General features: G+C 34.2%; 3 protein-coding genes and 1 pseudogene across 3 annotated transcripts in view; all 4 read right to left on the reverse strand.

Moving 5' to 3' along the window:
- Positions 1-10625: 10625 nt before the first annotated feature.
- Positions 10626-18496, reverse strand: LOC133188511 (carboxylesterase 1C-like). Its single transcript, XM_061323978.1, has 3 exons — positions 18415-18496; positions 12644-14216; positions 10626-12238 (listed from the first exon to the last, which is right to left on the reverse strand). The coding sequence occupies exons 2-3, from the start codon at positions 14197-14199 to the stop codon at positions 12064-12066; spliced, it is 1731 nt and encodes a 576-aa protein (XP_061179962.1). The 5' UTR covers positions 14200-14216; positions 18415-18496; the 3' UTR covers positions 10626-12063.
- A 2897-nt stretch (positions 18497-21393) lies between these two features.
- On the reverse strand, positions 21394-33367 carry LOC133188512 (bile salt-activated lipase-like). Its single transcript, XM_061323979.1, has 4 exons — positions 33343-33367; positions 32372-32421; positions 22971-24541; positions 21394-22530 (listed from the first exon to the last, which is right to left on the reverse strand). Exons 3-4 carry the CDS (start codon positions 24518-24520, stop codon positions 22356-22358), a joined length of 1725 nt encoding a protein of 574 aa, XP_061179963.1. The 5' UTR covers positions 24521-24541; positions 32372-32421; positions 33343-33367; the 3' UTR covers positions 21394-22355.
- On the reverse strand, positions 29466-30372 carry LOC133188957 (uncharacterized; annotated as a pseudogene).
- A 30776-nt stretch (positions 33368-64143) lies between the features above and the next one.
- Positions 64144-69634, reverse strand: part of LOC133188178 (glucose dehydrogenase [FAD, quinone]-like) — a 19985-nt gene continuing 14494 nt past the window's right edge. The window contains exons 9-11 of the mRNA XM_061323559.1: positions 65909-66101; positions 65311-65542; positions 64144-64398 (exon numbers count right to left, since the gene is read on the reverse strand). Coding sequence (XP_061179543.1) covers positions 64233-64398; positions 65311-65542; positions 65909-66101 — 591 coding nt within the window. The 3' untranslated portion in view covers positions 64144-64232. The remainder of the gene's footprint in view (positions 64399-65310; positions 65543-65908; positions 66102-69634) is intronic.

A 69634-nucleotide genomic window follows, 5' to 3' on the forward strand; every position in this document is an offset into this window, starting at 1 on the left:
AAACGTACGGCAAGCATGCAGTTATAAATCGATAGAACAGATAAAGACCCTCAGTAAGATATTTTTTCTTCCCTGTACAAAAAAAGAGATGATATTTCTAAATCTTGCCTATCTCTAGGTGCAAATTAAGATTTGTTATAGATTTTTCTTACACTATACCCTGATAAATAATTAATCAGCCCGTTTTAAAAATCACAGTTGTTCACACAAGTTTGTCTTGTCAGGGAGGAGGGTGGAAATGACCTAAATAAATCCTGTTGAAACTTAAGTGGTATTGTCAAATAAAATGAAAAATGACCGCCACTTAAACCAGTCTCATTTTAATTATATTTTTAGTGGAAAATCTAACACGAGGAAAAAAGTTTGATAAATATTTTTCTCAAATATGTTCAACACGTTGCTTCTAACATAAATATCTATCATTACTCAAAAACCATATAAATGGACAACACCGATCAAAGGTTCTTCACATTGATAAATAAAAAATACATGTACCTTTCTTTTAAATTTGATAAAACTGACACACATTTGCATCTTTTTACACTTCTTTTGACAGAACATATTTTATAGTTTGCAAGGTCATTACGTTTCATTTTGTAAAATTTTCAAATAATTAAAAGCAATTTATTAAAATCTAATTTTTACTCTTCCATGTTCTTACTTAAAAACTATATTTTATACATGTTTTCGATGAGAAAACCAACAACTTATCAAATTGTAATAATACCTGCATTTTATGTTTACAAACACCGCTAATATTTATTAATTCCTTTAAATATCACTCAAATAAATTATCACTCTTATCAGGCCTTTAATTGCAAGTTTAACAAGATTCTTTTTTCTCCATCTGTACATACATTGAAATAAAGGAAAAACAACAGGATAAGAATATTTTTTTAATTAATTTTATTCATGTAATTAGTGCATGACAGACAAATACACTTCGTGCTTTGCAATGATTAACATTTGCCGCAATGAAGTTTTTTTAATTAATCTTTTTTAAATACTAGAATAAATATTTTTTTTTTTTTTTTTTTTTTTTTTTTTTATAAAGGATAAGGTCAATTAAAATTCTATGAAAACATAGCCATATGTTGCTTTTCGTTTCTGTACTTTGATATATATATATATATATATATATATATATATATATATATATATATATATATATATATATATATATATATATATATATATATATATATATATATATATATATATATATATATAACGTAAATTGCATAACTGTTGAACTCTGCTACTTTGCTCTATGTGATTTTATTTTTTTTTTTTTTACAATTACTGCACATTTGAAAGGTTCGAATGTTGTTGTACAACTATATAATCCCTTTTATATATATTATATCCTTGCTGTCTAGAATGAATTAATATATATTTGATCATAAAAACTCTCTTAATTCAAAATGAAGAAAACACAAATATGACACATCATCATTAGTTGTTATAAATATAGTTAAATCATCTACGACATGATTCTACCAATACTACAGTAAAAAAGATTTCATTGTTCAGAACAATAAAAGAAATTCAAGGAAAATGAAATAGTAAAAAAAAATTACAATGGGAAACAGAAATGATTTCAATCCTTACAAGTTTTAAAAAATGTCAGTTCTACAGATCTGAAAGAAAAATTGAGAGAATATAGCCATGATTGATATATGTTCTCTTTCTTTGTTTTGCACATGGAATTGTCAATGTTTTTTTTTTTAAAGAGTTATGTCTCTTAGTTCTGGTCACTAAACCAGACTGCCCAGGAAAGTACGAATACGGACTCACATGGGCCATAGGAGGCTGCATGATGTATCCTGGGTGGACCCAGCCCTGGGAGGCGACAGTAGGGTTAGTCTGAGCCACTTGGTAGGTCTGCTAGGTGTATCTGGGGAGGGTCAGGCCTGCAGGAGTCTTTAAGGCGGGAGTTCCAACTCTGTAATAAAAAATAAATATAAAGAGAATTTTTTTTTATTTATATATTCATTTTTTTTCTTTTTTTATCTGCATTTAAAGGTTGGTGCAGGGGGCGTAAGATACTGGATTATGTAATTTTGCATGCAGATGTCTTTTTTGTGTTCATGTTAAAAAGAAGCATTTAACAATCACTTTAAATACATGTATTTTTTTTCTCCATTCTTTTTCATTAAAATTCTTCTTTTTGTAACAGAACTGCAATCATTTTAGTACCCATCTCATCGAATGCATTTTTAACCCCCCCCCCCCCCCAGGATAATTAAAAATTGAAATCTTTAGCATAGAATAAAAATTCTTTAGAGAATGGTCATAACATCAAGCAAAGCCTAACAATTTTGAAATTTCTCTCTAATTCTTATTCTCTCCAGATAATTTATCAATAATGTTCTATTTTGCCCAAAGGTCTGAGTCTGATTCCCTTATTGAGGTTAAGTAAAAAAAAGTACTAAAATATCTTTATCTAAATAATAAACTGAAATGAATCCCAAAATGGAACTTATTTTTTACCGGAATCCTCTCCTGCATTGCCTTAGTCATTAACCTGGGGAGCCCCGTCAATTATCCTGGGATCTGACTAAATAGTACAAAAAGACATCAATTCTGAAATGCAACAGAGAGTACGAAAAATGCCATATGTTCAAATACCATCAGCTTAGCAAACCCTCCAAAGGATAATTAAACAGCCAATAATATGTCGCATTTTTAATTTGTTTTGTGATATGCTGTGCTTTCTCTAAATTTAGATGGTATATGACAAAAGAGAGGCCCATGGTCCACAGTGCTCACCTGAGCCATATTTTCTTCATTTTCTGGCCTGGTTCTATGGGACATATCTTGAAAACTTCTGTATGCTGTATGTCTATCTGAAGTATTGCTGATCAGTAGTATACAACATTTACAAAGATGTTCTATCACATTGTATGAAAAAGATTTGAAGCCTATATTGTGGCCCCACCAAAGTCGCTCAGGTTATGCTTTGAGCTGACTTGAACTTTGGTTCGTAATGTTTGGAATGAGATTTTCACTAAATATTTTATGAAAAATGTTTCGCCTTATTATGGAGTCTCAAATATGGGAGCATGATTGAACAAATTTGAATCTACACTTTATGAAGATTCATTCTTATAAATCTGCCAAATTAGGATTCTGATGTTCTATAGAATTTAAAATGCTTTATATATATATATATATATTTGGAATGTAAATTTTACTCGGACGATAGTCGAGTACTCGTTGAAATTTAAATTAATTTTTCATGTTATTTTTCCTATTTGTCTGTAACAGACTTCTAGCTTGTACAATATTCAGTCTACGCTATCACCATTATACAACGAATTAATGAATCTTTAACATTTACGTAGTAATAAATACGAGGGTTTTCCCAAAAAGTCGCAGACAATGTTTATAACTTTGTAAACATTCAACATTTATTAAACAATTTTTGCACATTTATAATTTATTCAATATTCCTTAAAATAGCACATTTTAATTATATATCTTTAATAGTAATAATATTATGACGATTTATAGGAAGGTCGATATGGTCTGTCGGCGCACGATCAAAATCCGGAATAATTTATGCATGTAACTATTCCAATTGCATTTGTTTCTCTGGTAATATGTTAGACATCAAACTCAAATTTATATCAGTGAAATTAGAAACAAAATCTTAGTATTATGTTAAATCTTCTATTATCATATTGATACTATTCAATGTTGTCATACTTAAATCTAATTTGATGTTTAAGCAACATGTACTATGCTTAATTTTTAGTGCCAAACAAATTTTATGATGTTTTTATGGTGAAACATTGCATTGTTATATTATTTAAGATAGGACCTCATTGGAAATAGGTTCTTCGGTTTAAATTAGTTTTCCTGGTATCAACTAGTCACAGTGGAATTATATTTCTAAAAATATTTATTTATTTACAAATCTATATAAAAATTCATTTCCCAAATATTTTCTTTCAAACGATTAATTTAATTATGTGTATTTTTTTTTATGATGATTTGATAGCAAATAAATGATGATGATGAAAGACATTTTTTATATCCTTTGCATTTAACTATAATCACGGAAACGTTCCCAAAGCTTCCTACAATGATATACATGTATAACAAAAGGATCATGGCATTTGGCAGGTATTGATACAAAGATTTCTCATTTGATATATCCACCGATGTTTCTCTTCTTCTTGTTAGTAATTACAATATACCTTATTACAAGTATAGTATTTTTCACATCCGAAACCTATGAAAGTCCTTTGTCTATTCAGAACGCACAGGAATTAAGTGGCGCGAAATCCCCTTATAGTTTTTAGCTCACCTGAGCCGAAGGCTCAAGTGAGCTTTTCTGATCACATTTTGTCTGTAGTCCGTCTGTCCGTCTGTCTGTCCGTCTGTAAACTTTTCACATTTTCGACTTCTTCTCCAGAACCACTGGGCCAATTTCAACCAAACTTGCCACAAAGTATCCTTGGGTAAAGGGGATTCAAATTTGTTCAAATGAAGGGCCACGCCTTCTTCCAAGGGGAGATAATAAAGAATTCGTGAAAAATTAATGGCATCATTAAAAAATCTTCTTCTCAAAAACCACTGTGCTTGAAAATATGAAACTTATGTGGAAGCATCCTGAGGTAGTGTAGATTCAAGTTTGTTCAAATCATGACCCCCGGGGGTCGGATGGGGCCACAATGGACGATCAAAGTTTTACATAGGAATATATAGGAAAAATCTTTAAAAATCTTCTTCTCGAGAACAGCAAAGCCATGATTGGTCATATTTATGTGGTAGCATCTTCAGGTAGTGTAGATTCAAGTTTGTTCAAATCATGACCCCCGGGGGTCGGGTGGGGCCACAATGGGCGATCAAAGTTTTACATAGGAATATATAGGAAAAATCTTTAAAAAACTTCTTCTTAAGAACAGCAAAGCCATGATTGGTCATATTTATGTGGTAGCATCCTCAGACAGTGTAGATTCAAGTTTGTTCAAATCATGACCCCCGGGGGTCGGGTGGGGCCACAATGAGCGATGAAAGTTTTACATAGGAATATATAGGAAAAATCTTTAAAAATCTTCTTCTCAAGAACAGCAAAGCCATAATTGGTCATATTTAAATGGAAGCATCCTCAGATAATGTAGCTTCAAATTTGTTCAACTCATGACCCCTCCCCCCTCCCCCCCCCCCCCCGAACCCGAACCACTTTTATATTTAAACTTTTCAACCTTTCAAGACTGAACTGATTTCTGCTTTTTCCTAGCCATAGTGCTCAGGTGAGTGATGTGGCCCCTGGGCCTCTTGTTGTATTACTTATTATTGACTCAAAGATAAACAATCAAACGCCCTTTATCACTTCTGTTGTCGTTGATGTTGTTTTTGTCTGAGAATGATTTCTCTTTTAACGGAAACGTAAATTTATCTCCTTTTTCCGTTTTGTTTTTGGCTTTAGATTTTTTTTTTTTTTATCAGAAACAGTAAATACTTTATAGAGCTTTTCTCAGGTTTTAAAGGATTTTTAATTCTTATCAGTTTATATAATGATATTTAAACTAAAATACAGATCTCTTTCTTACAATATAATATAAAAGCATTTTAAAGCAGTATAATTGAAGATTTGTTATTTGTATGGAGAAGGTGACTCGACTAATGGTAGACAGGATAAATTTTTCCACAGGTTTCTTTAACGAAGTACAGGATGGCCTATATCATGATGGATGCATGTTCTGTTTATAACAAAAAGTCCATGTAAGCTTAGATTGTGAGGATTGATTGATTAATTGATTAATTGATTTATTTGTATGTTGTTTTACGTACAATTCGAGAATTTTTCACTCACATAGAAACTCATATAGAAACGTCACCATACATCTATGAAGGGCTTCAAATTTAGACCTTTACTTGGCACTCAGGGCCATTGAGCTGTGAGGGTTCTTTATCGGGCCAACGCCTACGCGTCCGAAGGACCCGCAACTTTCACTTCAAAGTGGCGAGCGCTTAAGGAACAGATCACTTAATTTTACATAAAAGAAAATGAAAGCATGAGCAATAGATAACTTAATTTTTGAAGAATTTCATATTCTCACTGAATTATAAGAGAAAAGAGAAACCGAGTCATTGCAGGGTGGATGTTGTAGGAACTTGGAAAACGCCATTTTGACAGGAAATAAGCTGAAACCACTTGAAATTTTTTTTCTTAAATCAGGGAAAAATATATAAGAGAACACAAAAAGTTAATACATTGTTTTAATGTCCAAAATATCAAATATTGTCAATCTATCTAAAACTTGAATTTTGACAGGATTTCTGCCAATATTTGGCTTATTTAGAAAGGTTTTAAAACATTTCTTAAAAGCATAAAACAGCAATGCTCTGCAATGGTAGAAAAGTAGAAAAGGCAAAAAAAAAAAAAAAAAAAAAAAAAAAAAAAAAAATCCAGATACACAGACATCCACACAGACCAAATATTAAATAAACAAAAAGCATAAATAAGGCTGTTTCATAAAAAAATAACTGTGGAGTGTAGAAAAAAAAAACCCTGTAAAATCATAGAATAGCTTCAAGAAGATCTATGTTTAAATATTCTATCAACTTAATTGTTTGGTCACATAGATGCGCAAGTTAGAGTGTCCGTTGGAATGAAATAAATTCTTTATCGTGCCAACGCCTACGCGTCCGAAGGACCCGCAACTTTCAATTCAAGGTGGCGAGCGCTTGGCGAAGGAACAGTTGCTACCTATTTTTTTAGACTTAGGTTCGACCTTCCGATCACGTGTATCGATCACTCTACCGACTGAGCTTAGATTGTGAGGGAAAAATATATTTCTGGTATATGATACACATCTTTCACATTAACTGTTATAAATTCAGGGTCAAATAAAAAAAAAATACTTGATAACATTGCATATTGTATTAATATCCTCATATTTTTTAATGTGCAATAAAGGAGGCTCATTTGGAACAACTGTCTTCTATTTTTAAGTACTTGCCAGGACAGAAGTAGGATGAATAAAGAGGCCATGTTACAATTTGGGGTCTTGTGTATTCGCAAAAAAAAAAAAAAAAAAAAAGAAAAGAAAAAAGGTAGAAATAACAGCCAACTAAAACAGGGATGTTTTATTTTACAATTTATGTTGTAAATATCACAATCTTGTTGCTTGTCCTATATACATGCAGATTTGTATATATTACACACTGTACATGTGAAAAGATTAAAATTTCAATGAAGGTTTAAGGCACGTGATTTACTTTGTAAGCAATTATTTGTCAAGATATATTTCACTTCTATAAAAGAATTTGATTTTTGATGTTACGTACACAATGTTTTTCTTACTTTTATTCAGTATCTGCTCTACATTTGAAAAATGACAGTGAGAAAAAATAATTGATCTAGAGGAGTTGATCCATTGGTTTGATAATAAAAAAAAATCAAGGGAAAATAAGTCTTTAAAACAATTGAATAAATAAATAATTTTCCTAAACTTTATAGCTCTAAACAGGTAAAAAAGGTAAAAAAAAAAAAAAAGAAAAAGGTAAAAAATATATCCCCAATATCACAAATACGCGATTTGGAAATCCCCATGAAATATAAATAGGTCAGTATGAGTGACGTATAACATGACGTTTATTTCATCGTCTGCTTAGTGTTGTAGTCTACCTCGGTAACAAAATGGAGACGAAACATCAAGAAATTTCACAATCCTTGAAATAAGTTATTGTTGAATTTTATCAAAACAGAGACAAAATACCAGTGATTGCAAGAACTCTGACTTCAGTTTATCGAATTGTTCGTAGATATATCAGCACTAGATCGGTAGAAATTATGCCAAGATCGGGCTTGCTCGTTCCATTGACGATCTGGAATATCGGAGGCTCCAGAGAATTGTTAACAGAGATCGGAGGGCACCCTTAGGAGAAATAACTGCACGATTTAATGAAAACAGAACAACTTCAGGGTCTCAGAAGACTGTCAAACATAGACTTAAAGAAAATGGCTTTACTAGAGGTGTGTATAAGAAAAAAAGTTGTACATAAAAATGTCAACCGAAAGAAACGCTTGTCGTGGTATATTGAAAAGAGGTGGTGGAATGTACAAAATCAGTGGTCAAAAGTAATATTGAGCGACGAACCTCAGATATGTGTTGGTTAAAACAACCGTGTTTAGGTTTGGAAAAAAGCAGGAGAGGGTTGGAGACCTGACTTTGTACCGCAGCAAAATGGCCGCAAGTTCAGCATTATGGTTGTGGGTGTGTTTGTGTTTCGGCGGCATCGGAACATTGTGTCGAGTTGAAGGGAACATTAATTCATAAAAAAAATTATATTTTAGATACAAACATTTGGTCAGTTATTTTGCGTCAGTTACCTTTTTCAAGACGATGAACTCCAGTCCCAGATGACAATATAATTCCGCAGACGAACTTTTTCTACATACGCTCAGGATATGGCAGGACATTAACGTAAATTATGTCAAAAACCTTTATCATTCTATTCCAAGGAGAATATAACTGGTCATTAGATTGAAGGGTCATCTTACTAAGTATTGCATCCTAACAATGTCAAGGTTTTGTGATTTCGGAACTCCACACAAACCCTTGACATAAGTCGCTATTTAAAAGTTGGGCTAGAAAGCTACTATTTCATTTGTTCTTGGTCTAGGACCGGAGCCAATCAGAAAACAGCTTTTATTGTAGGTAAGTTTTGTAAACAAATATGACTCGTCTTTCAAATGGAAAGTGTCGATATTGTAGGATTTGTGACTAGCTACATTAAATGAAACATCGGTGATTAATTTATGGAAGATCGTCCTCCTAACAATCACAAAAGATATGCTCTGGAGTTGGGCCATTTGAAAACGACGGATTTGAAAAATAAATTCTTATTGGTTAGTTTATAATTACCCATTATGTCATGTGTAACCACAAACCCAACTTTTAAATAGCGACTTATGTCAAGGGTTTGTGTGGAGTTCCGAAATCACAAAACCTTGACATTGTGAGGATGTAAGTAGTGAGGTAACTTATTTTGTATTTTTGTCCTAGTAAGTCAGCTGTGAAGACGTTTATTTGCACGAGTTGTCCCTCTTGTATTAGAAACGTGACGCCAATTTTTTCTCAACACTTTTGTCCCCCTGCTGTTGCTCTTGGACCATATTCTGGTTTGTAAAACAGTTTATCAATTATTCATCATCTGTTTGGGTTTGCTATTGCATGCATTATCCAAAAACATCTGGATGCACTTATCAACAGTACAATTTTTATACGTCATGTGACACACAGCTGATACGATACATGCTATGTAAAGTTTTGCTTGTTTGCTTGTTGTTTAACGTCCCTCTCGAGAATTTTTCACTCATATGGAGACACCACCACTTGCCGATGGAGAGCTGCAAATTTTGACCTATACTGGGCACTCAGGTCCATTGAGCAGTGAGGGATCTTTTTCGTGCCATTACCTACTGCGACACGTGACCTCGATTAATACGGTCTCATCCGATGGACCGGTCTCCACGTCCCACAGTGGGATTCGCGACGTAAGGATCAACTTCTTACTCCGCGACTCTATAGCAAACGATCTAACCATTGCGCCAAGCGGGCGACCCTTTGTAAAGTGATGTTGTAGTATGACAGAACCTCTTCATTATAGGTGTATATATTGCTATTCTTATGATTATGTAAATAATTACTCATGTTGCAGTGAATATTAAATCTCTTATATAAGAAGGTAGTTATATTACAGTTTCTATGAATTTCCTTAATGTTCCAGAAAAACACATTGTCGTTGTTTTTAACAAAAAGTACTTAGAATTTATACTAAGAAGATTTGCATGGTGACTTTCCAAGTTCGATTTAAGAAAAATGATTGAAGTTAGTTTAACAAAATAACACCATAACATTAATTTTATTTGTAACAGGTATACACTAGTGTATATTCCAGTATACAAATATATACATGTACGTGTTTATTGACTCTCGATTTACCTCTATTGGTTTTTCCAATGGAGATTTCCAGAAAAATATTTTCCGGACATTGAATATCATAATGGTTTGGTACATGCATGTATAAATAAAATCGATTTTTCATGACAAAGACATATACTAGTATATTAACTGCGAATGATCATATGATGTATAAAGTTTTCTAGAGAAAAAAAATAGGTAAAAAAAAATGGAAGAAAAAGTCAAAACAAGAACCAAGATATTTACATCAGGATGTATTGTGTAGATGACTATTCCTTCAAGCCAGTGTTTATTAAATAAGCACTTGGATTGGCTGTTAACACTATTTAGAACCTATGAGTCATTTTAGTTACTCATTATGCAAAAATGTGTTTAGGGAGATGACATCATTTCATCTGACGTAAACATTTCTGAATTCTATGCCCCTGATCAGCTGAATCCTTTCCTCTTGGATCACTTATTTGAAATTTTAATTTCAATACTGACAAAATGAGCAATAGATAACTTGATTTTTGAAGAATTTCGTATTTTCACTGAATTAGAGAGGACAGCGAAACCGAGTCATTGCAGGGTGGATGTTGTAGGAACTTGAAAAACACCATTTTGACAGGTAATAAACTGAAACCACTTGACTTTTTTTTTCTTAAATTCGGGAAATATATATATAAGAGAACACAAAAAGTTAATCCATTGTTTAATGTCCAAAATATCAAATATTGTCAATCTATCTAAACGTTGAATTTTGACAGGATTTCTGCCAATATTTGGCTTATTTAGAAAGATTTTGAAAATTCTTACAATCCTAAAACAGCAATGCTCTGCAGTGGTAGAAAAGGCAAAAAAAAAAAAAAAATAAATAAAAAAAAATAAAAAATAAATGAATAAAATAAATCTAGACACATAGGCATCCACACAAATCAAATATCAAATAAACAAAAAGCACGAATGAGGCTGTTTCACTAAAAAACTGTGAACTATTAGAAAAAAGAACTGTAAAATCATAGAATAGCTTCAAGAAGATCTATGTTCGAATATTCCATCAACTTAATTGTTTGGTCACATAGATGCGCAAGTTAGATTGTCCCTTGGAATGAAATAAAGTATATAAATTTTAAATGAAGCAGCAGAGAGAAATTCAAAGAAAGTTAAACGATATGATATGAATAAAAATATCTCACTTATGTTCAGTCTTCTGCTCTTTTTTTTTATCGAAATGGCATGAACGTACAGTCCTAAAGGGCCACGCAACCAAAAAAAAAAAAAAAATAGCTGGTACCTTGAAGTCCTTAGCTATTTTTTTTTTTTTTTTTTTGGTTGTTGTTGTAAAATTGGATCCTTTCTGTTTCTTTCATTAAACAATTCAATGAATTAAAGAAATCAATAAAAAGAATCACATCTAAAAGTCAGTAGCCCTTTTCACAAAAAATCTTAAGTTTTTGCATAAGATTTTAACTTAAGAATCTCTTACGACAAATCTTAAGTGCGTTTCACGAACGCATTCGTAGCAGATTGAAGTTAAGATTTTTACTTACGACAGACTTCATTCCTAGCAACGACTTCAATATGCTTTACAATCCTTAAATAAGTGGGTGAAAATAAAATAAAACTTAGTTTTCAACAATTGTCAGCATAACAAACATTATTGACAACAAATATCGAATGCAATCATTTGTGAAGCAAGGAAGTTTAAAATCTGACGTCACAATCACAAGTCTGACGTAAAAGTAGGTCATACGAAAATCTTAAGTGAAACTTACATCGTAAATATTTTGTAGTGTATTTCATTTAATTTTTCGACAATGATTGTGAAAAAAATATAAAATATTATTGTAAGTTGCTTTACAACATTCAATTTAACGTGTATTTTGGTTTTTGCGATTATATTTTTACAATAAAATCGGTTTTAAAATACTTAAGAGAGGGTTGGGGCTCTCGTAAAGTTACGACAGATTTTGCACTTACGACTTTCTTAAGAATTTTTGTGAAAATGATTTTTATCATAAGTTTTCACTTAAGATAAAAATATGTCGTAAGATTTTTTGTGAAAAGGGCTACTGATGAATTACAATTTCACCAATTTCACTAAGAATTGTCTCAAAGGATCTGCAAGGTCTGCTAGCTATAATTCATCGTGGATCAGTCGTTGACGACCAATCTCTGTTATCTTACTCAACAGTGCTGTCGCCTCGGATTTCAAATTCTCGCCTGTCGTGATAGGCAAGTCAATGATAACGTATTGTTTGGTGCTGACGTCATACAATGGCCACTCTGGAACATTTTCACCGTTTGGATTTCTGAAAAAATAAGTTTTCCTTTCACAGTTGATAATTTGATAAATAACATGTACAACTGCTTTAACAAAGATGTTAAAATTCAATTGTAATGATTCATTATTTTGTTATTATTTAAATTAGATAACATTCAAAACGTTACAGCAAATATGTCACTTTTCCTTTCTGTGAAAGTTAGAATGAATTTCTGCATCTTAAAAACAACACTTTCAAATGCTGTTTATTCGCTTACTGCATGCTGTATTTTTATTTATGTATTTATTCATTTATTTATTTATTTATTTATTTATTTTTACATTTTTCGAAGTTGATCTGATGTATAAAAAAGTGATGTTTGCAATCTAAGCTCCTAGCACGACAGGTTATTATGTATAATCTATGTGTAATAATGGGCAAACAGAGTCTTACCCAAATTTGGCAAAATTGGTCCAATACTTGACAACATAGTCTGACAACTTCTTGATGTCGTCAAGGTTAACGTTTTTAAATTTTTCTTCTGAAAGAGCCGTTATTTCAAAATTAAACATTAGATGCAATTCATCACCGTGTCCAGCACCCTTAAACCAAGCTGGTGGATCTCCTCCGAAAGGCATAGGACTTGTTTTTGTTATCAGATATTGGAACGATCTAGCCCCTTTATTATTTTTGGAATGAATAGATAGCATAATATTACTTGGTACTATGAAGGAATAGTCACCGGTAAATTCGCAGACTTTATTACTCTGTGCATCAACGCTCTCCGCAGTAGTATAAAAGTCGCATATTTCCTTCGCCAATTCTGGGACATTACCAACAACTGTTTCCACATACGTAGGAGCATGTATTTCACAAAGAACACCTAGTGGAATTTTTTCTGTGACGTTGAAATCGAAATGTTCTTGAATTTGGGGTGATATGCCCAAATATACCATATTTCCTTCCCCATCTAGTGTCCCTGACATGAAGTCAACAGTGCGGAAGAAACTGTAAATGGAATCATCTGAAGATCGTGGATATGCAAGATGTTCCTTTATAAGCTCACCGTCAATACAAGGAGTTAATCCTCCAGTTATAAAGGACGTATTCAATGGAGTCTGCAGGTCCATAAATGTCAATGCATTTGTTATGTTTTCAGCCGGAAGATCTTGAAGACATTTCAGGATCTCAGAGACCTCATCTTTATCTTTGCAGTTAACTCTCTCTAAAAGTAAATCTGCGTTTCGTTCCTCCTGTTCTTTTTTGGAAATGGAAAAGAAGTTTACAACTCCACTCTGTGAAATAGCTCGCTGGAACAGTCCCTTGTTTGAAGGAATTAAAGTCAGAAGACTAACAGCCATTCCACCCGCTGATTCTCCAAATATAGTGACGGACTTAGGATTGCCGCCAAATGCTGCGATGTTGTTTTGAACCCAACGGAGGGCCTCAATTTGGTCCCAAAGGCCATAATTTCCCGCCATTAGTGGGTTGTTAAGTGTGAGGAAACCTAGGAATCCAAGTCTGTAATTTATTGTTACCACTATGACGTCACCTCCTAAAACTAACTTATGAGGTTTATACTGATTAGCTCCACCAAAAAAGAATCCTCCTCCATGAATCCATACCATTACAGAGAGATTTCGATCTTTTGATACCTTTCCAGGAACGTAAATATTCAGATGCAAACAATCCTCATCTAGTTGCATATCATCGAAACCAGGCACGGGGAAATTCCATTGTGAGCACGACATACCAGTCTTCTCTGATACGCCTTGGACACCCTCCCATTCTCCAATAGGCTGAGGTTTCTGAAAGCGGAGTTTTCCCAAGGGAGGCTGCGCGAAAGGAATTTTAATAAACCTGTACACCTGTCCATCGTCAAAGTTTTCTTCATAACCCCTGACCCAGCCTGATGGGGTTTTGACTTCCACAGCGTTTATAACATCTGTTTCAAAGGCTTTGGAAATTGTTGATAACAACACCACCATCATAATCTTACGAAGATCCATTTTGATTCTAAGGAAACCTAATGGAAAAAAAATAATGTTTTATATACTAGTATATATCGTACATCGTAATGATAAGGGAATAATATTTACTGAACTATAAATGAACATTTAAAAAGCTTTCCGTATAACTAATTGTTCTAAAAAGGAGATTTTCAAATCAAGACATTTAACCCGAAGAAATTTTCCAGCTGAAATAAAATGACAGGGGAATAATTACTTTTTTCAAGATTACAAACTAAATTTCATCGATACATGTACGTTATTAGAAGATATAGGAACATACAGAAATTCACAAAAAATTATTAAGATGATGAGCTTTATTTTATAAATTATAAGTGTTCAAAGCAAAGGTTTTACAGACATATATAGTTATATTTTTTTAAAGACAATTGGAGCATTCCATGGCTATTTTATCACTTAAAGAATACTCCTGTGAAATATAATTATAAAATAATTGTATGTATGCAATAAAAGTCAAGCTACAGATACTATTATGCATTGAGGGTAATTTCTTTTGATTGGTCTTTTCACTCTTTTGTTTAGAAAATATCTAACATTCCCTATCGTTCAGCACAGAAAAAAACTTAGATACATATGCAATTCAAAAAATAATGCTTTTTCAAGCCAAAATTATGAAAACTAAAGAATATTGTTGAAAATGGGTGTAAAACAGGTTTAATGATTCATTCTAATAAGTTTCGTAAAAATTGTGTGACAAATGTTTACCTTTAACAACAGACAGTATTCACAGTAAGTTAAAGTTTTTTTTTTTAAAAGAATTTTCTACTCGGTTTTGGTTTATTTTATCAAGGTGCATTTCTAATTTATACAGCGTCCATGCAATACATTGTTAAATATTCTGATATTAAAACTAATTTATATAAGCAGTGTTACAAACCAGTATTTTAAGATGAATCTTCTCCATTTATGTGCAGCTAAGATAGGAATGTGGTAAACTATATATCGTGTCTCTTCAGACGATGTACACTAGATGACATACCTAGGAGCTTTTGAGACAAGGGTCACTCAGAGGAAAACGCTAACGAAAACCCTAACGACTATTTTAAGACGATAGACCGTGAGAAACATACACTGATGAATTTTTAGAAGACACATTTACGAGACGCTTTTGAGTCGAAGGGCATTAAGTGCAAATAGGAAACGTAGAGTAGGTAGTACATGAGCTTCTTGTATTTGCAGCTTATGCTAATTTGCTTTTCCTCATTTTAGTGATTTTAGTGATTTTATTACTGGTCATATTTTATTAGCTCTTCTGAGCCAAAGGCTCAAAGAGCTATGTTATGGCCATTAGTGCGGTGTGTGTAAACATTTTAGAATACGAGCCATAACTTCAGAACCCCTTGGCCAATTATTGTCAAATTTCACAGGGTATCCTTGGCCCAAGGGCTCCCATTTATGCTAAAACTAGGGTTGTGACCCTAGAACAAGGGAAGATAATTAGGTAAATAAAACCAAAATTACTGGTTGCTTAAAATCTTCTTCTCAAGAACCACTGGGCCAAATCTTGTCAGTTGATGCATCTTATAACGTCATATCAGGCTGATTCAAAAGTAGGTCACGATGACCTACTTTTTTTAATTTTGTGGTCATTTGTTTTCAAATAGATTTTGAGGCATATTTTGGACACTTTACGGCCTATGATCATCAAACTTTGTCAGTTGATGGATCTTGCGTCCTCAAAGTACATCAACTGAAAAGTAGGTCATTGTGACCTACTTTTTTGAATTTATGGCTAATCTTTTTCAAAACATTTAAGTGTCATTATTTCAAATACTGAAAAGTGTGGAGTCATCAAACCTGAATTTGCAGGTATTTGTTTTCAAATTATTTTAGAGACATATTTTGGACACTCTCAGACCTATGATCATTAGACTTTGTCAGTTGATGCATCTTGGGTCCCCGGAGAACGTCAACTAAAAAGTAGGCCACTGTGACTTAGTTTTAAATTTATGGCTATATTTAAATATCTCAGATCTTAATTGGCTAAGAATCATCAATCTTTGTCAGTTGATGCATTTTGTGTCTTCAAAGAACATCAACTAAAATGTAGGTCACTGTGACCTACTTTTGAAATTTTATGGCAATATTTTAATATTTCTGGTACTAATTAGCTAAGAATCATTAAACTTTATCAGTTGATGCATCTTTGGTCCTCATAATGTGTCATCTAAAACGTAGGTCAAAGTGTCCTACTTTGGGAATTTCAAGGCAATATCTATATACATGTAAATAAAATAATAAGAGTCTTAAAATAATCGAACTTTGTCATTTTGGGGTCTCGGAGTATGCTTACCAAAAAGTAGGTCACTGTGACCTACTTTTGGAATCTCAATCTCATGGCTATATCTGAATGTTTAAGATATTAAGTGACTTCAAATCATCACAATTTTTTAGTTGATTCATCCTGGGTTCTCAGAGTGTTTTAACCAAAATGTAAGTCATGATGACCTAGTTTTGGAATTCCATGGCTTTATCTAACTATACAACTATACAGAGTACTTAGAGGCTTCAAATAGAAGTGATAGGTTGTACAATTTATCGGAAGAGCTATTCAAGGCCATTGGGCCTCTTGTCAATGGATACACGGGCACTGGAATTTAATGTTAATATTGCGTAGGTGCATGTATAGAAAGGAAAGGTAGGGTGATTTGAGTCAAGTTCGAATTTGTGGTACTGTATACAGGGTTATTTAACCCTGTGTTATTTTCGCCCTTTTACACTTGCAAACCATTTTGCCCTGTTTTAAATTCGTCCATTCAGAGTTCTGTTTAAGAAATTCTAATGTGGTTTTTGAATTTGGCCCGTTTTAAATTCGCCAACCTGTGAGTAGGGTGAAGGGGCTAAAATAAAACTGGGGCGAAAATTTCCCTGTATACAGTATTGTGGATGTTTTTCAAATGTTCTGACGCGTCAAATCTTTTTTATATAAATTACATAAAATATATACATTGCCTCATTCCACTTCAATGAATTTTACTCGAAGAAATGGATGTTTCTACTCCTCCAAATGCAAAAGAATTTCGCTAGGTTGCATTACTTCCGGTTACCATCACAGTGAAGTCAAAGATAAATTCTGATGATCACTTTTAACATGAAAATTAATTTTAAATATTAAAAAAAATGAAATGCTATCTTTTACTGGATTTTACAGCCAATGTATTTCATTTGGTAGATATTTAATTTTTGATGTCAATTTCTACTGCTTGGTTTTTCGGCGAAACGTACATGTAGCTAGACAGTTGTTTTGTTTTGTTTTGAACATATTTTATTGATTAAATCAAAAGGATTGGAAACAAGTTCTAAAATAACTTACTAGTTCCTAGACAGTTCGCAAACCATTTACTGTACCCAAAACTCGAATTCACCGGGAAAAAAGAGTGCCCCACCCTTCCTTTTTTTTTATACATGCATAAACTCTACATTTACATTCAGTGAATGTGAGTTGATCTAAATGCTATTCGAGCTCCGAATATAAATTGATAAGCTATATTGGAGATAAAAAATCGATATACGTACAGGTAAGAGTTTTGTTTCTAAATACATGTAGTCTACCTTCTTTGAACTTTTATCGGTGTATGATCCAAAGAATACTTATTTGAATCTTTCTATTCATTTATGCAAAATTAATCATCGTTCAAGATAATCGACCAAGGCATGACTTACCTTGATAATTAATAAATCTTACCACGTATAAAAAGTGTTGTCCACACAAATCTGTTTGAAGATTGAAAATGACCTAAATTGTGACCCTTAAGATCTTGTTCAAATATCAAGGGTGATGTTAGTATGAATGCCGTCATTTGAGGCATTTCCATATTATTTCTGCATATTTTTCAGTGGAAAGGTAATGGTATTAGAAGTAATATATTTTATAAATATCAAAGGATCCGGTGTTTGTTTGTTTTTTTTTTTCTTCTCATTAATGTTGCACAACATTCCTTTTTAGCACATCTTTTCTCCCATTCTCTGATCCTTTCTTAAACACAATAAAATTAAAAATCGATCACAACTTGTTTCCTTAATTTGATTAGAAAATGTCACACGTAAATGCCCCTCTTACCGATGTTTAGGAAAGGATTCAACAAGTCATAACATCTCATTTGGATGATTTCAGAATAATTAAAAAATTAGAGAGGATATTATTCAATCTTGTATGTATTTGCTTAAAAATTATAATGGTATTAGATTTCTTACCTGCTGTCGACGACAAAAATCAACTCTTAATGAAATTTCAGATGGACACTTTTCATAAGCTGCGTACTAGATATCAAAATCATTCAAAAATAAAGATGATATTGTACTCATTTCGAAAAGACTTCCTGTAAGAAAAAAACCCCATCAATTTCGATGAGTCAGATTAAATTGCTAATAAAATACGTAAGGCCTTTGCATTGTTTGCATGATATGAGCTAACATGTTTGCACTGTAAATAAAGTGAGTGTCCTCGATTTTAAACTCTCTAAGCAAAAATAGAAATGCACACATCGGAAATGTGTTTTTCACACGTTGACACTTTAAAACCTGTTGAGTCAGAAAAAATGTTCTTGAGTCATAAACGATTTTGTGTAAACATTAGTTAACACTTTTACAATTCGTTGACGTAAGAACAGTCAGTCTGAGCATAGGATGAATTTAACAAAACATTGGGTTAAGAATAACAATGCAAACATATACGTTTTTATATTTGTTTTGATGAGCATTGTACAGATAACAGAGAAAACTAGAGGTAGTGTACGCAGTCAGCAAACAAAATGATACCCCCACTCCCAATTGAGTATAATGGCAATTTCCATTTTGTTTTTTGTTTTTGGGTTGTTTTTTTTTTGGATATGGGAAAGCCTAAATAATGTCAGATCAAACTATAAAGTTGGAGAGGCTCATTGACACTGTGTAATAAAGATTCTGTGAAAGAAAGTATCATTCAGTGATATAAGAGGAGTTGCGGATAAGACATGGGTACCCTGATGATATAGAAAGAACGGCAGTGTCCTTGTTTTGCTATGTAAAACCTAAATATTTGTCGAATTTTAAAGTAAATTAGGAGATGCATAATAGCATATGGCCACACCAATAAAATGTGTTGTTCGTCGGACCCGCGCGCTCGTATTTAAGGAAAACTATACAAATAATATTAATTTCATTTTCCCGCACCATGGAAATTCTGTGCTATTTTCTATTCAATTTCCGCTCTATTTTTCGTATTTTAAATCTGCTTACTCTGCAAATCAGAAAAAAATATAATTGTCCGCTCAAACTTTTTACGCTCCGCCTAAAAATTTGCCTACAAAAAAGTGATAAAATTATTTTTTCACAGCTTGCCCGTTCGTACTTTTTTCATCAAATGTCCGACGAACAAGAAATTAAATTGGTGTGGCCTTATAGAAAGAATGCCAGATTCTAAGTTTTGCTATGGGAGATCTGAAATATGTGTCCTATCAAAAAGTAAAATAAAAGGTAAACAATGGCATTATGTAATAAAGATTCTTAAAAGTCTCATTAAATTTTATTCAGTGGTATACGATGGAGTTGAAGATAAGAGATTGGTACCCCAAAACGTAATAGGAGGACGAACGGACACCCTATCACTATACAAGTGGGAATGTAAACATTCTTAACTGGGTAGACAGTCTACCCAGTTTAGAATGTTTATATCCCCGCTTGAAAAGTGAAACTATCCAAATTGGATACTATATACTATCTATATTGTTTTTGTCCTGTTTGTCTGGTTGTCTGTTTGTCTGTCGTCAACTTTAACCTTGGCCATAACTTTTGAATGGTTGGAGCTAGGGCTTTCATACTTCACATATGTAATTCTTGTGACAAGACCATCCTTTAAATACCAACCACTTTGACTCTTTGACCTTGACATAGGAGTTTGACCTACTTTTGAAAAACTTTAACCTTGGCCATAACTTTTGAATGGTTGGTGCTAGGGCTTCTATACTTCACATATGTAATCCTTGTGACAAGACCTTCCTTTGATACATGTACCAACCACTTTGACCCTTAGACCTTGACATAGGAGTTTGACCTACTTTCGAAAAACTTTAACCTTGGCCATAACTTTTGAATGGTTGGTGCTAGGATTTTCATGCTTCACTTATGTAATCCTTGTGATAAGTCCTTTCTTTGGATACCAACCACTTTCACCTTGACCTTGACATTTTACTTACTTTTTAAAAAAAACTTTAACCTTCGCCATAACTTTTGAACAGTTGCAGCTAGGTCTTTCAAATTTCACAGGTATATTCCTCGAGACAAGACCTTTCTTTTGGTACCAACATTTTTTATCTTTTCGCCTGGATTTTGACTTGCATTTGAGAAACTTTAACCTTCGCCATAAGCTGTCATACGGGGGAATCAGTGTTTCACAAACACATCTTGTTTGTTTCTGTATATGTCTTTAATGATAGATAATTTGAGGTTATTTTTATAAATATCAAGAAAATTTTCGTTAATATTTATTTGGAATAATCTAACATTTTCTACTGACGTTTTGGGTATGTTGCTTATAATTTAATACCGGTGTTTTGAACACATTTAGAATTCATCTGAAAGTTTTTTTTTTTATCTTCTTATACTATTGTATATAAATATTTTTTTCCACGATTATTTTGCAAAATATTTAGATTCTATTTGACTTGTTAAATGTACAATTATTCCCTTTAATGTACGGGACAACAAAGCAATTTCCTTTAAACTGCATTATTAAAAAAAATGTCTGTTTTTCTATTCATTTATACAAATAATTGGTAGATATCACTGCATAGGGACAGAAAGTTTCTGTCCATACTGTAGATCTACTTTGGATAGAGAAGTCTGAGGATAGATGTTCTTTGACTCTTAGTTTGCATAAATTATCATTTCAATTTTAAAACTACTTTATTTTAATTAGATTAGTAACACAGAAAGCAGTAAATTGATACCAGTTTGAGTGTAAATTGAATTCACCAGGTATTGAAAAAAAATATCCATTGAAATACATATCTATAGAAATATTACATGTATTATTCTATATAAAGAACTGCGCCTCTTTTCAGAAAAAAGGTCTTCCCATCGAATCAACGCTTTGTGGGATAACAAGACACAGGACACTGCATGTTTACTATTTATTTATTTTACAAACTTTAATCCACAAAAATAATGTGCACGAAAATAATACAAAACTTATATGAAACTGATTTTTTCAGGTATTTGACATTTTAAATTTAAATATACATTGTAATGAAAAATGATTGCATGCTTAGCAATTTTTTCAAGAATATCAGGTAATATTACTTTAAATGATGTACAGAAATACAGTAATTGCAGATTTATAAAAATATATAGATATAATTGAATCAGAGTCTTTGACAATCATAGTCAATTCATTTTCTAAATGGAGTTTTGCTCGATCATATGTAATTTACAAAAAAGGTGAACAATTTATTTTAAAAACACCATCATTTCCTGAGCAATTATTCATGATGCTGTACGCTCCTAATAAAGAAAATTACGCCTCTTTAGATCCACGGAATGAATGTTGAAATCTGAACAAGATTTCAACACTCATTCTGTGGATCAAAAATGTTGATTCTTATTTATTTTGAAATGTTTTCTGCAATCAAATAACATTCGTAAATTTTCTTGATACCATGATAACTGCGTTTTTTCCTATCTAGCTTGTAACACGAGATCTGATTGGTTTGTAATTATAGTTTTTCTATCACAAAAAGCAAATCACAGCACATCACGATGCATCGCAGCACGTAGTAAATCTTATCGGTAGTTTGAAAAAGCCATTATTTGGACTTGGGTTTACAAAGAATTTATTTGGTTACAAAGGAAATATATTTGTTATCCAGATCAAATTAAAGGTGTAAGGGGATTTTACCCCGGAATGCATTCCAAACACCCATCGGCCTCAGGATATATGGAATAAAATCCGGGGTAAATCCCTGTACACACTTGACTAAATCCGGATAACTACATGTAATAATACAATAATTATTGAAAGGGAATGAATAAGCAAATTAAATTTTCATAACAGTATAACACAAACAAGTTATAACTTAATCACGTTATGAAGCAGTCAAATTCACTAACATCCACTTATCACAAAGAAGGCAATGTATGTGTATTTTATAGCTAATCAGCTATAATTCATCGTGGACTAGCCGTTGTTGACCTTTTTCAATTATTTTGGTAAGTAGAGCTGTAGCTTCAGGTTTCAAATTCTCGCCTGTAGTAATTGGAGTATCTAAAATGACGTAACGTTTATTGTTGACGTCATATGATGGCCACCTTGGTACACTGTCTCCATTTGGATCGCTGGAAAGATTTATTTTCAAATTATTTGTACTTCATAATTAATATTTTGCCAAATATAATACTCGTACTTTTAATAGATCTACATGTAATATCATGCAAGTTTCACAGTGTTATTCAAATATATCAAACGCAGATTATATACATTTCATGAGGCCGATCCAAAGAAAAGCTTATCGACAGAGCATGAACAGCAAGGTCGATATGCTTTTCTATAAAGTTGATATTTGTTATGTTATTTTTCAAGAGATTCATAAAACTTTATTTCAAAATGATGGAAACAAAGCTCAAGTTTTCCTCATTAAAGCAAACAGTAGTAGAAATGTGAAATCACTATAAGTAAACCATGTAGACACGTGTGGTTGCTAAGTTTTTCCTTGGTAGAAATAACATTAAGATGTAAGTTTGAAATCTGCACATTGTTAATTGACAATGATTCTTACCCAAATTTTGCAAAATTGGTCCAATACTTAACAACGTCTTCTGAAAGCTTGTTCACACCAGTCAGGTTCTTACGTTTCTCTTCTGGGAAATGTATAGTTGGAAGATCAAACATAAGATGTATATCATCGCCATGTCCAGCTCCTTTAAACCAAGCAGGCGGATCTCCTCCAAATGGCATGGGACTTTCCTTTGTGATCAAATATTGAAAAGATTTAGCGTTTTCGTTATTCTTGGCGTGGATTGAAAGAATGGTGTTACTTGGAACGATGAACAAATAATCACCACCAAATTCGCAAACTTTATTACTTTGAGCATCAACATCTTCTGTAGAAGTGTAAAAATCACATATTTCTTTTGCTAATTCGGGGACATTGCCAACAGTTTGTTCGATATAAACTGGAGCACTAATTTCACAGAGAACACGTAATGGTATTTTTTCTGTGACATTAAACTCATAATATTCCTGTATCTCTGCATTTAAAAGCATATAAACCAAGTTTCCTTCCCCATCAAGTGTCCCGGACATGAAATCAATGGAGCGAAAGAAACTGTAAATCTCATCATCTACTGACCATGGATAAGCTACATTTTTCTTTATGAGTTCACCATCAACACATGGGGACATGCTTGCTGTATTTACTGATGTGTTCAATGGGGGCGTCAATTCTGCCATGGTAAAAGCATTTGTAATATTTTCTACCGGAATTTCTTGCAGGCATTTCAATGTTTCAGATATATCTCCTTTATCTTTACAGTTTACTTTTTCCAGTAACTGATCTGAACGCTCTTTTTCTAATTCTTTTTTGGAAATTATGCCAGGATAAGTCGCCACACCACTCTGTGAAATAGCTCGTTGAAACAGACCTTTGTTTGAGGGAATCAATGTCAGAAGACTTACAGACATTCCACCAGCAGATTCTCCAAATATAGTTACAGAGTTCGGATTCCCCCCAAATGCTACAATGTTATTTTGAACCCAACGAAGAGCCTCAATTTGGTCCCAAAGTCCAAAGTTTCCAGCCAGAAGAGGGTCGTTTAATGTTAAAAATCCTAAGAATCCAAGTCTGTAATTGGTTGTAACCACTATGACGTCACCGCCTAAAACTAACTTTTGAGGATGGTACTGATTTCCACCACCAAATAAGAATCCTCCCCCATGAATCCAAACCATCACCGAAAGATTCCGATCTTTTGATACTTTGCCAGGAACGTAGATATTGAGATACAAACAATTCTCATCTTGTTGCAAATCGTCCATTCCAGGCATGGGAAATTTCCACTGTGTGCATGATGGACCGAGCTCATCTGATATTCCTTGGACATCTTCCCATTCCCCTAAGGGCTGGGGTTTCTGAAAGCGTAGTTTTCCTAGTGGGGGCTGTGCAAATGGAATTTTTATAAATCTGTAGACTTGGCCATTGTCATAATTTTCTTCATAACCTCTCACCCAGCCGGACTGGGTTTTAACCTCAACCACATTTCTAATCTGGGTTGCTATTGTGGGAAGTGCCGAGAGTAGAAGTAGTACGCCAAATATCCCAGCTTTCATTGTGACTTCAAATTAACCTATCTAGTGATGATAAAGAATAACGTATGATAAAAGTGAATGTGGTCCCTTATTTGATAAAAAAAATTCAAACACTGTAAACATTGTGATAGCTTGCAATTTCAAGCCCCCCTTCGCATGCGCCTATTTACACACGATAGGGAACTTTTTACATATATGCCAGTTTTGCACCAGGGTGTATTTTAACGCATGTGAACGGGTGGTAGGCAAGATTTGCATTCCGAGTATTTTTACTCCTAGTATAAAATTTACATCTAGTCGGGCTAGGAGCAAATTTACTCCTAGTGCTATTTTCAGTGATGAGAACGCATAGAAAAATTGACACAAGGCTAAAAATATTGAAAAAGTCTATAAAATGTAGCATCATTGTTTTCATTTAAAATACATTTTCATATTAGATAGGGTAGTGACCTTCTTGTGTATAATTCAGTCCAATTATGAGTTTAAGAAGATGTGATAATGTTTTTCTAAGTGCATGGGAAACATTGAGTTAAACAGCAACCAGAAGTCCAAAACAAGTATTTGCATAATACTTTGAAAATGCCAACTTAATATTGATTTCCAATCAGTTTGAGAGTGCATGTGAACGCACTGCAAAAAATACATTTGCATACCAAAAGTAAAATTTGCAACATTTTCACCTGCAAGTATATACGCGCATGTGAACAGGCTGAAGAATTTCAAATGATGCTTGTTTTAAAGGCAGCATCGATTTTATTTCAAGGCCACAAGAGGGTGACAAAACGTTACCAAATGTCTTCATTTCTGATGAAATTTCGTCAGATCTGAGATACAAAGAACGCAAGCTTGCTTATCTGAGATTTTCATACACAAGGTGAACCTCATATGGTGAATGGAATATATAAATTTGATAGATAGGCAAGTTTTGCTACGTGGCTTCTGAAAAAAAAAAAAAATGTGATTTTAAGTTGCTGAAAATTTTAACAAAAATTGAGTAAATTCAAAAAAGTGACCAATTTTGTACCATTTCTATGACTTCTGAGAAGGCTATCACTTAGAATCAATGCCCATTTTTAACAGGGATGAAAAAAAGATTTCTTATATCAAGTATTACACCCTTCGATGAGACACCCAACACCAGGGGTCGACAAGGGACCTTAGCCTATCTTGTCCTTTGACCAAATGACAATTATTTTCTCCCTCGTTTCACTCCTTCGAAAATAAATATTTTCTTGACTAATTTATTGAAAAACAAAGAAAAAGAATATATTGTAGGTTGTTGCGTTCGTTACAAATCGCTTTTTATTAATAACACAAATCAATTATATTATTTTCACAAAATAAACAATGCAAGGGAATAAACAATGCAAGGGCTGGGCGGGCCGGGAAAGCCAAAGACACAAAAACTACTGCGATTCTTTGTAATGAACGTCGCATTAATCGAACATTGCCCGGCAAATGTATTTATAGTGAGCGCTAAATCGCTCGTGCATGAAAAACCAGCATTCTTAAGATACGAAAATTCATGAAAATTACCGAAGCTAAAAACGTAAAGAAATAAATTTATTTTCTCCCTCGTTTCACTCCTCCGAAAATAAATATTTTCTTGACTAATTTATTGAAAAACAAAGAAAAAGAATATATTGTAGGTTGTTGCGTTCGTTACAAATCGCATTAAACAAAGGACAGTGATTGCAATAAAATAAATTTTATAGATTCATTGAAACTAGTATTTTTTGTTCAAGATTGTCTTTTATATAACCGTCTTTGGCTTTATCCGTGACCCAGCGACCATGTATTTTAAGCAGTCGATCTGACACATTATTATTAGAAGCGGCTGTAACTCCGCCGCTGCGTAAACTATGCAATGAATATTTAGAACTGTCAAGGCCAATTTCATTTAAAGATGACAACAATATTTCTCTAGCTCTTGTGTATGACAGAGGTTTGGATTTATTGGAAGTTTTGAAAACATTGAGAGATTTTACAAAGATTAAAGCTGTAAAAAGATAATCGTCGAAAGACTTATCCATCTTTAACATGTCAATGTATTTATTTAACCAAAACACAGGACACAGATCATTTCCAGTTTTTGCGATTATAACTGAGTTTCCTCTTCTATAGATATCTGTTTTACTTCTGGGAATGTTGATATCGATGTAAACGTTTTCCCATTTAATATCGCATAATCGAATATTTGATAATTCACCGAATCTAAAGAATCCGGAAAAACCCAATAAACACATCACAAACGATCTCAATTTCAGCACATTTGAAGGATCCTTTGAAGAAACATCCATTAATTTACGTAATATATCTGTAGTGATAGGTTCTTTTTTGTTGATAGGTTTTGATAACATACGTCAAGTACTAGTTTCAGAAACTTGTCCTCGCATGGATTCAAACTTGAAGAAAATTCGTGAGTCCAGCTTATACTGTAGAAATACGCTTCCAGAACGGATGTTGATACCCTCTGTTGCACCAAACCTCCCATAAAAAGAGCGACGGTAGATACTGATGCCGGAAGATGTGTAAAGGAATGCTTCAAACACCAGTCTCTGAATTTAGAGAAATATATGTCGTACTTCTTGTTCGTGGATTGAGATTTTGCGTTTCTCACGATATTAGGCAAAGACTCCACTATATCACTAAAATGGTGATTTTGTTTAAACTTTTCAATATTTATCCATTGGCCTTGATAATTCTTCAATATCTGAAATATATAACAATAATGCACATTAAAATTCAAATCAATTTTGCACCATAGCCAAATGTAGCCACGATAGTATAACACATGCACACAAAACATTTTATAATCAACATCAAAACAGGAGAGCAGTCCTCCTTGATTTAATTTAAGCAGTCATCAATTTATATGATTGTCAGTACCAGAATATTATGTTAATTATAATCTTATATTTGAGTTGCAGTCATTCAAAGTAAACACATCATATCTAGGAGAGCAGTCCTCCTTATTGGATAACAGTCATCCAATTATTTCATTACAATACTCATGCACATTGTACACTGGCTAGCAGTCAACCTTTGTGTACTATATCTGTCCATATTGCACAATCAAAGCATGCTAATTGCACATAGTACATTGTTACAGTGACTTAATTACGAAGCATCCAATCTCAGTGCTATAACATTACTGATAAATTTGTGAGATGCAAATTTGCTACTTTTATCAGAACCCGAAATGAAAAAATTTGTTGGTTTTTCATATTCTATCATATCTTTCACAAACCACAAGAACTTTCCATTCTTGTCGAACAAAGATGGCCAAAAAGCTGCTGATTTCCATTTAGGAACAATTAAGGTGCCCTTAGCCCCGCAATTTAATAAATGTTTTATTGTCCTCCCTATCAAATAAATGGGAGGAACAATCCAATTCAAATCTTGTGACCAGTCAAACGCAAATGCATCGACGCCGCTTGTTCCAGGAGACCAAAACAAAGAATAATTTTTTTTCACTTTGAAATTGTTGCAACTCGCAAAATTATCACAAGTGTAAGGTCCCCAAACATTATTGAAAAATGCAAAAATATGATTGCTTATACCCCAGTCGTCAAAATCAAAAACTTTGCTGACAAAATCTGCTTCTACGTTTTGATCTCGTGGAACCCAGGCTACAGAAAAATCGACATTTCTAATCAAACAATTTGTGTATATAGAAAAAGCAAGAGTTTGTAAATCCGAATCCATGCTGCCGATCTGCGAAATTCTAAAGACGTTTTGATTGTCTGTGTATAGTTTTACAAATTTATTTTCTAAAACCCCACCAAAAGATTTCATGAACATTTCAACTGTTTTAAGTTCTCTAAAAGTTGAACTCTGAACTCTGTCTGATTCGTCCCACATAACATGAAAAACTTTCTTAGTAGAATCTATCATCACGCCACCGCCTGCAAAATCACTAGCGTCAATAAAAGCAATGCGTTCCGGTATGCGATACCATGGAGAAATAACCCTGCCGGGAATTGATAGGCTATTTTTTTAACCAAAACTCTAGCTCACACCACGCGGGAAGTGAAATATTAATATTTTCATCCCAACATGATGCATTTGCAATTAGCATTGACAATTGTCTAGTTGTTATTTGACAAACAGGCCCAAGTGCAAACTTAAATGAAATAATACTGCCTACTACTGAAGCGAGATCTCTGGCAGAAATTTTTTGTTTTTCTTTAAGTTTAATTATCTTACTGCACAAACTTTCTAATTTATGTCGAGGAATACCAATAAACCCGACTTCTAAATTCCACTCAAAACCGAGCCACTCTAATTTTTGAATTGGATTCCAAACGCTCTTTTCTTCATTAACAAGAAAACCAGCATGCAATAAGTCTTTTTGAATATCCTGTGACATTAAAATACAATTTTGTTTTGAATCGCAAACCCAGCCATCATCTAAATACATAATAACTCCATACGCTTTTGTTCTTCAATGCAATACTAACGGTCTTAATACTTTAGTAAAAATGTAACCCGCACTGCTGAGGCCGAAGGGGAGAACCGTGAATATAAAAAAACGCTTTGAGCCATTGAAATTCCAAGAAAACCCCAAGTATTTGTAAAAATCTGGATGAATGTTTACGTGATGATATCCGCTTGTTAAATCAAATTTGATCATAAATAAGCCTTTTTTGGCAAAATTGAGACCCTCTGAAGTCCCTTCGAATTTGAATTTTCTCTTTAAGACGAATGCATTGACATGTCTAAGGTCAAGAATCAACCTTGGCTTTTTATTCAATGGCTCAGAAACGGTCAGTGGATTTACACAATGGGGCGGTTCAAAGCATTCAATCACTAACTCTTTTTTGAACAATTCTAATATGGCCTTTTCAACAAAAGGGGTGCTCTGCAGTGCTGATTTGTTGTTAGACAAAAATACAACTTCAGGAAATGTAATAAATTCTATCCTATAACCAAATCTGATAACATTTAAAATATAATCGTCTGGTTTTATAACATTCTTCCAAAATTCAAAAGAGTTTTTTAAACGATCTTTAACTGAAATGTTAGATTTTGAATCAAAGTCAGATTTCTGATCTAATAAATGACTATCATACTCAACTTCACTGCTGGTCTGCTGTTGATGTTGGAACAAGTGCTGTTGTTTGGGCTCTCTGTGGATTTGTGAACTGTAGTTGCTGGGTATACGGGCAGAATCCTGCAAAGTGGCCCGGGAGTCAGCAGTAGTGGCAGACGATGTTTGCGACCTGTGTTTGAAGAGGTTTTCTGTAATTGGCCGGACTGGGCGAAACGAATCTAGGGTCGAATTGCTGCCGGTAGTTGAATTTTGAACTGCCGAGAAAAAGCTGCCTAGAGGACAAACCATCGAACACTCCTGAAGTTTTAGGGAAAACCGGTCTGTCGTATGGAGATTTCCGCTTCTTGTTGGCGGCTCTTGAAATAGCGGAGCGCAGTCTGGCGGCATCCTCGCTATTGTCAGCAATATCAGAATCCACGTACTCCTTAACGGTGTCCCAACCATGTTTATCAGCTATTCGTAATGACTTGTTTCGTTGACGAATGGCCTCTTTCTCGGAGGAAATTAAATCTGTGACATCGCTAAAATCGCCAGATGTGAGTTTTTGTGACAATAGCTCTTAATCTCGCAGTCTTGCCTCATTGAAATGAAACTGTATTTTGTTTCCTTCTCCAATGAACTCAATTGTGTTTGCTGGTTTAAGTTTATCTTGAACTTCAGAAAGAATAATAGTTTTTTTGCTTTCGTCTAACCTGCTGTTGAATAGACTGACAGCGTCAATAACATCAAAATCCTGTCCAGAATTGGAGTTAGTCTCTGTATGTAATTCTCGAGGAACATCTCTATTAGAAGTTGTACTTGAAGATTCTGTAGACATGCCAAAGACACAAAACTACTGCGATTCTTTGTAATGAACGTCGCATTAATCGAACATTGCCCGGCAAATGTATTTATAGTGAGCACTAAATCGCTCGTGCATGAAAAACCAGTATTCTTAAGATACGAAAATTCACGAAAATTACCGAAGCTAAAAACGTAAAGAAATAAATTAATCTTCGTATAAATGGTTGATTGCTTTTACATTTTACATTTTGTCGACGGATTTTTCCGTTATTTCCCGATCATGACCGGCAGGGGATGCTCACTCCTCCATAGCACCTGATCCCACCTCTGATGTTTGGAGGTTCGTGTTTGCTCTGCTCCTAATTTGTATTGTTTAAAGGACTTTTGAGCCTGAATACTGTTCTTTATCTCCATATTTCATTTGTCATACATATGGATGAACAATCTCTGATGAATCAATATATTAAGAATGTTTTTGAATAGGAATTTAAAGCAAGAAGGTTTTAAGCATATATAGTTAAAAAATGAAACTTAACGTTGTATCGTTTTCCAGAATGCAAACTGTATTTTACATATAAACATTTTTGGGTGTTTAATGGTATGGAGGCAATCCTCAGTTATAGATGTATGGGAATGGGTTTTTTTCTCATCTGCAAGTAGTCGGTCTAGATATGAATAATTTTGCATTTGCCTTCCTGAATTGAACAAATTTGAATCTACACTACCTGAGGATGCTTCCTTATTGATATGACTAAACATGGTTTTGCTGTTCTTGAGAAGATTTTTAAAGATTTTTCCCCATATATTCCTGTATGTAAAACTGATCCCCATTGTGATCCCATTCAACCCATTGGAACGGTGGTTATGATTTGAACACACTTGAATATACACTACCTGAGGATGCTTCCATATAAATATGACCAATCCTGGCTTTGCTGTTCTTGAGAAGATTTTTCCTACGTGTATATATTTCTATGTAAAACTTTTTTCGCTCAATGTGACCCCACCCTAGTCCAGGTGGTCATGATTTGAACAAACTTGAATCTTCACTACCTGAGAATGCTTCCATATAAACATCACCAATAAGCTTTGCTGTTCTTGTGAAGAGGATTTTTAAAAATTGTTCCTATATATTTCTGTGTGAAACTTTGTTCGCTCATTGTGACCCCACCCTAGCCCCGGGAGTCATGTTTTCAACAAATTTGAATCTGTACTACCAAAGAATGCTTCCATATAAATATCACTTATCATGGCTCTGCTGTTCTTGAGAAGAAGATTTTTAAATTTTTTCCCTATATATTTCTATGTAAAATTTTGATCGCCCATTGTGGCCCCACCCTACCCTCCAGGGTCATGATTTGAACAAACTTGAATCTACATTATGTCTGGAAGCTTTCTTATAAGTTTCATTTATTCTGGCCAAGTGGTTCTGAAGAAGATTTTTAATAACCCCCACCCAATTTTCATTATTTCTTAGTTATCTCCCCTTGGAAGAGGGTGTAACCCTTCATGTGAACAAGCTTGAGTCCCCTTTACCCAAGGATACTCTGTACTAAGTTTGGTTGAAATTGGTCCAGTGCTTTTTAAGAAGATGAAAAGTTAACGATGACAACGACGGCAGCGACAGTCAACGGAAAATTTTGATCAGAAATGCTCACTTGAGCCTTCGGCTCAGGTAAGCTGAAAATGCCTGTGGCATTCCCACAGAATTAAGATGTAGTGACCCATGTGAAATAATTTAGATACAAATACTGGTAGCCATTAAATGTGTCTTTATTTTGCACACCAAGACACGTAGGATAACGTTGCGACAAATATTTAGCATATGCTAAGCATAGCCAAAAAGTGAAAAGTCAAAAGTGAGGACTTGCTTATTTAGGACCATGCCATAGTTTATAGTACGCCCCTACTAATCGTGAAATAAACATTAAACAAACACATCCTTAATGATGATACCATAATGTTTACACAATGTGTTCTGCTCTATTTTGATCTGTAAAATAGTTTAAATAACTGTTACAATGTTTACTTACTCTCTTTTACAGCGGAATACCCTCGTGATTTTAGTCTGTGTGAGCATCAACTGTAATCAAGGCCGATAAATAAAAGTTATGGAAAGCATAGTATATCACACTGAATACATTTTTTCAGCATCTATATGATGTCAAAACCTAGTACATAATGCATCTGAACTAGATGTACATCACATGTATATCAACACTTTTATCTCGTGATGTGAATATGTATCTTGCCTATAGTCAAAACTATTTAATCACGATGTCAAAAATATATTACATTATGAGAGTGTACAATGAGAATGCATCTTTTAAAAAACAGTGCAGAGTCAACTTTTCTTTACACAATGTGAATATGTCTTCATTGCGATCGTTATGAGTTGATGTCAGGTTTATTATTTGACGTGAACATACTAGTATATTGACATTTTGATGTCAAGTCAAAAATGTGATGTTAACATATTTTTGCATTTTGTCAAAATCATATACACAGGTAATAAAAAAAATGTGAAACAACGTTGCCTTACGCCCATACTTCATTACAAGATGTCAACTCTTTCTTTTGTTACATTGCACATGAACATATCAGCAGTTTTCCTTTCTTCTTGATAATACTTTGCATTGTATCTTTTCTTCTATATGCGATCTGTACACACATCTAATTTATATCGACGTGGTATTCATTAATGTCATAGAAACCGTTTAAAGTCGGGTCAGGTATAACCGGACAACAGGGGGATGCTTACTCCTCCAAGGCACCTGATCCCCAGCTAGGGTTTTTGTCCAATTCACTTATTATTTATGACATTAATCACAGTTCGTTATCTTCATCTTTTTCATTATTAGATTAAGAATCTTCAAGAATTTAAAAATGGGGCGATCATTTAATTTTAGATAAAAACGGGGATTGATGAACATTTGATTTGATGGGAAACGTAGGCGGGTTAATTTACAAGATTAATACAGCGATCAATTAAAAGATACTTTACCTGAAGGATCGACAGATTTTTTCATCCCTATGAAATCTGAAGCATGCCTGTAAACTTTCACAGTACATGTATATGTCGATACACTGCATTACTTCTCATGAAATATATATCATATCTTACCTCCTTGAGATAGCAGATTTCTACCTGTTAACAGCAACGCAAATCAAGCCTTTTATTGAAAAAGATAAAATTGTAATTGCGTCATATATACTGCTCTATAAGAATAAATATACCTATAAAAATAGAAAATGCGTTCATAAGTCAAAGATATTGCAAAGTTGTCCATAAGAAAACTATACTTGGGATCGTATGACATTTATTAGTGTTAATTAGTGTTAATTGGTGTTAATATTGGACTTGGGAACAGAAGTTTGTTAGTGTGTACGTTAGGTTTGATGAAGGGGTGACCTTCTCTAACCTTATAAAAAATATCAGAATCAATAAAACTCTTTCGTGAGACAACTGAAAAACACTTTCATAAATGATGTAATATGTTACAATACTACTTCTCATTGTCTCAATGAAAAACTCGATCCGTATCAAATTGAAATAGATATATGCTATTGACAAACCATGAATTCGAGAACAACCACAATATTTTCCCCAAAAACCCCAGACCTCTAAAGTTTTGTAAGTTAAAGTAATGTAAATATCGACACATAACTTAGCTTGGTAATTATCAATTCTAATTAGAATTCACTGTTCGAAAATTGGACATGGATGGTTTTAAATATCATTTTGAAAATCCAGAGTGTAACCAAACATGAATATAAAGCAAATAAAAAAGTATTAATTATTGTGGTAACGTAAAAATCAATACATGATAAAAGATTTAAATATCTTTTCTTGAGTAACAGTTATGCATAATAAGTGTGTGTGAATTTGACATACATTATAACTCTTTCTTAACGAAAAAAAATCTACTTTAATATTATACTTTTTTTTAACTTAAAGGGACATGGACACCGATTTGAAGTTTATTACCTTGAAAGTCGTCAAAGTAGAATTTTCTGACTTACTTGTTGAAACAGCGTTTCAGATTTATTTACTGTAAAAACAGTTTAGAAACTTCTTTTATATGAAAAGTATCAAAACTACCAATATCGGGTGTGTTTGATTGTCATACATTTATGTACATCTTTGCACTTCATCAAGTAGAATTTATTCTTAATATTCAAGGAAGGCGGGAAATCTGAGGTTAACAATAAAGATATTAAAACTATAATCAATAAAAATCAAAATAGAAACTTTTTAAAAAGCAAACTCGACACACCGGTGTTGTCAGTTTGTGGTAATTTTGTGGACAATATCAGCAAATCGAATGCACGCGGTAAAACATATGTAAAATGTTAGGTGTAAGGTCATTTCTCTCTAAAACCCGTTCTCTCCTAGGTTATTTCTCTCCAATACCATTTCACAGTAGGTCATTTCACGGCAGGCCATTTCACTCTCCTACCTGGGTCATTTCGCTCCCTGTCCGTCTGTGTTCTTAGATTCATGTCTTTTCAAATAAAATTCATACCACTGATGAAAACCCACTGATGAAAACTGAACATTTGCCAGACTTGCTTTTTAGAGGGCTTTCTCGTCCATGAAAACCATATTTTGAATGGTAATTTTAATCAAGAGTAAATAAATTTTATCAAAATAATCATTTAACCGGCTCCTTTAAACGAGACTGCTGATATTCTTGTTTCATCAACTTGTTTGTAAATAATTTACCTCGTTTTAGAAATTATACATACGTAGAGCATGTTCTGGCGTATCGAATTAACTGAGAGATATAAACTTCGTATGCAGGTGATGAAGGTATATTGCTGCATAAGTAAGGGAAGTTGACGATTGAAAAGTTAAAGGCATCACGTTTATCATAAAGCTTGGTTTTAGATTACCATTAACGTATTTTTCAAGTAAAATATCCAAATATGAAACAGATGTGTCAGACTCTGTGGTATCTTTTATCTCAAGCTCACCGGGATATATCGTATCGACATAAAAATTTAAACAACCATTGTTAATTGACAATACGTCGTCAATATATATAAGTGTCGAGTTGAAGGCCACAGCAAGTGTTTTCTTCTTTTCACGTATAAGATTTTGGACAAATTCTGCTTCATATGAATACAAAAAAGGTCTGCTAATAACGGGGCGCAATTGGTACCCATGGGAATTCCAATAGATTGTTGGAAGACCTGGTCTCCAAAAATCACATAGATCGATATTGTCAATCAGAAACTCAGGCGTCTTTTTAATGTCAACTTCAGAGTACTTGTGTGTACAATCAGAATGTTTACTAACAAAATAATTTTGCAAATGTCCAATGACAAGGTAAGTAAATTTACGAGTATCATTTTTATTGAAAAAGCAACTGTCAATGATATCAAAAAGCCTGGTCTTTAATTTATCAATGGGGAATGGTTGTGAATAAAGTTTAAAAGTCGTAAGTTTTTAAGCTGTTGATTTTGGTAAATTCTTGTGATTTCAAGTTTTCCAAAAGTTCCTTGGAATTTTTAAGTATCCACATCTGATTTACACCACTTCTCGAATATATTGTTGCACAGTACTATTGAAGTTTCTCCTTTAATATTGTTAATATCTTAGTGAGGAGTAAAGAAAGAAGCTTGGTTGAACATTTACTGGAACCCGCTATGTATCTTTGTTTGTAAGGATTTTTATGAAGTTTCAGAATCCAGTATAGATATGGTAATTCGAATTCATTTTGATTGTTTGGAATATTAAAAATATTCAAAACTGGCATATGATTTTGAAGAATTTCTTCCTTAGAAAGGGAACTATGAGTATAAGTTGGATTACCACTTGTAGAATTAAATCCAAGTTCCTCTAAAATACATTAAAGAGCCTTACAAACAAAGACAATGTTGTTACCTGCTTTGTCAGCAGGGACCAGTACGCACTGATCATGTAATCTATCTAATTCTTTTTTTCACTTCTGGATTATTGAATACAGAAGGAAAGGTGATTCTCATATTGCCCCTCAATCTTTTAATGCGCGATTTTAACATACATCTGATACATTTAATCCATTCTGACAAAGTGTCAAAGTCTTTTTTTTCATGTCTGACCCATCGCCTGGCGTAATTCTCTACAGAATCCATAATATTTATGAAATTCCGACGCCAGTTGAAGGATCGTGGTTCCCTATATTTAGGACCTTTTAAAATTAATGATCTAAAGGTCCCCATTATTAACTATATTTACGTCACCAGTAATAACGTGTCCAGCAGGACTATTGTCATAGGGTGAAGAAGAACATGAACACGATGGAGGATTATGTTTCAGATATTCGATATCCAGGCCTGTAACGTTTTCTTGTAATTAAAAAGTTTGGAAGCAATAATCGATGTATATTTTTAGGAAATACAAGGTGTAGTCTTTAACTTTATATATGGTGGAATACAAGACTGGACCCTTTTGTGATTAAGAATATTACTCATATTAACCGCGTCTATTCCTTTGTTGGCATATTGAAGTCTAAGGAAAAAACGAATTGTTGTGGCTGCATTTTCTTCAGTAAAACGTGGGGTTTAAAAAGCCTATAATTTGCAATATCCATAATCACAGATCCGAGCCTATATTCTGGTGTCGAGGAATCAAAAAATGAACTTTCCTTTACCTTTTCAAGAAGACTATTTAAAAGTTTCAAAGGGACAGAGTAGAGTTTGGTGCGAATATGATGTAGACCTACTGTTGATTTACTTAAGGTAGTAATGAATCAAAAGAGACATTGTGTATTAAAGGTTTATTGTAAGACCGATGCTCATGACTACGCTTACGTCTCTGTGTATGGTTAAAAAGTCTCATCACATTTACGTTGTTACACTGTGGACTGGAAAGATTTCCAATACTATCGACATTGTCATTACATCCATAGGGAAAGGCTGTCCGTAGTTTTCTAATTCAAAATTCTTCTCGTTGTCTACGGAAAGGTGTACTCAGTGATGGACTGTTTGTGTGATGGTAAATCTTTTCTAGAATTCTAACTTTCATTGACAAAATAATATGATCAGGTAAATTAAAATGCTTGTATAAAAGCTGCTGACCCCCATTATTTATATGAAATTTATGACCTCATATTCTTTTATGAAGTGATCCCTTGGTTTCACCAAAATAAACAAGTCCACAAAGATTACATTCTATTCCGTAGACAACATTAGAAGATTTGCAGTTCAGATTTTCCCAAGTTTTTGGTATAGCAGCTCTGTCCAGTGAGATTACTGGTGAAAGAAGAATTAGTTATCAAAATGTCACAGGTTTTACAGTTTTTCGCAGAACATTTTGAAAAAGAAGACATGAGATCGGAAAAGGAATCTTCAAATATATCTCTAATTGAAAGTTTACATTCTTTCAATTTTTTGTATGAACTATTGGTTTTATACTAAAACTGAGAATCTGAAGACTCTATATATGACATATGTTTAACATCCATGAGGATTATCCGAGGAGCACCGAATGAGCTCTTTGAGTCTGTGTCCCTTATAAACTCAAAAGAGTGACGCCTTTTTATACTATAGGCGACGCGTCTGCCAGTATCATTTCGTTATTCTGTGTACTCATGCATGAATAGGTACCGAACGACAAGTATCCTCGGAGACAGACTGTCCACCAGCAGAGATACATGTTCGGTGGTTAAAATGAAATATATGGAGATAACGGACATATAACATGAACGCCTTTTGGAGTAGGTGAGACAGTTGAAAAAAAAAAACAAACTACAAGAAGTATTTGATGCTTTATTTTTGAATAAAGAATCATTGATTATGAATCAAACGCTTCGTATGTTAACGCACTGCATGTATATATCTTTGAAAAGTCCTTTATTTTCAAATTTTCACCAATTCTGATAAAAATTGAAGCAACATTAAAAAAAAGACAATCACAAGCAACGACCCATATAATTATTGATGCAGTTACCACAGAAAAATAATTCACTTTTTAAGTTCAGTCAATTTTCAAACCAAATTTGGAAAGCAATCTAGTGTATTTGTGAATACAAATAAACATTTTTACATCATTTAACTCCAGTCGGGATGAGTTTGATTTTGATCGGGAAATGTTTAAAATTCAAAACTAGCAAGTTTCCTTAAATTTTGCAATTCATGTCTTTTTCTATTTAAAATAAAGCTGCTTAATGTTCCTTTCCAAAATGGATAATCAATATCAATGGATTCTCGATCTTAATAATGAATTAAAGCAATTGTAAATTTACACATGAAGATATGCTCACAGCATGTAAACATGTATAATTTATTGCCTTCGTATAATGTGTCATAAATCTGATAGACAACAACTTAAAATTTAGCATTTTTACATTACATATTCTTGATAAAAGCAATAAAAAGTAGATAAAGCAAAGGGAACAAAGATAATATATCGGGTACTGTTCTATTTTTTTATAATCCATATTGTTAAGTCTTCAAAAATAAATAAATAAATAAATAAATAAAACATAAATAGACTTTAAATTCTATAAAATCCATACTTATAAACTACAAAATAAATCTTGCAGATAAACTCCGAAACGCCTGCAACAGAGTTCATACTAATTCATTTTCATGAAACAAACAACAAACAATCGTTTAAATATTTGATAAAACGTCATTAATGAATTATTCAATCAAAAATATAGAGTGAATAAGTTTTGATTACTGATTACAAATTAAAATGTGCAAATCCTTTTCATGAATATCTGATCGGAGTCTTGATAGTAGTACTAGTGCATATTCGCCATTAAGAGCATAATGGCAAAGAATACGAAGTACAATTTGATTAATATAGTAATAAACTTGCTAAAAAGAAAAGTCAATTGATGAACAAATTATTTTTTTAACTTAAGGAAGAAAAAGTGCTATATTCTATGTTTTCACATTTTTACTAAAAGCTTTTAAAAAGTATGCTTTAATCAATACATTTCAGTGGTTTTTCTGCATACAATCGTTTGAAATATTAAATACTGGGGGGGGGGGGGGTGAAAAGACTTTTTTACCCCCTCCCCCCAAATATGTGCAGATCCGATTCTTTAACCTCTTATGGAAATGAAAACAGAGTTCCCAAAGTATGACAGTAATAAAATAGTAGAACAGAGGCCTGTTCAACAGAGCGAACGTTCGCGGGCGCTTGCCTAAATTCCTTATCCTTTCAACAGAAATGTTGGCGAGCGCTCGCGAACGTTCGAGCTGTTGAACAGGCCTCAGGTATCAAAATAAAGTTGCACGTAAAAAGAAAACGTCAATGAAATTGATAGTTTTTAAGTTAGTTCCTAAACTAACTGCGGGATTTTGTACAAATTATTTCTTCCTGCTATACGCCTGTAATTAATTGTAAGAAGTAACATAAGATATATATTATTTGAAATGATCAGTCAGCGGTTATGGAATTCAATTCCCCGGGCTTGAGGGGGATTTCATCTAGTTACTTTTAAAAAGACTTGTATTACTTGGTTCACATTTTATTTGATCAATCATTAAACAAGAATAAATAAATAAATAAATAAATAAATAAATAAATAAATAAGAATTAATCAACCCACAAATGTTCACAGATTTTAATACTTATTAAAATAATAATTGTATTAGTATAACTTGGGCTAGTATGAATACTAATAGTTTAATAATACAAATAGAATTTAAAATTGGAAATAAATAATTAAATTACTTTTAAAAATTATTTCCATAGATAAACCGATAACTTCTATTTTGGGAGTGAAATGACCTAGGTTGTGGAGTGAAATGACCCGGGTAAGAAAGGGAAATGACCTAGGAGAGAAATGACCTGGATGGAAATGACCTAGGCGGAACAGACGCTGGAGGGAAATGACCCGGATTCAAATGTAAACATATACAATAACAGAGCTCTTTATTTGGTATCTAAAGGTCGCTAAAAGCTGCCTCGTTTGAAAATGGATATAGATCTTCTCAAAAATATAATCCTAGACTTGTTATTCACAATCAGACAATATGCGTAGATCAGTGTCTACGGGAAATCGATTATTCACTAAGAGTCATGCAGTGCCAATTTGAGGGAAATCTCTAAGTCAACATGTTAGATTCAAAATGATTCGCAATGCACGTAGCGTCTACCTACATGGATGTTATTCATTCTGTTACAAGTCTGTAACATTTAATGCTTATCGTAGTCTATAAGGGAAACGAGTAACTAATCATTATCTACCTAAGCTTTATTAAAACACTAGTACGTTTTTGTCATTTGAAAGCCCAAACAGGATGTCCTATTTTATAATTTATACCTCTGGACTAATCACAAAAACATTAAATAAATAAGATCACCGGATGTTTTCTTTATCATGCAGTACAGATCGACAGTACATGAAATTTTAAAATTTTATTTGTTAGAGATAAAGCGATATTTTTAGTCCCCTACCGGTGAAACCGGAGGGGACTATAGGTTTCCTCTGAGTCTGTCCGTCTGTCTGTCTGTCTGTCTGCATGTCTGTCTGTCCCTCTGTCAGTCTATCCCACTTGGTTTTCCGTACTTTTTTCCTAAACGCTTGCAGATATTGAGCTGATTTTTGGTATGTGAGTGTATCTTGATGAGTTACAGATCAAGTTTGCATTTCGTTCCGCTTCATTGATTTTTGACTGAATTACGGCCTTTTCAATTTTTAGGGGTTTTCCGCAATTTTCTTCTAAACGCTTTCAGATATTGAACTGATTTTTGATATGTGATTTTACTTTGATTAGTTATAGACCAAGTTTGCATTTCGTCCCGCTTCATTGATTTTTGACGGAATTATGGCATTTTCAATTCTTAACGGGAACCAGATTACACTAGACTGAAGCTAGCAGCCAATAACAGCAGCCATTAAGCCCGTAGAAGCTAGCAGCCAATAAGGAAATTCATCAAAGGACTGAGAGTACTCTGACGCAATACTGTTTAATGCCTCATTTTCGACAATTTATAATTAATAATTAGATAATTAATGCAACACTTAATAGATAATTAATGCAACACTTAATTATTTAATAATTCAAACACTTGGAGGCAGTTAAGCTCACCTGCATAAGGAAAATTATGCGGTTTCAAAACAAACAAAAAAAAAAAAAAAAGAGAAAATGTCACCATCTGTGACCGCTTAAGAACAAACCAACATTGGAAATAGGTTAAGTACTTCCGGGAGAATCCCTTTTAAGCTCTTTTACGGGTCTCAGGAACATGATGGTGCCAAAAGGCTAACCTGAAATTTGCTTACTCCTACTATTTACATTGATAAGGGTTTGAAGGTAATTTAATCTATTTTAAGTTATTATCCTTGAATTGTGCTTCGAACAATTACTGGCACAAAGTAAAGGGTCCACAGGGCTATTATATACGGCCATGAAAATTAGGCTGAAGTGGTACCACCAAGTGGTGCCAAGGGTGGATTACATATTTCAAGCAGCTCTCATACCTCTTATCTTATAAGTGTGATGTGCTTTAAATCATTACTGTGGCAAGATAGATTTCTAGGACTATCATTTCCCGCAATCGGTATGAGGCTGCAGTGGCACCACCAAGTGGTGCCAACGGTGGGGAACATATTTCAAGCTTTCATTTTTCAACCATCATTGACCACTAGAACAAACTAACACTAAACTGGAAAAAAGTTAAGGGCCTTAGGGAGTATCCCTTGTCAACTTTTTGACAGGTTTCAATGACTAGAAAAGAAAAGGCCAGTTAGGTAACCTGAACTTTGTTGTATTTCACTTTGTCAATTGATATATGGATTAAAAGTCAGATGTTATTCCCCTTATCTTTGAAGTGTGCTTCAAATCATCACTGGGGCAAGGTAGAGGGCCCCTAGGACTATCATTTCCCGCTATCAAAATGGGGCTGTAGTGGTACCACCAAGTGGTGCCAAGGGTGGGGGACGTATTTCAAGCATTCATTTTGAAACCATCTTTGACTACTAGAACAAAGTAACACTAGTGAAAGGTTAGGGACCTTAAGGAGAACCATTCACCTGGTTTTTGAAGGGTCCCTGGGAAAGGAAGGGGCCAGTTAGCTAACCTGAACTTTGTTGTTTTTCACTTTGTGTTTTAATATACAGGTTAAAGGTCAGCTATTTTACCCGTTATCTTTGAAGTGTGCTTCAAATCATTACTGGGGGATGGTAGAGGGCCCCTAGGACTATCATTTCCCGCTATCAGAATGGGGCTGTAGTTGTACCACCAAGTGGTGCCAAGGGTGGGGGACGTATTTCAAGCATTCATTTTGAAACCATCTTTGCCTACTGGAAGAAACTAACACTAGTGAGAGGTTAAGGACCTTAGGGAGAACCACTTATCAGCTTTATGAAGGGCCCGAGGAAACAAAGGGGCCAGGTAACTAACCTGAACTTTGTTGTTTTTCACATTGTCTATTGATATACTTGTTAAAGGTCAGCTATTATACCCCTTATCTTTGAAGTGTGCTTCAAATCATTACTGGGGCAGGGTAGAGGGCCCCTAGGACTATCATTTCCCGCTATCAAAATGGGGCTGTAGTGGTACCACCAAGTGGTGCCAAGGGTGGGGGACGTATTTCAAGCATTCATTTTGAAAGCATCTTTGGCTACTAGAATAAAGTAACACTAGTGAAAGGTTAAGGACCTTAGGGAGAACCACTTGCCAGGTTTTTGAAAGGTCCCTGGGAAGAAAAAGGGTCAGTAAGCTAACCTGAACTTTGTTGTTTTTACACTTCAAAGGTAAGGGAGGTAGTAGTCTTTTTTAACTTCATCTCACATTGCAATGTAAAAAAAAAAGTTTGGTTTAATCTACTGGTCCCTTCCAAGGTCAGAGAGCCGGAGATCCCTCAAAAAGTTGACAAGATATACTAAATACGAATACCTACCCATAGCAGTGCTATTTTAAATGTTATCCAAAGATGACAAAGAAAAAAAATGCTAACAATTTGGTCCCAAACCTTAACGTTAAAACTACTTAATGGTACCCCTTCAACCCAAATGTGACAGTGGGAAACGAAAGCCCTATTTTGCCTCAGTCATGGTTGAATGCACTATTCAAAGGCAAGGTTGATAATAGCTGATAATAACTCTTTCAAACAATAGAGTGTCCTTTGGTAGAGTTTATGCAGTGACCTTGAATCAATTTTCTAGATGAAAGGTCAACGTCATAAAATAGCTTTGCATAAGAAAAAATTGTTCAGAGTATGTCTTCTCTCCCCTTCGCCTTACCTGGCTCAAACTTTACTCATAGAGTACCCATGGACGGAGGGTGTTCAATGCCAATTTTTTCAAACAAAGGTCAAGGTAAAGAAAACCTCATTGTGTGTAATCCTTGTTCAGAGCATATTTTCTCCCCGCTTGGCTCTTTTGAGCTCATACTTTATACATAGAGTCCTCTTGGTTAGAGGGTTTGCGGTGACATTAATTCAATTTTCTAGATGAAAGGTGAAGGTCAGAAAATCTCTTTGCATCAACATATACATGTCTAGAGCAAACGTTCTTTCTAATTTTAATAGATGAAAGGTCAAAGTAAAGTCTTTTTGTACAATCCTTGTCCAGGGTTTATTTTTTTCTCCCGTTTGCCCTACCTGGATCAAACATTTATTTTCTAGGATGGTGGTCAAGTTTATAGAAAACCTCTGCAAATAAATTTCTTGATCATTTTTCCTTCCATCCAGGTCACAAAGAAAACTACAACTGAGTTCAAGGCTTAAATCCATTACAAAATACAGCTTTATATTGAGTGTTTTGTTAAGCAAGTGTTGCACCCCCCCCCCCCCCACCACCACCACCAACACCAGCCTTTATTTTTAGTTCATTTGACCTGACGGATCAAATAAGCTTTCAATTCTGATTAAAATCTTTGTTGTTGTTGTTGTCTTTGGCGTAAAATTTTTACAATATTATCTTCTCAAGAACTGCTGGACCAGTTTAAATAAAATCGACGGATCAAATAAGCTTTCAATTCTGATTAAAATCTCTTTTGTTGTTATTGTCTTTGGCGTAAAATTTTTACAATATTATCTTCTCAAGAACTGCTGGACCAGTTTAAATAAAATCGGCTAAAAGTTTCCTTGGGTAAAGGGGATTTAAGTTTGTTCAAATAAGGGTAAAGCTCATTTTAAGGAGATATAAGATGACTGAAAATTTCAAAAGTCTTATTCTCAAGAACCACTGAGTCAGAAGAGTTTAATTTATTTGAAAGCTTCATAACATAGTTAGATTTAATTTGTCCACACATGACCCCCAGGGATAGGGTGGGGCCATAAGAGGCAATTAAAGTTTTACATTGGAACGTATAAGAAATAAAAACTTTTCAAGACCCACTTGGCAAGAGCAATGGAAACTTATTGTGATAGCTTCATTACATAGTGTGGAATCAAAATTGTTCTTACAAAGCACTACTCCTCCTACCGTTTTATCTAATTTGAATGAGACTGTACAAGTAGATTATACTAAGATACATAATTCTGTTTATCTTCTTTAAAGAGATTTAGTTGAACAGTGTTGTCATGGTTAGTAAGGTAGATACAGTCAAACCTCATTATCTCAAACTATACGGGACCACTATTAAAGTTTGAGATATCCGATGAATCGAGATAACCTTGAATTTATACATGTTCTAGGTGGATTCATGAATCCCTATTTGACCCCCAGGGTGAAAATGAAAATTCCGAAACATTATTGCACATCTACAGGACACCACCAACCATCTTCCATAAGATGATTAGGGTACTGTGTACAGGAGGCCCAGGGCCACATCGCTCACCTGAGCACTGTGGCTAGGAAAAAAGCAAAAATCAGTTTAGTATTGAAAAGCTTAAATGCATAAGTGGTCCCAACCTACCCCTAAAAGGGAGTGGGGTTATGATTTGAACAAAATAAGATCTACACTAACTCAGGATGCTTACATAATTTTTTGACTAACTGTGACTTTTTTCTCTACAAGTTTAAACTTTTATTGTGGCCCCACCCTACCCCTGGAGGTTATGATTTGAACAAACTTGAATCTACACCACCTGAGGATGCTTCCATATAAATATGACCAATCATAGCTTTGCTGTTCTTGAGAAGAAGACTTTTGAAGATTTTTCCTATATACACCTATGTTAAACTTTGATTGTCCGTTGTGGCCCCACCCTACCCCACGGGGTCATGATTTGGACAAATTTGAATCTACACTATCTGACAATAATTCCACATGAGTTTCATCGTTCCTGGCCCATTGGTTCTTGAGAAGAAGATTTTCAATAATGCCATTAATTTTTTGCTATTTTGTAATTATCTCTCTAATTATCCCTTCATTTGAACAAACTTGAATCCTTCACCCAAGGATACTTTGTGCCAAGTTTGATTGAAATTGGCCAGGTACTTCTGGAGAAGATGAAAATGTGAAAAGTTTACGACAACGACAACGACGACAGACAACGGTCAAATTTCGATCAGAAGAGCTAAAAATGTAAAGGGGTTCTGGGAACCAGGGGCTTTTTGCATAAAAACGTCATTTTTCGACCCCATATGACCCTAAGGGTGAAAATGAAAATTCCAAAACCTTATTGCACGGCTACGGGACACCACCAACCATCTTCCATAAGATGATGAGGCTACTGTGTAAAATGTAAGAGGAGTTCTAGGAACCAGGAATTTTTTGCATTTTTGACCTCCATTTGACCCCAGGGTCATGAAAATTCAGTAACATTAATGCTCATATACAGGACACCACCAATCATGTTCCAAAAGATGATTAGGATATTATTTTAAATGTAAGAGGAGTTCTGGGAACGAATGAATGAAAATATAAAGATAGAATGAAATATGAAGATAAAACGGTATTCTATCTCAAAAGTCCAATGAAACGATACAAATTTGAAGCAGAGCAAACTCGGACCTGAAATATTAGAGGTGGGATCAGGTGCCATGGAGGAGTAAGCATCCCCTGCCGACCGGTCACATCCGTCGTGTGCTCCTTGTCATGATCGGGAAACAAAAACCAGATAAATCCGTAGACAGTTCAGTGTATATATAATGGCATAACAATTAGTATGAGAAAAGTCAGTCAGCATTTGACTCAATGATACGCAGCTCTGTTAAGGCTGCATAAAGGGGCCGGTACTAATTTATACGGGAAAAGTTTACTGTGACATCACACAAATATAGCAATTCCTCACAATAACAGAAAATGAAATAATTTGCGATTCTTAACTGCATAAGAGTAATGAACTACATCAAAACTTACCACTGCATTCATTTTTGTCAATAGTTAAATCCCACAAAGTAAGATATAAACAAGTCACTGATCGCAATGCACTTGTCGACATGACGTCATCATGGTAAAGTTTGACGCATTTTATGTGCAGTGAGAGGCGGATCAAGTAATTTTTGCACAGTGAAAAATGCATTTTATTATTAAACAGAATATTATTTGAAAATCTTAGGTAGACCATTAGTACAAATCTGAAACGTTTGTTTAGAGCCATTATTTAAGAAATATTGAGAGAATGTACTGAATTAATTCTACCCCCTTTTTGTATACAGGGTGTGAATGTTTCATGACGAGGTGCCTCATTAAATCGCCTTTTCGCAAGGGCATACACTTAATACATCTTGACAATTTTTTGAATACACATAATGGACATATTCCTTAACTTGAAAAGTGCTGCTGCTTTTCTGAAATCGATAGCATAACTTAATAAATACATAAAATACTTGGTAAAGGTCACACACATTTCGACATTAGCAAGATAACTTGAAATTTAAACTAATAAAATGCGAATTCTATTTAAAGCAGCAGCACTTTCCATAAACTACAAGTTATGTAGAAACAATCTATTACTTTCATTTTTAATTTTAACTAGGGTATGCCCTTGTGATATTGAAATTTGTTTGTGACCTACATACAGTACACATTACATGCATTTATCACGTGACTATCAAATAACGTGACCAAACCAAATTTAGTACCGAGCGGGGTATACAATGTTATTTCAAAGAATGTTAAAGTCATAAGATAATATAGTACCTTTACAAAATTAAAATTTATTTTTATAAGGTATGTATTTTTGCACGTTTATATTCTGTTGATTTCTTCGAAGTACGCCTTAACAGTGCTGCGAAGGTTGTATGTGCTGACAAGGTCATTATATCATTACTTGCGAAAAGATGACTTCAAATGACACTGTTGATACCCTTGTTTCGTCAACTTGTTTGTCAGTAGCTTGCCTCGTTTCAGAAATTTTTCATACGTAGAGCATGCTCTTGCGTATCGGATCAACTGAGAGACATAAACAACATATGCAGGTGATAAGGGTAAAATTGAAAATTTCAAAGCCTTATTGCAAACCTACAGGACACCGCCTATCATATTCCAAAAGACTTATTGGTTACTGCTTAAAATATAAGAGAAGTTTGAGGAAGAAGAAAATGTGACAGACGGACGGAATAGGGTAACAACATTACAAGAAAACTTTACATGGCCTGGATTTCGAATATCTGAAACATAATCCTCCATTGTGTTCATGTTCTTCCTCACCCTATAACTATAGTCCTGCTGGACACGTTATTACTGTTGACGTTAATATAGTTAATAATGAGGACCTTAGATCATTAATTTTAAAAGGTCCTAAATATAGGGAACCCCGATCCTTCAACTGGCGTCGAAATTTCTTAAATATTATGGATTCTGTAGAGGATTACGACAGGCGATGGGCAAGATATGAAAAAGAAGACCTTGACACTTTGTCAGAATGGATTAAATGTATCAGATGTATGTTAAAATCGCGCATTAAAAGATTGAGAACCATATGAGAACCATCTATCCTTCTGTATTCAATAATCCAGAAGTGAAAAAAGAAATAGATTATATGATCAGTACGTACTGGTCCCTGGTGACAACTAAGGCAACAACATTGTCTTTGTTTGTAAGGCTCATTATATTAAATGTATTTTAGAGGAACTTGGATTTAATTCTACAAGTGGTAATCCAAATTATACTCATAGTTTCTAAAGAAGAAATTCTTCAAAATCAGATATGTCAGTTTTGAATATTTTTAATATTGCAAACAACCATAATGAATTTGAATTACGATATCTATATTGGATTCCGAAACTTCATAAAAATCCTTACAAACAAAGATACATAACGGGTTCCAGTAAATGTTCTATCAAGCCTCTTTCTTTACTCCTCACTAAGATATTAACAGTAGTGAAGGAGAAAGAGTTCTGTACAACAATATATTCGAGAAGTGATGTAAATCAGATGTGGATACTTAAAAATTCTAAGGAACTTTATGAAAATTTGAAATCACAAAAATTTACCAAAATCATCAGCTTAAAAACTTACGACTTTTGAACTTTATACACAATCATTCCCCACGATAAATTAAGCTGTATACTTTCGAATATAAGATGATTAAGACAATGTATTTTGTCAAAGAGAATTAATATTCTCTATGTTGCGAGCTTACAGCTGTTAGCTCGTCTTATTTTGTTGTAAAAGATGGAATTCCCATGGGTACCAATTGCGCCCCGTTATAAGCAGACCTTTTTTATATTCATATGAAGCAGAATTTGTCCAAAATCGTATACATGAAAAGAAGAGAACACTTATGGAGGGTTATCGTGTTAAAAAATCCAGACTTGTAAGTTTGTAAATCCAAACTTGTAAGTTTGTAAATCCAAACTTTTAATCGTATCAGTTTCATAGTCTACATATGTAAGTAGGTAATTCTGACATCCTAGCATGTAGTTCCGAACATACAACTGTGTTGACTTTGAGTTTATACTATGGATGTGTGTATTTTTGATGTTGTAAACCTTGTTTTCCGGAATTTATATTTCCGCGCCCTGAATAAAACACAAAGACAATTGACAAGTCTACAGATTTAAAGTCTACATGATTGTCGATTGTCGTACAATTTATCATTGAGTCAAATACTTATACTTATTGTTCTCATACTTATTGTTAGGCCATTATTTACACACTGAATTGTCGACGGATTTTTCCGTTATTTCCCGATCATGACGAACCAGTTGACGTTGAGCATACCCAATTGCAACATGCCTTTTGCACAACCATTGTGTACATCTATATGTCGCCTCTGCGGTATGTTGTCATTAATCAAGGTCAGCAATTGTCAAATTTCAAAGTCTAAAGTAATTTTTAGCTCACCTGAACTGAAAGTTCAAGTGAGCTTTTCGGATCACCAGTTGTCCATCGTCCGTCTGTCTGTCCGTCCGTCCGTCTGTAATTTTTTTTTTTACATTTCCAACTTCTTCTCAAGAACCACTGGGCCAGTTTTAGCCAAACTTGGTACAAAGCATCCTTTGGTGAGGGGGAGTTTAAATTGTTAATATGAAGGACCAAGTCCCCTTCAAAGGGGAGATAATCAAGTAAAGACAAAACTTGGGTGGGGTGATTAAAGAATCTTCTTCTCAAGAACCACTGGGCCAGAAAAGCTGAAAGTTATGTGGAAGCATTCTGGGGTAGTGTAAATTCTAAATTGTTCAAATAATGACCCCCGGGGGTAGGGCTGGGCCACAATAGGGAATCCAAGTTTTACATTGAAATATGTAGTAAAAATCTTTAAAAATCTTCTCAAAAACCACTGGGCCAGAAAAGCTGAAACTTATGTGGAAGCATCCTGGGGTATAGTGTAGATTCTAATTGTTCAAATCATGACCCCTGGGGGTAGGGCGGGGCCACAATAAGTACTACAGGGGGTGGGGGGATTGGGTAAAAAACAGCAAGGCCAAAGTTACTCAGGTGAGCGTTGTGGCCCATGGGCCTCTTATTGAAAATTATAGTCTTACACAAAATTTCTTTACCTTGACCTTTGCCAGCTGTTTCTCATTTTGGGAGGGGGGTATTGTAAATGTAAACTCGGTAATCGAACTTGTGCAAATAAAAAGCAGAATGTATGACAGCCACATAAATATTATTCTTAAAACAAAACTATTGTATAAAAAAAAAAAAAAAGACTTAATTCCATGATCCTTTGCTTTTTTGTTGAGTATAAATTATTTTTTTTTTTAATTTTTATTGATCAATTACAGTATTTACAGTAATTAATTATCATTACTGAATAAACAAAAGAAACTAACTTCTCTCTGTTTACTCATAAGATCAATGGTACCCTGCTCAGAACCAGAACACTTGATCCATTGGACCAGTTTCAGAAATTTGGAAAGGTCAACCTTCCTTGTTTCTTTTCTTAACCATGCACTTAGTTTGTCAGCTTAATACACAGGAACAGAGAAGAAGATTTTCAAAGAATTGAAGCAATCTCACTATACATGTATGACCAATAAAGCCCCACCCTAACAAAATGACCATGACCAAGAGGCCTTAATTCAAAATTTTGGAAGAGGCACACTTGCTTATCATTTCTGTGTGTTTAGTTTGTCTCCTAAATATACAGCTGAGAGAAGAAGACTTCAAAGAATATTACTTTACTTATATGATCTACATGTATAAAGCCCAACTCTTACATCAAAACTCCAAATCTAAGGACCATGAATTTCACAGTTTGCTTTTGAGGTATCATTGCTTATTGGATTTCATACAATAAGCAAGCATTTAACGAATAAGTTGATTAAACAAGGATATAAAGAATCTCGTTTATACACAATATTTTGCAAATTCTATGGTTGAAACAATGGCTATGATTGCATCTACAATCTCTCGTTAAGTCCATTACTTTTACACTGAATTGTCTACTGAATTCTCCAGTTTCCCAATAATGACAAAGAGCAAACAATGGATTTGAGCGGACGACAGGGGATGCTCACTCATTTAAGGTACCTGGTCCCTCCTCTGTTTTCAGAGGTCCTTGTGGCTCTGCTAACAATTTTGCATTGTTTGCTTTGACTGTTCGTAATTCTCATATCTTATAAATCCTAAAAGTCTGACTGCTTGATGTCTAGGAGTAAATAGGCCTTTTAAAAGTTACATTAAATTTGACAGTTTGAACCCCACCCCTCAGGTTCCAACAAATTTGATGTCGATATCGACAATATAACATCGATATTGTAATGCTATCGATCCTGATCATTACTATGGAATTGGAAATACTGGATAAATATTAAACTTAGTTTTATTTCGACACCGTTGATATCGACAATATCATCGATATCGATACAGATCTGTACAGTTTATTTTCAAATTGAAGAATAAACATATTTATAGATCGTCGCAAGTATGATGTCGATATGCATTCATTATTTGCATAAGTATCTAAATAAATAAGGATGACAAATAAAGGGCAAGGGGTTGTTTTTTCAGGAGGTTGGGGTTAAGGTAAGGTTTTGGGTAAGGGTGAACGTTGGTAAAAATATTATGGTTTGCAGAATCATAATTCAATATCGGTACGATTTAGACATTAGGGCAAACTTAATAATCAGAAAGAACGTACTCATAACTGTAGCATTAAGAAATGCATCCACAAGAATGATGTCGAAAATGATTTGATATCCATACGATATCGTCGATATCGACAATATCGATAGCAAGTACAATCTTCCTAAATTTAAAGTATTTAAACAAAGACATACATACACAATGGCAAGGACAGCAGTTTGAAATACTTGAGCAAACATGAATCGACATCGAAATGATATCGACGATATCGACACTACAGGAGGAACTTCAGAAAATGATAGTATTCAGGTAACATAACATTGAGGGAGGTAACCAACATCTATTGAATAATCATGATTGAATATCAATGCGATATCGTGGATACGTACAGTAAGAAAAGCTTTGTAAATATTGAATATTGTAACATACGAACAAGAAAAAAGAAATATTGTAGCAAACTATGAAAAAATAATCTGTCGATATCGTAACTACATCTTGTCTTGGACATAACTCGGCTCCAAAGAGCCAGGAACATGAAATTCACAACTTTCCTCTCCTTTTATCACACATGCTATATACCAAAATTGATTAAAATATATATAAAGGTCACATAGAAAAAGCTGAATATGTTGAAATATAACATACGACGGACGACAAATGACAACAAACGAAACATACAGAAATAAGTCATCTGAGTAAATGAACAACCTCATCTCCAAATGTAATGTTAAAATGTGACATGGTTCGGATGAGATAATTGCCTCAAAGACAAGGCGCACCTCCTATGATCCCTTTCCTTTGCCTAGTGTTGGTTTGTAACATTATTCAAAGATGGCGGAGAAAAAAAAACGCTTGAAACAACCCACTTGGTTCCAACTACAGTTCTAACTTAAAAGCGAAAATGATAAGCCCCCCCCCCCCCCATTCTGTCACAAAAGTACTTTCATGCACACTTCAAAGATAAGGGGCTAATAGAAGAATCTTAAATTTTCTTGAAAAATGAACAAGAAAAAAAAAAAGAAAAGTTTTTATCAGAATATTGGCAATGTCCAGTCTTAAAGACCCTCCAAAAACTGAAAAGGAATACTTCCTATGATCCCTTATCCTTCCCATGTGTTGGTTTGTTATGGTGCTCAAATATTGCGAAAAATAAATACTTCAAAAAGGGATTTGAACCAAAGCACAACTAGGTGGTTCCCATAAAGTCGTAATCTGAGATCGGCAATTGATAGCCCGATACGCCAACTACTATGCCCTACTAACGGTATAATGCATATCCACTTCCAAAAAAAAGGCTTATAATAACTGATCTTTATCCGTGTTTCAGTATTCAATGTTAATAAACGACAAAGTTGAACTAGCCCCCATCAGGACCGAGAGAACCCGATAAAATTTTTCAATGATCCTCAACCAGTATTAGTTTCTTCCATGGACCTAAGGTGATTTGAAAATGAAAGTTTGAAATATGCCCCCCACCCATAGCACCACTTGGTGGTACCACTACAGCCCCATTCTGATAGCGGGAAATGATAGTCTTAGGGGCCCTCTACCTTGCCCCAGTAATGATTTGAAGCACACATCAAACATAAGGGGTATAATAGCTGACCTTTATCCGTATATTAAAACATAAAGTGAAAAACAACAAAGTTCAGGATAGCTAACTGGCACCATCCTTTCCCAGGGACCCTTCAAAAACCAGGTGAGTGGTTCTCCTTAAGGTCCTTAACCTTTCACTTGTGTTACTTTGTTCTAGTAGCCAAAGATGGTTTCAAAATGAATGCTTGAAATATGTCCCCCACCCTTGGCACCACTTGGTGGTACCACTACAGCCCCATTCTGAAAACTGAAAATGAAAGTCCTAGGGGCCCTCTACCTTGCCCCAGTAATGATTTGAAGCACACTTCAAAGATAAGTGATATAATAGCTGACCTTTAACCCGTTTATTAAAACACAAAGTGAAAAACAACAAAGTTCAGGTTAGCTTACTGGCCCTATGTCTTCCCCGGGACCCTTTGAAAACCTGGCAAGTGGTCTTCCAATTGGTCCTTAACCTTTCACTTGTGTTACTTTGTTCTAGTAGCCAAAGATGGTTTCAAAATGAATGCTTGAAATACGTCCCCCACCCTTGGCACCACTTGGTGGTACCACTACAGCCCCATTCTGAAAACTGAAAATGAAAGTCCTAGGGGCCCTCTACCTTGCCCCAGTAATGATTTGAAGCACATTTCAAAGATAAGAGGTATAATAGCTGACATTTAACCCGTTTATTAAAACACAAAGTGAAAAACAACAAAGTTCAGGTTAGCTTACTGGCCCTACGTCTTCCCCGGGACCCTTTGAAAACCTGGCAAGTGGTCCTCCCTTAGGTCTTTAACCTTTCACTTGTGTTACTTTGTTCTAGTAGCCAAAGATGGTTTCAAAATGAATGCTTGAAATACGCCCCCCCCCACCCTTGGCACCACTTGGTGGTACAACTACAGCCCCATTCTGAAAGCTGGAAATGATAGTCCTAGGGGCCCTCTACCTTGCCCCAGTAATGATTTGAAGCACACTTCAAAGATAAGTGATATAATAGCTGACCTTTAACCCGTTTATTAAAACACAAAGTGAAAAACAACAAAGTTCAGGTTAGCTTACTGGCCCTATGTCTTCCCCGGGACCCTTTGAAAATCTGGCAAGTGGTCTTCCAATTGGTCCTTAACCTTTCACTTGTGTTACTTTGTTCTAGTAGCCAAAGATGGTTTCAAAATGAATGCTTGAAATACGTCCCCCACCCTTGGCACCACTTGGTGGTACCACTACAGCCCCATTCTGAAAACTGAAAATGAAAGTCCTAGGGGCCCTCTACCTTGCCCCAGTAATGATTTGAAGCACACTTCAAAGATAAGTGATATAATAGCTGACCTTTAACCCGTTTATTAAAACACAAAGTGAAAAACAACAAAGTTCAGGTTAGCTTACTGGCCCTATGTCTTCCCCGGGACCCTTTGAAAACCTGGCAAGTGGTCTTCCAATTGGTCCTTAACCTTTCACTTGTGTTACTTTGTTCTAGTAGCCAAAGATGGTTTCAAAATGATGCTTGAAATACGTCCCCCACCCTTGGCACCACTTGGTGGTACAACTACAGCCCCATTCTGAAAGCTGGAAATGATAGTCCTAGGGGCCCTCTACCTTGCCCCAGTAATGATTTGAAGCACACATCAAACATAAGGGGTATAATAGCTGACCTTTAACCGGCCCGTTTATTAAAACAAAAAAAGAAAAACAACAAAGTTCAGGTTAGCTTACTGGCCCTATGTCTTCCCCGGGAGCCTTCAAAAACCTGGCAAGTGGTTCTCCCTAAGGTCCTTAACCTTTCACTTGTGTTACTTTGTTCTAGTATCCAAAGATGGTTTCAAAATGAATGCTTGAAATACGCCCCCCCCCCCACCCTTGGCATCACTTGGTGGTACCACTACAGCCCCATTCTGAAAGCTGGAAATGATAGTCCTAGGGGCCCTCTACCTTGCCCCAGTAATGATTTGAAGCACACTTCAAAGATGAGGGGTATAATAGCTGACCTTTAACCCGTTTTTTAAAACACAAAGTGAAAAACAACGAAGTTCAGGTTAGCTTACTGGCCCTATGTCTTCCCCGGGACCCTTTGAAAACCTGGCAAGTGGTCCTCCCTTAGGTCTTTAACCTTTCACTAGTGTTACTTTGTTCTAGTAGCCAAAGATGGTTTCAAAATGAATGCTTGAAATACGCCCCCCACCCTTGGCACCACTTGGTGGTACCACTACAGCCCCATTCTGATAGCGGGAAATAATAGTCTTAGGGGCCCTCTACCTTGCCCCAGTAATGATTTGAAGCACACATCAAACATAAGGGGTATAATAGCTGACCTTTATCCGTATATTAAAACATAAAGTGAAAAACAACAAAGTTCAGGATAGCTAACTGGCACCATCCTTTCCCAGGGACCCTTCAAAAACCAGGTGAGTGGTTCTCCTTAAGGTCCTTAACCTTTCACTAGTGTTACTTTGTTCTAGTAGCCAAAGATGGTTTCAAAATGATGCTTGAAATACGTCCCCCACCCTTGGCACCACTTGGTGGTACCACTACAGCCCCATTCTGAAAACTGAAAATGATAGTCCTAGGGGCCCTCTACCTTGCCCCAGTAATGATTTGAAGCACACTTCAAAGATAAGAGGTATAATAGCTGACCTTAACCCGTTTATTAAAACACAAAGTGAAAAACAACAAAGTTCAGGTTAGCTTACTGGCCCTATGTCTTCCCCGGGACCCTTTGAAAACCTGGCAAGTGGTCCTCCCTTTGGTCCTTAACCTTTCACTAGTGTTACTTTGTTCTAGTAGCCAAAGATGGTTTCAAAATGAATGCTTGAAATACGCCCCCCCCCCTTGGCACCACTTGGTGGTACCACTACAGCCCCATTCTGAAAGCTGGAAATGATAGTCCTAGGGGCCCTCTACCTTGCCCCAGTAATGATTTGAAGCACACTTCAAAGATAAGGGGTATAATAGCTGACCTTTAACCTGTATATTAAAACATAAAGTGAAAAACAACAAAGTTCAGGTTAGCTTACTGGTCCTATGTCTTCCCCGGGACCCTTTGAAAACCTGGCAAGTGGTCCTCCCTTTGGTCCTTACCCTTTCACTAGTGTTACTTTGTTCTAGTAGCCAAAGATGGTTTCAAATTGAATGCTTGAAATACGCCCCCCCCCCACCCTTGGCACCACTTGGTGGTACAACTACAGCCCCATTCTGAAAGCTGGAAATGATAGTCCTAGGGGCCCTCTACCTTGCCCCAGTAATGATTTGAAGCACATTTCAAAGATAAGAGGTATAATAGCTGACCTTTAACCCGTTTATAAAAACACAAAGTGAAAAAAGAACAAAATTCAGGTTTGCTAAATGGCCCCTTTCTTTTTTGTTGACCCTTCATAATACTGGCAAGGGATTTTCCTTAAGGTTCTTAAACTTTTACTGGTATTAGTTTGTTCTAGTAGCCAAAGGTGGTTCCAAAATAAATGCTTGAAATGATGTTCCTAGGGGCCCTCTACCTTGCCCCAGTAATGATTTGAAGCACACTTTTAAAATAAGAGGTATAAAAGCTGCTTGAAATATTTGACCTGCCCTTGGCACCACTTGTTGGTACTACTTCAGCCTTATTTTTATGGCCATATAAAATAGCCTTACCTTGTACCACTATTTGTTCGAAGCACATTTAAATGATTATAGCTTAAAGTAGATTGAATTACCTTCAAACCCTATATCAATCTACAATATTAGAAGTATGCAAATTTTAGTTAAACTTATAGGCCCCGTCATGCTCCTGAGACCCGTCAAAGGGCTTTAAAGGGATTCTTTCTGTAGCACTTAACCTATTTCCAACGTCGGTTTGTTCTTAAGCGGTCAAAGATGATGACATTTTGTTTTGTTTGTTTTCTTGTTTTGAAACCCCATAATTTTTCTTATGCAGGTGAGCTTAACTGTCCCGCGTGTTTGACTTATTAAGTAATTAAGTGTTGCGTTAATTATCTAATTATTAATTATTAATTGTATAATAATAAAGTATAAACAGTATTGCGTCAGAGTACTCTCAGTCCTTTGATGAATTTCCTTATTGGCTGCTAGCTTCTACGGGCTTAGTGGCTGCTGTTATTGGCTGCTAGCTTCAGTCTAGCCCAGATTACACTTGTTGGTAGGGGACTAGTATTGCTAATGCAATACTCTCAGAATGCTTGTTTCATTGGCCTCTCAATACGTTATGTAAAGTGTACCCTTATCGATAGGGGGCGCTTTGTGCATAAAATGAAATTAGTGTAACAGAGAAACGACACACTCTTCATCGAGCAAACACTATGCAAATAATAAGAGTGTTTGTTCAAAATCAGAGAAAATTCGGTCGGTAAAAATGTCCTCTATAATCTGTGCTTATTACCATCAGATAAAAAAGGAGAAGATAATGAACAGTGATCGACCTCAAAACATTTAAACATAAAAAAATCTGTGAACAGGGCAAAAACATGGATCCCAAAAATTTCGATGGGATCCTTTGCCTAGTAGGAGTAAGCATCCCCAGTCGATCGGTCAAACCCGCCTTAAGCCCTATGCATTGATCAGGTAGACGGGATATTCCGTAGTCAAACTGAGTATAAACACAAAGGTCTAACCATTGGTATGAAATATGCCGGTCAAATTATGACCCAATGACTGGTTTTCTAACAAGGTCATTAAAACGAACATAAAATTTACAAAATACTGACTTTAACGAGGTTGCTGAAATCCCTGTAATACCAACTCATTTGACAGTAGCCTGCCATGGTTCTAAAAATGATCACAATCTGAGCGTGCTCTTGAGTATGAAATAAGTTGGAGACACAGCTGATAGCGGAATATCACAACATGGCCATGAATAATAAAAGTAGAAGATGGTAAAGCTTAAGTCATCTCGTTTGTCATAAATTTAGTTGTTAGTTGGCCATCGTCTTCTAAAGTCAGTAAAATCTCCAAATATGAAACAGATGTGGCAGACTCTATTGTGTCTTTTATTTAACTGATGCAATACCTTTTACGACTTGATTAATTAAACATGGCTTATAGCAGATCATTCAGGTGTATCTACTACCAGTCGGTAGAATAAAACAATGGTTTAACGCTGATTGTCATAAGGCAAGGAAATTTTGTAGAAAAATTAAACGTAAATACAAACTATATGGATCTAATGTTTTCAAACAACAATTACAAGACGCACAAAGGAAATATAAATCTACGCTGAATAAATCATACAAAGATTATAGAATTAAGTTACAACGTAATATTAAAAAGTTAAGAAGTTCAAACCCAAAAGAATACTGGAATATTGTGAATGGTAAAGGACCTAAAGAGCAACACAACATAAATATTGTAGAGTTTTATAACTATTTTAAGAATGTTAATGAAAATGAACAGGACTCAGGGGGCTCAGATAGCGAACTTGATAAACATATTCTTGAGTCGTTTGAAGACAGTTCTTTTATTAATGACCCAATTACCTCAGATGAAATTCTTAATGTAGTGAAGACAATTAAGAACAATAAATCGCCAGGGCCTGATACTGTTATAAATGAGTACATTAAGTCATCTATTAATGTCATAGTGTCACTTTATGTAAAATTGTTTAACCTAGTATTTGATACCGGTATTGTTCCCGAGGCGTGGCTAGTTGGAAATATAAAACCAATCTATAAGAAAAAAGGTAGTTATACCGACCCGCAAAAACTATCGTCCTATAACATTGTTAAGTTGTCTTGGAAAAGTTTTTACATCTATTTTGTGTAGAAGACTGACCTCATATGCAGATAATGTAGACCTCATTAAGGAAAACCAGAGCGGCTTTAGGGCAAATTATTCTACTGTTGATAATATGTTCGTACTTCATTCTTTGATAGAACTCACTTTACTAAAGAAAAAGAAATTATATTGTGCCTTTATTGATTTCAAGGCTGCATTTGATAAAGTATGGCGAATAGGGTTGTGGAAAAAGCTTGTTAAATACCACCTTACGGGGAAATGTCTTAAAGTTATTATTAATATGTATAATGATTGTAAATCTAGAGTATTTTATAATAATGATTTTTCTGAATATTTTTCCTGCCGAAATGGAGTCCGACAGGGAGAAAATTTGTCTCCTCTTCTCTTTGCATTGTATCTTAATGATTTAGAAGAATTTTTAATACAAGAAAACGTGATTGGATTGAACAGCCTGTCTGAAGAAATTGAGCAAATGTTAGATGTATATTTAAGAATTTGATTATGCTCTATGCAGATGATACTGTATTGATGTCTGAAACTAAGGATGATCTTCAATATCAACTCAATTGTTTTCAAAAATATTGTGAAAAATGGAAATTACACGTAAATATTGATAAAACAAAAATCATAATTTTTGGTAAGGGCAGACAACCATCCAACGTAGCATTTACCTATAATAATAATGTTATTGAAATTGTAAAAGAATTTAAATATCTAGGAGTGTTTTTCTCAAGAACTGGTTCTTTTTATAGCACAAGAAAATATACTTTACAAAGAGCAACCAGAGTTATATACGCCATAATTAAAAAATCACGAGAATTGAATTTGTCCATCGATTGTCAAATTGATATGTTTGATAAAATGGTTATCCCTATTCTTCTTTATGGTTGTGAGATATGGGAATTTGAAAATGTGAACATTATTGAGAAACTTCAACTCAAATTTTGTAAACTTATACTTCATCTTAAGACATCTACTCCAAATTATATGGTTTATGGTGAGCTTTGCAGATATCCATTGAGTATAAATATTAAAATGAGAATGATAAAATTCTGGGTAAAACTGTTGCAATGTAAAGAGACAAAATTGTGTCATATTTTATATAATTTTTTATATAGCTCATCAATGCACAACACTGTTAATTGTAGTTTTAAATGGATTGAATGTATACGAAGTATTTTACAAGAATGTGGATTGAATTATGTTTGGATGACGCAGAATGTTCACAATGAAAAATGGTTGTTGATTGTAATTAAGCAAACGCTGATTGATCAATTTAAGGAGGTTGGATCCTGACATCAAAAGTAATGAGAATTTTTTATCAAGTATATTTTTAGAATTTATACACATAGCTTAATTAAAAATCAAAACAAAAAATTGGGGTCAATGCGCTTCTTTTGGCGCTACGGAGCATTTAGTTTGACCTTTTTGCACTGTAAAAACGTCTTACACATAAATCATTTTTTAAAAGTTTTTCCTCCGATATTTTTTATTCAAATAAGTTATGGGAACAAACACAGTCTTATTTCATCTTGAATAGACCCATTAAAATTTTTGACAACGAAATTTTTTTTTAATTACTCCGCACGTTCAATTATTTGACCTTTTTGGACTCAAAAAATTTCATTTTGCTAGCATTACAAATTTAACAAGCAAAAAACTCATTTAAAAGTAATGACATTTTACTGAATTTAAGAAGAATGGTTAAAAGTATCTTGTATATTCAGAAAAGAAAGTTAAAACTGGGGGTCTGTAATGTTAATTTTTAGATATTACTAAAATAGTGCTAATTTTGAGCTTAAATTAGGGCTATTTGTTTTTCTTGATTTTCACAATATATTTGATTTATTTATCAAATATGATGATTGAATTCATGACAGTTTATTAAATATATAATTTAGGACCAGTATAAAACAGTTCACTGCTCAAAATAATTCTGTGTGCAGACTGCATGTAAAAATAGGAATCCAAACTTAACATACTTTAAATATTTCGAAAGAGAAAAAATGATCATTTTCTTCTAAAAAAATCCTTCCGCCACAAAATATAGTTCCTCACTTAATGCTTTTGGTATGGAATTTAATCATGGAGTTTTAACTGAATGTAGTTTAATTGGCATTGTAGAACCCAAATTTATTGTAAGAATTAAAACATTACGCAGATTTTTTTAAACATAGGTTAAAATAAAAATCTGCTCAAAAGCTCAGGAGCGAACCTCGTTAAACAAAACCGGAATTCAGATTGTAATACATCTGGTAAAGGCAAAATTTATAATTAGTTCACTAATAGTATTTTTACAACTAGAAACTATTTAAACATGAATGTGTCAATGAATATTATAACTACATTAGCAAGATTTAGAACTAGTAATCATAAATTACCAATCGAGACAGGCCGATTGAGCAATATACCCTCAAATCAAAGATTTTGTACTTTATGTAATAATGATACTGGAGACGAATACCATTATATTATGTCATGTCCTGCTTTTAACGATTTTAGAAAATTGTATTTACCTTCAACATATATAAGTCGACCAAGCGCTTTTAAGTTTTTAAATTTATTTTCATGTAAAAAGGTATCTGTCATCAATAACCTTTGTAAATTTATCAATATAAATAATAAGAGAGTTACCCTTCCAGGTTAATGTAAACTGTACACTCTTGCATCATGTATTTTGTTTGATATCGTTGTTCTATTTTCTCTATGTTGTTTTATACAATGTGAGAATAAACTGAATTGAATTGAATGGTTATTAAATTTTACCAAAAGAAAAGATGAAATGGATAGTCGATTACGTCATTTGTCAAATTATTTATTAACATTAGTTGAGTTTGAACATCAACCCCTCCTAATGTGGTGTAAAATTCAAAAAGAATTTTAGACCATCTGGTCAAATAATGTTTAAATTTTTTACCCCAGTAGCCTTTTGTAATCTGCTATGAAAAAATGACAATAAAATTTAGCAATATATAACTAGTTTGTAATAATACAGAATTCGAATCAATGAAATGCATGTTAAGTGAACTATAATTCTTCCGTAGAGTTTTTGTTATTCTCACAATCTAACTTTGATCCGCTCTTACTCGATAGCCAAACAAAGTTTGTATTTAACGAGTATAACTTTTTCAAAGCTTCTCCGTCTATAGCAACAACCTTAAACTGTAAACTATCATACACTTATTGTTGAGTACTGTAGATCTTGGCTTTTTACTTCTTCGACAGCTTTTTTAAAAAGACTTTTAAAAGCTCTACCATATAAATGAAGGAAAAAGAATTATCACACATTAATGATTTCAATGTTTGCATGCAGAAAAAGAACTTCCTGTTAATAATGAAAGTATAGAAAAACTTAATTATAGTTCCTATAAAAAATTAAAAGTGTCAGTTTCGAATTCATTTACTTTAATTTTCTTTTGTTCGTTTTGTCGATTTTTTAAGATTGAAAATCTTGAAAAATTGGTAAGTCGTACGAAAAATAGATCAGAAAAAATTATCTCCCTTGCCTAGCACGGCAATTAAACCAATGAAATATTAGGACTTATTATCCTAAAGGCATAATGTTGAATTTAACACCATATCAGTAAAAATTTTGCATCAAAGTCATAGTATTTCATGTTGTTTCTAGTGTCATAATACCATGCATCACAAAATTGCATTGAAACTTAACTTCTCAGATTGTTACTTCACATTAATGATAAAATTAAAACATTAATTTTATAATGTGAAGGTTACTTTAGTTTTCCAGGGCATCTACGTAAAGCACTTAATGTATCGATATAATGTAGCAAGTTTAACAACTGTCTGTAGCTTACAATTTACTGCAATATAAGATATATAAATAAACTTTAAAGAATATATGCTGCGTGCATTTAAACAATTTAAAATGTTTTCTTTGTTTGTTATAAAATATTTTTTGGTCATAGCTGCAACCGTTGACTTCCGTAATAAGGAACCAAAAAAGACATTTTATTGTTTATATTTATGCCTATATAAATAATCATATAAAGTAAGTTTAAGTATTATCATTGGAGAAAATTACGATCAGTATTCGAGCTCAAAAGTCCATTCAAACAATACAAATCAGGAGCAGGGCAAACACGGACCTCTAAAACAGTAGAGATGGGATCAGGTGCCATGGAGGAGTGAGCATCCCCTGCAGACCGGTCACATCCGCCATGTGCTCCTTGTTATGATCGGTAAATAACGGAAAAATTCCTGTGGGGGCATTCGTGGCATTGTGTCACATCTAGTGTTTATTTCGTGGTCGGGAGGTTTATTTAAGGAATCATTGTCTAATTAGTAGAGTATGCCAGGGCATCAACGATAGTTGGAAACGTGGGATAATTTGCATAACGGGCGAAGCCCGTTATGCATAAATTATCCCACGTTTCCAACTATCGTTGATGTCCCTGGCATACTCTACTAACTAGACAGTGATTCCTTATATTTCCATTTCATTGTGAAATAAAATTGTTAATTTAGATTTTAAAAATGTAGACTAATAGATTTTAAATTACATATGACCTCACATGTCAATTTCAATAGTCCCAGCCCACTGACGTCACACACAAAGACAGCCGCACGAGAATTACATGCATATTAGGCCTTTTTAGCTCCGGACCTTTAGCTTGGCCAAATTTGCATTCCGGTAGAATGATCAAGAAATCAACTCTTCTTACTTTCAAAAAGTTATCACAAAGAAAACAAATAGAAATGGAAATATTTCATGATCACTAATTTTATTTCGGCGCCACATATTTTCATTTCGTGGACAAGATTTTTTTAAAAATTTTTTTATTTCTTGTAAAAAAAAATCATAGAATGTATTAAAGCTACCGTACATATATATACCAGTTGCTGTCACCGTACAAAAGAAATATTTACTTCTTGATTGTCAATCAATATGAAGTTCAATAATTTCTGTATTCCAGTATTTCTGGATAAGATATAAAAAAAAAACTCAAACGCCTACAATATTTGATCTTCCTAAAATATTAAATACTAAGACAAGCCTTAAAAAACATTATTTTACTCTTTATCTGAGAAAATGGCACATTTAAGCATTTAAATTAAAAATTTAAGGATGAGCAAAAAATGTATGTGCAAAGCATTTGTAATTCAAAAAGATTTAATAATTATATACAAAATCTATACAAAAAATATTTATACAGAACTTTGAATTCTCTCGTTAACAGTAATATTTTCTGCTGCACTGAAATTAGATTTAGGGACTATTTCTTTCTTGGATGCATGTAATTCTTGACAAACAATCGATTTTCATAACTTGTTGGTGCCTTTTCTAATTTGCTTCACACTGTCAATTCCTCTGATCATGTCTGCTGCTTTCTCTGCAATCATGATCGTCGGGGCGTTTGTATTTCCGGAGGGAATGTTGCGCATGACGGAAGCATCGACTACTCTTAGATTCTGTATGCCAATGACTCTAAAAAAAAGTATTGAATCAAAAATGACTTATTTACGGAAGTCCATTTAGGAACTATCAAAAACATTTTTTGAATTCGATATAGGCCTAATGAATTATCAAATTCGTAAAACGAATTTAATTCGTTATATCAATGTTTTGAGATCAATATAACGAATTTAATCTGGTTAAAACGAATTTGTTGAATTCGTAAAAACGAATTCAAACACTTGTGTAGATGATGATGCTGTACATTTTACATCACATTTCATAGTGGCTGAGAATGTACACGGTTTTCAAAAGTATCTGTTATGTTTTGTGTATTATACATAACTGCATTACTAGTATACTTTCACCTAACTAATTAATTAGTTTTTAAAATCTGATTCGTGGAGATACGTTTGTTAAAAAACTGTGTAATCCATCAATGATACAGTTTTTATCATTAATGTATGATACCATTCATCATCATTATGTTTTCTGCAAGTTTCTATATAACCAATACCCAACTACTTTTGTATAGTGTTCAAATGATTTATGTAGGGCAAGCATACTAATGCCCAAATAGCGCATGGCTTCTTTTTCTAGACAAAATCTGACAACACTTCGACTTCACGACCTCGAGATCCTTGCCACCACGTGTCAAAATCCTGACTACTATTTTTGCATAGTACATGCAAAGCACACGAACTATAACATGGTATCTGGTTGGTCAATTCCATACTCGATTTGGTTTTGTGTCGTCAAATTTGAATTTTACTAACCAGGTATCATCCCTTACCACGTCACTATATAAACAGCTTTTTTAACAGTATATGTAAATGATGAAGAACATTTAAAGTAGGGCTTAAAGTGCCTTGAGCTCTCCATAAACGAAAACTGTTAAGGAGAAAAAGATATCATCAGTATTGAGTAACGTTTAAATCCTCATACCTAAGCTGTGGATCCACGACTGCGGTGGGATCAGCAGGTGGCCCCATTCTACAGGTGGAGGTGGGGTGATAACCGGAGTAGGTATAGTGCTTAATTCTGCATGTCCAGTACTCATCCGAAGGGTACGGTAGATCGTTACAAGGGGGCAGGTACTCTTCATAGGGGTCATTGGGAGAGGCACCTATTGATCTAAATGCTGATGTATTTGCCAATTTCAGAGTTTCCATTATTCCTACAATAGACAACACTTTTATTTGTAAAGAATGGTGTTGATAGTTTTCGGATTAAGTTTGAATCCTACATAAATGACATGCAGAGTAACACTAATAATCCCTAAATTCTCTTATGCCGCAAAACCATTCATCATAGGTGTGAAATCGTTCATAAATATGTAAAATAATTCCTAAGACCACGGAACATAAACGTCATTTCCATCTGTATCAGTCAAAATGATAGACAATGGGCGGGAACAGTTCGATGCGCGGTCGTCTGAGAAAACATTAGATTGATATTCTAGTTCGAAATTCATTTTCAATCTTGGGCAACGATTTTCGGGCAAAGAAGTGTGAAATTAATGAAATTAAACCTATTTACTTGCCTTTTAATATTGTTTCCATGTCATCTGGATGATCTAAATAATTAGGATCAATCAGGGGCGGATCAAACGCATCTTTGCTCTTCAGTTTAATAAATCCTCTGCTTTTTGGATGGAGAAGAAAATTGCCTATCATGAAGGTCAGTATGTTTTTGGTGTTGAGTTTTTTTAATCTCGCTTCAATACCTTGTCTTATCTAAATAAAAAAAATACTGATAGAATATTGATTCTTTTTTCTACAATACAATAAAAGTTTTATCTTTTTGGTCAAAGCAGAATTAGGGTAGCTCGAAAAAGTAATGTAAAAAGTTCGCAGGTATGTTAAGGCAGTACCCAGATCATATTTCGGCGAATTTAGACTTTTTTCGTAAAATGTAACATTGATAAATCGGAAAAACCATAGATAAATCATTTACTATTATTATCCATTGTATAGACGTCATTGAGTCTTAGGCTAAAAGAAGCACTCCACTACGACGTCATCACGTGACGTCTATAAATAGAAAAATTGCCTTAATGAAAAAGTGAAAAGTTCAACACTACCCCGGAGATAATTCATTTCTTTTAGTGAAAATAGTTATGTAAAAACATCACTGGGCCATGAAAAGTGCTGCTAGAATCCTACTCTCCTGACACAGAAAAAAATATTCCAAAGTTTCGCATGAAACCTTACCAAAATTTTTACATTTTATACATACGATCAAGGAATTTTTATCAATTCATGTTAACCACACGATTCTAACAGCACTTTCCAAGTACTATAGAATACAAGCTTTCGATACAAACAAAAATTATATTTCAAAGTATGCGGCGTAGTGTTGAACTTTTGCATCCTTGTTGTTATAGAACGACAGAGGAAAGGCTGATCGGGATTTCAAAGCACTGACTATGTTCATTATAAGAAAACATGATAAGAATATATCAGCGTACCTGATTCTTAATCTTTAATTCCTTATGAATCACACATACATGTAACATTCATGGTATATGCCTTAAAACTCCCATTTTATATATTTGTTTACATGAATTCTCATTTCACTCGGCAAATATTTGATCAATGGTTATGTAGTGGTTTAGATTTCTATTTCATAGCCCTCGTTTCGTAAATTATATTTTGCAAGTATTTGTTGGTATTTCAGGCTGATAATTCTATTTACCTTATGTTTTCAGTTGTTACTTACGTAAAACCCCGTTATTATTTGTCTTTTATAAGTTAGGACATGTGTTGACATTCCACATGTTTTACTTTTTAAACAGGAAGTGTCATCCATGTTGGGAGTCTTTCCATAGTACTTTTGGTAGCTGTGTTCTGATTGGTTAAGTTAGTTGTAGGATCTTTGATGTTTATTGGCTTTTATTTTTGGGCCTATAGCTAGGGTATTTAAAGCCGTGTTCGTGTAGTTTTCTTCACTTGGGTTGGGAACACAACCTCATGGTTAGTTCCTCTTTACTGTGCTAAGAAAACCTCATGGTTTATGAGCACTATTTGATTAGTACCTTAGAGTGCTAAGAAAACCTCATGGTTTAACAGTACTCTAGGTCTTAGCTAGCTTTAGTTTCATGTTTTTCACAAGTTCTAGGTTTTTGTTAGGAAACGGTTAGGATGTAGGTTTTATAGAGTTAATTTAGTTTTCCCCTTTCCAAGTCCAGCCTGGTCTAGGGATTTGTAGATAACAGGTATAATTCCTAGAACCACTATTTACTATTTATTTATTTATTTTTGGTGTTGTTTATTATCTGGGTTAGATATTTTTAGAATCGAGATTTAGCATTATTATTTTAAGTTCAACTCTAGAGTGTTGATTAGTAGAGTTCATATTGGGTGATGTAGCTCATTTCCCTTACATTTTTCCAAATCATTGACATTTATAGCAGTTTTAAATAGGATTTTTGACCTTTTTCATAAGTATGGAAACTCGGTAGGGACATAAATTATTTTCATAGGTTTTTCACATTCCTCCCATTTTTCCTATTAAATTTTTCACAAACTTCTTATTTTTTTATTGGGATTATTGTTATTCACTTGCCAGATTAAATTATATTTTTGATAAAACTATTTATTCCTGTGCAATTTTGAAAGACTTTATTCTTGTTTAAATTTTGACTATTATTTATTATTTGTTATCATTTACAAAGGTTAATTCTCACTTTATTAAATTTATAAAACTTACAATTAACTGTGTTTTCATTTAGCGTTGATCATAGTTCAGATATCCCCTCACCTGGGTTGACAATCATAACTGGAGGCAGTTTACTGCTTTAAGCCAAGTTGGCTATTAACTTTGTTAAGTTATCTATTAAAGAGTTCTACTTCCGGTTACATAATTTTTGGTGCCGCGTGACCAGGATATCTGAATAGAAACCATGACTTCGCAAAATTCAGGTTCTGATAGCATAGGAAGAGCTACATCAACCCCTAGAGTTGATAGGTTAAGTTCTAGTCAAGGTGCTAGAAGTAAGCTTATGACAAGAGTCAATCAGCCCTCTTTGTCCTCTCCTGTGAGTGAGATTGAGATGCATGAGAGTGTATTAGATACTAGCATGAATTCACAGATTTCAGATTTAGAACAAGTGCTGCAGGACCTCACTACCGACTATGAGAGATGTAAACATGAGTTGGAGAAAACTCTAAGACAAAGACGTCATGTGTCATTTCCTGAAGGTTATGATAGGGGCATGAGTGAAAAACAGAATGAAGTTGCAAGAGATACAGTGACTCCCTTAGATAGAGTGAGAGAAACAGAGAGTTTGAGTACCTCACCTGCACAAATAAAGTTTGCACAGAGTGACAGAAGTGAGAATCTCAGTAGGTCACAGACAAACATGTCTACACTGCCCAGTACTCCTGTAAACACCAGTAGACCTAAACGTAAAGAAAAAGAACCAGACAAGTTTGATGGAAGAAATGTAGCATGGTAGGATTACTTAGTTCATTTTGAACAAGTGTCCGACTGGAATAATTGGTCATATGAAGAGAAGTCTCAGCAATTAGTTATGTCATTAAGAGGGGAGGCACAGAAAATTCTAGGTGACCTATCTCAAGAACAGAGAAAAGATTATGACAACCTTAAGTCCATTTTATCTAGCAGGTTTTGTCCTAAAGAATTAGTTGTTGCACATAGAGTAGAGTTTAGATCGCGTCTAAGAAAACAAAATGAAAGCCCTTCAGATTATGGATTTGCACTTAGGAGGTTAGGAAACTTAGCTTTCCCAGACATGGCTTATTCTGATAGGGAAATTGTTATTTTAGAGCAATTTATGAGTGGAATTGGAAATTCTGAAATTAGATCTCATGTCATTTTACATCATCCTAAGACTTTAGAGAGTGCCATTTCACTAGCAACAGAATTCGAAGCAGTTAAGGGGCTACAACTCTTCATCACTAAACCTAGTGTAAATAGTGTTAAGACAGAGAATGAAAATACACATGTTAAGACCTCTGATGAGTTATCAGGCTTAGTTCAAACCTTAGAGAAATGTGTTAACAAAATAGCAAATTCTTACCGGGGTGGTAGAAAACAAACAGGGAAAGTGATAGAGTGTTATAAATGCCATCAGTTAGGACACATAGCAAGAAACTGTCATTCACACAACACTAGTGCTAGGAAAGAGAAAGATATTACATCCCTTTCTCACACACCATCAGTTAGGGATCAGGAAAACTTGCCAGGGTTACATTCGAAGCCCACAATGTGACCCAAAATTCTGTTGATAATAGGGCTACTCAGA

The sequence above is a fragment of the Saccostrea echinata genome, unplaced genomic scaffold (genome assembly GCF_033153115.1).
Source record: "Saccostrea echinata isolate AGI-Se365-2 ecotype Australia unplaced genomic scaffold, CSIRO_AGI_Sech_v1 ptg000016l, whole genome shotgun sequence".
Lineage (NCBI taxonomy): Eukaryota > Metazoa > Mollusca > Bivalvia > Ostreida > Ostreidae > Saccostrea > Saccostrea echinata.

Coding starts and splice junctions, on each gene's coding strand:
- LOC133188512 (XM_061323979.1), bottom strand. CDS start 24,520: ATGAAAGCTGGGATATTTGGCGTACTACTTCTACTCTCGGCACTTCCC. Junction 22,531..22,970: donor ACCAATTTTGCAAAATTTGG/GTAAGAATCATT, acceptor AAATCTTTCCAG/CGATCCAAATGGAGACAGTG.
- LOC133188511 (XM_061323978.1), bottom strand. CDS start 14,199: ATGGATCTTCGTAAGATTATGATGGTGGTGTTGTTATCAACAATTTCC. Junction 12,239..12,643: donor ACCAATTTTGCCAAATTTGG/GTAAGACTCTGT, acceptor TTATTTTTTCAG/AAATCCAAACGGTGAAAATG.